The sequence below is a fragment of the Pleurodeles waltl genome, chromosome 9, assembly GCF_031143425.1.
Source record: "Pleurodeles waltl isolate 20211129_DDA chromosome 9, aPleWal1.hap1.20221129, whole genome shotgun sequence".
NCBI lineage: Eukaryota > Metazoa > Chordata > Amphibia > Caudata > Salamandridae > Pleurodeles > Pleurodeles waltl.
Window position 1 is genome coordinate 257,576,550 of NC_090448.1, and position 72,089 is coordinate 257,648,638.

The following is a 72,089-nucleotide window of genomic DNA, read 5'->3' on the forward strand; positions in this document are numbered from 1 at the left end:
GGATTTCATGCGAATAGGGAGATTAGAAATCGCTGAGAGAGTAGTAAAAGGGACGAGAGAGTCTTTATGATATAATTGGGAAATGAGAAGAATACCTTTAGTCATCCATGCCTTCGAACACAAGGCTTTAACTTGTTTCCTAAGCGAACTATTGTGCCAAATAGGACTGTTAAAGAATTGATTAATGGGGGTAAGATGCGAAATAAAAAAGTGTTTCAGTAAGTTGACTGAATGGGACATAGTGCTGGGTAACCAGAATTTTGGGGGGTTAGACATAAATATAATGTGTTTATGGGAAAAGGGAGAAATAAATGTTTCCTCCAAAGAGAACCATAGCTTTTGAGGGGCATCATTGAGTGTAGATAAATAGGGATGTATTTGCTTAATGCCAAAAGATTTGTGATAAGTTAAAAAGTCAGGAAAATTAACTCCACCTTGTACTTTAGGAAGTTTTAATTTCAAGAGAGAGATTCTAGATTGTTTACCATTCCACAGGAACTTGGATAGAATTTTATCAATTGATCTAAAAAATAGTTTAGGTATCTTAATAGGAAGCATCATAAGGAAGAAGTTAATGATAGGGAGAAGCATCATCTTAATGGTGTCCACGCGGCCCCACCACGTGAGATATAACAGAGACCATTTCTGTGTGAGATCTACAAGCTTTGCCGATAATATTTCTAAATTAGTCTTTAAGGTATCCTTGAGAGTAGTGCAGTACTATACCCCCAGGAATTTAATCTTAGAAAAATTCCAAGATAATCTTGCATCAAGGAATACAGAGCCAGCGCAATGAGCATTAAGTGGTAAGACCACTGTTTTGTCTATATTAAGTTTATAGCCAGATACATCACAATATAAGCTGAGATCATGCAGGAATGCAGGAAGAGAAGTGTCAGGGTGAGACATGAACAAAAGAATATCATCAGCATATGCCATAAATTTGATGTGTGCATTATTAATTTGAAACCCCGTAAATTTGTTTAGACGTTTTTAATTGGTATAGAAAAGGTTTGAGAGCCAAAATAAATAGTAAACGAGATAATGGGCATCCCTGACGAGTACCCCTTTTTAGAGGGAAAAAAGGAGATCGGATATCATCTGTGATAACCGAGGAATATGGTGAGGAATAAAGAATGGATATAAAATGTTAAAATTTAGTACCTAGTCCATGCCATTCCAATGCTTTCGAAAAGAAACACTAGTAGACCCTATTAAAGGCCTTTTCTGCATCCATTGATAAAGCTGCCAGAGGAATCTTAAGTTTAGATGCCTTGTTAATATTTTAAAAAGTACGGGAATTATCTGCTACATTTCTATTAGGGATAAAACCAGATTGATGAGAATCAATAAGGTCAGGTATATATGGGAGTAAACAGAGAGCTAAAACGTTGGCATAGAGTTTATAATCAGTATTAATTAAAGATATGGGTCTATAATTTTTACAGTCAGTCGCATCCCGATCTTTTTTGGGAATAAGACAAATCATGGCCTCCGTAAATGAGCCAGATGCAGAACCTGACATTATAAAGTGATTTAATAATTGAAAGAGTTTGGGGAAGAGAGATTTAGCAAACTGAATAACGAATTTTACTGTGAAGCCACCTGGACTGGAGCCTTACCCTTGGGGAGAGATTGTAAAGCTGTATATAGTTCGGTAAGTCGTAGGGGTTGGTCTAAAGATGAGAGGTCAATCTGCAATGGGTCTCTTGGTTTGAGTATGAGAAATATTGGTTGAGAGATTAAACTGTTGGTATGTGTTCTGGAGTGTATAGGTCCTTATAGTAATAAGCGAAACACGTTGCTATATCTTTATCTCTAAAGTGTTTAACACCATTTTTATCTGTGGTAGATTTAATAGTTGTTTTTTATTTTCTTTGTTTCAAATATCGAGCTAGAAGAGAACCAGCTTTATTGTTACCACCATAATATCTGCCATTTATTTTCAGGAGGGTGCCGCATGCTTGTTCAGTGGTATATTGGTTAAACTCCATTTTAGCTGAGTCTAGTGCTTCAAGATGTGATTTACTAGTTTTGTGAGTATAATATTCATGTTCTAGGGACTTTATATTTTCAAGGATGGAAGTTGATTTTTGTTGAGAGACTTTTTTTTTGAGTGAGCATAATTTATGATGAAACCTCTAGAGGCTGCTTTGAATACATCCCACACAAAATGAAATAATAGTATTCTTCTATAAACTTACTGTAGGAAGCAATAAAAGTAGCATCTGAAAGCAGAGCGTTATTGAACTTCCATGAAGATGTTTTAGAACCATTAAGAAAAAGATCAAGGTCGGTAATTACAGGTGTGTGATCTGAGATCAAAATAGCACCAATTTCAGAGTTGACCATATGTTGCAATAAACCTTTACTCAGAAATATACAATCAAGCCTAGAATGGGAATGGTTTGTAGGAGAATAAAAAGAGTATTCCAAGAGGTCGGGATTGGATACTCTCCAGGAATCAGAGAGAGAATGCTGTAAAATAAAGTTTTTAAAAGCTTTGTGGGAGGCATGTGGAATGAAACGTGACGTGGAACGCCTGTACGAAAATGGATCGAGAATTTGGTTGCAGTCACCACCTATTAGTAAATTGTTTGAGGAATGTTCAGAGACAATGGGGGTCATTACGACCCTGGCGGTCATGGACCGTCAGGGCCGGGGACCGCGGATGGACCGCCAACAGGCTGGCGGTGCATCCAGGCCTATTCTGACCGCGGCGGTAAAGCCGCGGTCAGAAAAGGGAAACCGGCGGTTTCCCGCCGGTTTTCCCCTGGCCTGAGGAATCCTCCATGGCGGCGCTGCAGGCAGCGCCGCCATGGGGATTCCGACCCCCTTACCGCCAGCCTGGTTCTGGCGGTTCTGACCGCCAGAACCTGATTGGCGGTAACGGGTGTCGTGGGGCCCCTGGGGGCCCCTGCAGTGCCCATGCCAATGGCATGGGCCCCCTAACAGGACCCCACCAAGATTTTCTATGTCTGCATAGCAGACACTGAAAATCGCGACGGGTGCAACTGCACCCGTCGCACCCTTTCCACTCCGCCGGCTACATTCTGAGCCGGCATCCTCGTGGAAGGGGGTTTCCCGCTGGGCTGGCGGGCGGCCTTCTGGCGGTCGCCCGCCAGCTCAGCGGGAAACACAGAATTACTGCGGCGGTCTTTTGACCACGCAGCGGTATTCTGACGGCGGTACTTTGGCGGGCGGATTCTTCCAAAAATTTGGATCCGGATGTGTGGGGCCATATATATTTACGATAGTAAGAAAAAGATTGTCAATTGTAAATGTAACAAGTACCCAGCGACCTTCTGTATCTTGATGCTGTGAAATTATGGTAGGTTTGAGAGATTTATGACCGAGTATAATTGCCCCATTTTTGTTTGTGGTGGAAGGGGAGTAGAAAATGTCACCCACCCATTGTTTTTTAAGCTTAATTACCTCAGAGTCATTGAGGTGAGTCTCTTGCAACAAAGCAATGTGGTATTTCAAACGAGCTAGGTGGGATAAGACACGCTGACGTTTAATGGGGTGTTTCAGCCCCTTAACATTCCAAGTATCAGTTCTAAATTGCATAACAAGAAGTATTAATAAACAACAGCTGTAACAAGGAAAAAACTAGGCATATCAATTTTGCAAAAGCAAAGAAATGGGAAAGAAACAAAATAGTAAAGAAAAAGAAAAGGAGGAAGATGACCTCCAGAAGTTGTATATAGATGGATGTGGCAATACAGGGACTAAAGTCCACGAAAGCTAAAGAAGACAAGATATAAATTGAATACCCTGAAAGGTAGAGGGACAGTGGAGAACCTGAAAAGACAGGCAAGAGTGACTTCAGCACAAGAAAAGTGATATTAGATATTAAAACATATGAAGGCGAGTTTCATGGAAGAAAAAAAAACATACAAATGAAAAATGTACCATTCAGGAGACCAAATAATGTAATAACTACAGTAAAGGAGTGTGACATGAAGAACAAAAAAAATCAAAGCTTACCAGTGGAAGGTGTAGGAGAACAATTTGGATGGTGAGAAAGGGATATGGTTGGGAAAGGAACATGAGGATTTCGCAAAGAACACTGTCTAAAAAAATAAATAAATAAGAAAATAAGAAGATGTAGAGAAGGAAAACCATGGATATAAATACTAAACATAACCATTACTATTAAACTGTCCAGAAAAAAAAAATAAAGGACATTAAAGACAAATTAAATTATATCTTCAAGTAGTTGCAGATACTCCTAGTTCCAATGCTTCTGTTTTGTGTTGGTTAATAAAAGTTTGTAGTGCTGAAGGTTCCTCAAACGAGTAAGATTTGTCCTTGAATGTAATTCTGAAAAGGCATGGGTGAAGAAGACCATATTGAATATTCAGGGATTTGAGTTCTGGGCGTAAGTCCAAAAACTGTTTGCGACATGAGGCTGTAGCAGGATAGAAGTCTTGTGTGAAAAACACTTTATGACCTGACCATAGCAAAGAGCCCAACTTTTTGGCTTCCGAGAGTATTTGCATCAAGTCAGTAAATTGGAGAAAGAGAATAATAATGCCTCTAGGATGTGCACGAGGGCCAGTTGAAGTCTGTGGACCTAAACGATGTGCCCGTTGGATAGAGAGGGGAGAGTTATAAGGCAAGCAAAGAATTGAAGGTATTGCTGTTTGAAGGAATGCAATCATGTTAGAGCCTTCCGAACCTTCTGGAATCCCAAAAAGGCAAAGATTATTTCTCCTATTTCTATTTTCTAAGATTTCAGTAAGCCTTTTAAGTTGAGCTATGTCCTTGGAGATCTGAGGATTGACAGTGTTACAATCTTCAAGGTTACTGACTCTCTGTTCCAGAGTACAAATTTGTTGTTCGTGTTGGGACCATTGCTCCTCAATACGTTGCAAAGAGGCATTAGTGTCCATCATAAAGGGCTTTAATGCACGCAATTCCTCCATGACATCATCTAGAGTAAGATTTGCAGGTGATTTTGAGGGAGAATCAAGGTCTTTTTGGGGGCGCTTGACGGAGGAGGTGTTAGGTGTTTTTTTTCCCAATTGCTCCAGCAGCATGAGATAAAGAGGTGCTATCCTTTAAAAAGACTGCAGCACTATCCATTGTTAAAGCTGATGGTAAAGAAGATTTAGTTATATGTGTGCGCACCACTCAAAGAGTATTATTAGACTTGGAGGAAGATGATGACTGGTTACTCTGAGAATTATGTGGTCTCCCCATAAAAGCCAGCAGCAATTTGGTAATAGGAAGCCAGCAATGTGAGGTGTTGATAAAATTATATTATCATGAGAAGCTGCTACGAGAAGTTGCCAACAACAGAGCAAAATATAATAAAAAATATATAAATAAAAAACCCTAAATCATTCTCTCATAACAGGCATGCCAGAATACCACAGGAGCAAAGCACTTCACTGCACATAGTCAAAAAATTGGTGACTGGTTTTAAGGTAACCTTCTGAAAAGGAAAAATCCCTTCCGTCAAAGGAAAGCATTTACCATGTTATGAAGAGCAATTTGAAAGAGCTCCTTCACAACAAGAGCTGCCAGTGAATACTGAAAGCTGAAAACCTCAGCTAAATGTGTTTGAAGAGAGAGTTAAAAAGTTCAGCTGGCTGTCAGAAGGTAATAAATATTCCATTGCAGAGGAAATTAGATTTGTAGAATCACATCCAGGCAAGCAGTTAAAAGTCAAATGTGAAAGTTTAGGTTTGTGCAGAGGCTTATGGAGTGAAACACAAATGACGCAGATGAATAAATACCTCAGGCCCTGACATGAAGTCTCTGAAATGACTTCAAAACTCGATGTCTCTGTAAGATAAAGGCATATTTATGCAGCGGCAGAGCTCCAGTGCTCAAAAATGCAGAAGAAATGAATCATTTTAATGTGAAAACATCTCCTTCTTTCCAGGAAGTGCTGAGGCCTCACGGAGCTCTAAAGAGCAGCGGCCATCTTGCGTGACCTCCAGCCACGACCCCCGGGGAAAGCATTTCTGAATCAGGCCCTGTGTCTTTTTCCCTAATTAATAAACATTTGATGCATGTTTTAATGTGGGGTAGTACATTTTTATAAGCACACCTCAACTCTGTGTGTAGTTATTTCTGCTCATGTGGCAGACAATGTTTTCAGATGTTGCTGTTCTGTTCATGATCCCTCTAGGTGGTTCCTGCTATCGTTTCTGCCATCTCACAAATCGGTGCCACCCTGTTCTGAGTGGCATTCCCAGTGCTCGATGTTTAATAGTATGGTTGGCCACTGAAGAATGAAACACAGTAGAGCTGCTGCAACAGATAGTTGGTCGCTTCAGGTGGAAGAGATGACATGAGGAAAGTTACTGCTCTTGTGATTATCCAGTGTTGTAAATTAGATTACTCACCTTGGCACTCCCCATTAATTATTTTTTTTACAGTTTTTACCCTCAGCAACCTATACCCACCCTTATTGTGTTTGGTCAAACAATGAGAATATAAAGAGCCCCAATACCTTACAGTGGTGAAAGTGGTAGAAAAGATATTAAACAATTCTGAGTAATCTTCAATGACACCGTTCGGCGCTAAAATAACATGCAATTGTTAATGTAGTGTTGAGATCCTTTCCACAGTAGAGGGCTGCGCAACACTGTATGCTGAACTGAAGTGCAGACTTTTCTTTGCATGTATTAAACAACTGACAAAACTACTATTAATCATTCAACACAGACTGGGCACTTCTATTTAGCAGTTTCAGTGCTGTGTAACACCCCGGATCAGACCTAGAGTCACCCTGCCTATTTAAGTGGATTAGCACTGCTGCTGTGGTTTAACATAAAGAGCTGGATGATGTAGGGTGAGTATAAAAAGAATGACGACAGCAGGGGATTTTAAAATAACTGAATGGGTGAGTGTGGGGTTTCTTTGGAATCATTGTCAAATCATCCTTTACACAATAAGGACTATCAATAAACACTGTGCTGCAATCAAAGTCAAAAACAAATTCCACACATCAAAACGACACATGGCAGATGAAAATGAGTACTTGGGCCACGGGAGTCTGATAAGACAAAAGCATAGAAAAAGAAATGCAAAAAGCATTGGTGAAAGCAATAAAATACTGCTACAACCAATTAAAATTGAGGAAAAGTAAGTGGCAAGCATAGGACCCAATGAAAGCAACAAAGGCAAGAGGAGGCGGGACGTAAGCCCTGTTTAAGATGTATTTATTACAAAAGATTTCGAAAGCACAGGGGTGTTAGTCTGGGTGTCACATTGCCTCTTGAATTCCTGTTTTTTTCTGAGCCTTATCTCTCTTATTACCTTGAATCAAGTTTCCCTTTTGGATCCCCTCTATCCTCTCACTCTCTGAATGATCTTTGGCAGCTCTGTACCCAATATTCTACCTACTTGTCTTCCGTGCCATCAGTCCTACCCAGCACCCCACAAATGTTCCTGACATAATAACCAATCTACATTTCCAGGATCATTTGTGAGATTTCTTGCATTCATTTAAATACAATTTTTCTGTGTTTCAATTGTTGTCTCTGAAATTGTTTTGATTGTGTGTCACAGTGAGAGATCTTAGAAAGAAAAACACTAGTGTTGCATTTATGTTTGTGAAGGGCAGTTCCCCAGTGCCGGACAATGAAAGGCATCTAGGGGCTGATTATGCGTTTGGCGGTCTATGGACTGCCATCTTGGTGTTAGTGATCCGACCACCAACAGGCTACCGGAGAAGACCGCCAAATGATGACATTGGCAGTGAGACGATCAGAATACAGCCAAAGCATTGCCAGCTCTGCCAGTGCGGTCAGTCCGCTGTGGTTGAGTGGAGCCACCAACAGTCTAGAAGAGACAATGGGGGTCATTCTGACCCTGGCGGAAAAAGCCAGTTACCGCCGGTCAGAAGACCGCCATAACACCGCCGCGGTAACCCGCCAGGGTCATTCTGACCCACAACTGCCAAACCGCCAAAAACCCGACCTCCACTGAAGGCCGCCACATCAGCGGTCAGCGATAAACTGGAGATGACCAAACCTCACGCCAACAGAAATACGCCCATGCCAACACGACCCAACAATCCACGCGGCGGTCTTTCAACCGCGGTATCCCATTGGCGGTACACACCGCCGCGGTCAAAATACACACACCTTTACAAAACACAGCCACATTGGATAATTCAAAATACACACACCTGATACACATACAAACACCACTCCCACACAATCAATACGATATAAAACACACACCCACATCACCCACAAAGCCCCACAAATCGAAATTCAGAGACAAGGCGCAATACACAGAGAGAGAGCACAGGGAACTCAAAATACAACACACACAGGAAGCCAACATCATCCCCCACACTACATCTGCGCACAAAACACCACACACCACTACACTCATCACCACAAACACCACCCCACACCTCATCCACACCACCCCATGGCACCCCAAAGACACCCCAGGTTCTCGGACCAAGAACTCAGGGTCATGGTGGAGGAAATAATTAGAGTAGAGCCCCAGCTCTTCAGCACACAGGTGCAGCCCACCACAATAGCCAGGAAGGCGGAGCTATGGCAAAGGATCGTCGACAGGGTCAACGCTGTGGGACAGCATCCCAGAAATCGGGAAGACATCCGAAAGCGCTGGAACGACCTATGGGGGAAGGTGCGGGCGATGGTGTCAAGACACAACATCGCTGTGCAGAAGACTGGCGGCGGACCCCCACCCACTCCACCCGAATTCACAGCATGGGAGCAAGAGGTCTTGAACATCCTGCATCCTGAGGGCCTCGCTGGAGTAGGCGGAGGAATGGACTCTGGTAAGTCTAATCTCAACTACTTCCCCCCCACCAACCACCAGCATGCCAACCCCCACCCCCACCCTCACCCCCAACCCCCCAGCACATATCCTCCCTGCTAATGTCTCACCAGCACAACCCACCCAAACCAACACCAACCCCTGAATGCCAACACAAACCATGGACACCCATCACCTAAGCATGACCACTGCACATACCCATCCCCCCCCCAAACCACCCTCACAACTCCTCCCACAAGGGAATGCCAGCACTGGGGGACAAGGGCACCCACAATTCGCACGCCATGGCACACACAGAAGCAATAACGATACTCTTTTACCCCTGCAGGGCCCGAACGCCAACACACCGGCCCGGAGGGTCCAGAAATGTCCATCCCACCCCCAGAACAGGCCCCCAGTGATGACAGCAGCTCTGTCGACCTAGAACCTGATGACCAGCCCGGACCATCGGGGACCTCTAGACAGTCGGTTCCCCTCAGGCAGCCACAGGCCACAGCAGACCTACCCCCTCTGGAAACCCCAGCACAGCACCCACCCAGCGGGCCCATGCCTCTGTCTCCAGGACAGGTCAAGCAGCGGTGTGTCTACCACTTCAGGGCACCCAGGGCAACCAACCACCCCAACAACAACAGGGACCTGGGGGCAGTGGTAGTGGGCACACCGTCCAGTGGACAGAGGCCCAGGAACAAACGGGAACTGGGAGGGCTGCTGTGCGACAGAGGGAGGACAGGCCTAGGGAACCCACTGTCCAAGAGGCCCTCACCACCATCATGGGAGCATACCACCACTCCCAAGAGACGATGGCGACGGTCCGGGCCAGGTTCCAGGAGATCCAGGCCATGCAGGAGGGCCAGTACATGGGGTTCCGGGAAGAACTGCGCAGCATCAGTTCCGCAATGGGTACAATCGTGGTGGCACTCAACCAGATTGTCACCACATTGCGGGACCATGAGGCCCCCCAAAGGGCCCCTGCCACTAGCATGGAGGAAGAACAGCCCACCACCTCCGCCGGCGCTAGTGGTCAGGAGGCCCCGACACAACAGCAACGGCCCACCCGGACCCCACCCCCTGCAGAACATGAACCACCCCGCAAGAAAGGCCTGAGATCGAGGAAGAAGACAGAGTAGGATGTCAAGACCCCCGCAATGCACGGATCCCCCCGGATGTCATCCCACTGTCCCACTTGTTCACCCTGTCCAACCTTGAACTGCCCCTGCTCCACCTTCCACAGGCATATGGACAATGCACCTGTGCGAACGTGAGTCTGGACTCTGCCATGGACATGCCTCCACCATCACCCATCACCCTTTTTGAACTATACACCAATTTTTGCACTTCAATAAACACAATTATTGCACAAAAACCATCTGGTGTCTGCTATTTATTATTTTAAACCAAATGTATTCGATATAACCAACCAAAAATGTCCAAATACATTGTGATGACAACATACCAGTGTCACACAGCGGTAGTCCATGGGGAAATAAACCAGAGGGCACTCCGTGGGGACCACATCACTGAAATAGGAAGGCAAATTCACAACTAAGTTACCATACATTGGGGTGAAAGGTCAGACAGTAGAGAGCCAGTACTGTTACAGATAAATAAAATGCAGGAGTAGATTCTTACCTGTGTGTTACTGGAAATACTGCAGTATCACTCTGTCCCTGTTGTCTGTGTCGTCCTCTTCGTCTTCCTCCTCTTCACTCTCCGCAGGCTCCACAGCGGCCACAACACCACCATCTGGACCATCCTCCTGCAGGAAAGGCACCTGGCGTCGCAAAGCCAGGTTGTGAAGCATGTAGCAGGCCACGATGATATGACACACCTTCTTTGGTGAGTACATTAGGGATCCACCTGTCATATGCAGGCACCTAAACCTGGCCTTCAGGAGGCCGAAGGTCCGCTCGATCACCCTCCTAGTACGCCCATGGGCCTCATTGTACCGTTCCTCTGCCCTTGTCCTGGGATTCCTCACTGGGGTCAATAGCCAAGGCAGGTTGGGGTAATCAGAGTCACCAATTATCCACACACGCTGTCTCTGTAGCTGTTCCATCACATAAGGGATGCTGCTATTTCGCATGACGTACGCGTCATGCACTGACCCTGGGAACTTGGCATTTACATGGGAGATGTACTGGTCAGCCAAACAGACCACCTGGACATTCATGGAATGATAACTTTTTCGGTTCCTGTACACCTGTTCATTGTCTTTTGGGGGAACCAAAGCCACATGGGTACCATCAGTGGCACCAATGATATTGGGAATGTGTCCAAGGGCATAGAAATCACCCTTCACTGTAAGCAAGTCACCCACCTCAGGGAAAATGATGTAGCTCCGCATGTATTTCATCAGGGCAGACAACACTCTGGACAACACCCTTGAAAACATAGGCTGAGACATCCCAGATGAAATGGCCACTGTAGTTTGAAATGATCCACTAGCCAAAAAATGGAGTACTGACAGCACCTGCACTAGAGGCGGAATCCCTGTGGGTTGGCGGATGGGTGACATCAGGTCTGACTCCAGCTGGGCACACAGTTCCTGTATAGTGGCACTGTTGAGTCTGTAGGTGAGTATGACATGTCGTTCTTCCATTGTCGACAGGTCCACCAGCGGTCTGTACACGGGAACATTCCTCCGTCTCCTCGCAAGTCCCAGCGGACGGTGCCTAGGAAGGACAACATGGAGTACAGAGTCAATCAACCCACAGGTAAGTTCCGAATTACGAATGCATGGCACGACAGATGAGAGCATGTGCCACCTGGCAAGTTTGGGGAGGGGGTGCCACTCACATCGAGCATGCAGAAAAGTGAGGATGTTTCTTTTCCCCCCCTGTACATGTCACATAGGTCAGCGCCCATCAAAAGATCAATATTTGGCGTGCCATCGCCAAGGACGTCCGGGCCCTGGGGGTCCACAACAGACGGGGCACCCACTGCCACAAGAGGTGGGAGGACATCCGCCGCGGGAGCAGGAAGACCGCCGAGGCTCTGCTGGGGATGGCCTCCCAACCTAGGAGGGGTGCCAGTCGTACCTTGACCCCCCTGATGTCCCGGATCCTGGCAGTGGCCTACCCCGATTTAGATGGGCGCTTGAGGACATCACAGCAGACACAAGGGGGTGAGTACCAGCACATTCAGCTATATTTGCGCGCAGTGGAGGTGCCTGGGTGGGGGAGGAGGGCTGTGGGTATCCCTAGGCCAGGGCGATTTCTGTAGGCTAGGCCCCTCCGTGAGGTATGGTCCTGTGCCCCCGCCCCCCACCTCTGTAGGGTGCCTTGTAGCGCTATTCATGGACCTGTGTATTCTGTGTGGGCAGTTGTCACCCATAGGCTTGTAGGGCATGTCCCAGGGAATGAGTAGTGTACCCCAAGTGCGCAGCGTAGTGCAGGGGGCTTCTGTGTCTGTCCTCTCCGCCAACGGTGTCCCCAATGCATGCACTCAACTTGTCTTTATTTCTCCATCCCCCCCCCCATTTTCTTTGTTTTTCGATGAATGTGTGCATTAGCATCATCAGGCGGAGGAGAAGTGGTATCGGTGCAAGAGGGAGCTGCATCTCACACGGCCCCGGAGGGCCATGCAACGGACTCCGACATGACCAGTGAGACGGAGGGCGAGGGGGGCTCCACCACGGGGACCCGTGCAGACGTCAGTGACACCGACACGTCCTCGGATGGGAGCTCCCTTGCGGTGGCGGCAACATCCGTGCCCACCGATACTACAGGAACAGCCGCCACCCAGCGGACCAGCTCCGCCCTCCCAGCAGCCCCTCGGCCTTCGGCCCGTGCCCGCACGGCCAGGAAGGCGGCCATCTCCTTTGCCCCAGGCACCTCAGGCCCTGACCCAGTCACCCCTGCTGCCCTCAGTGAGGAGGTCATTGACCTCCTGAGGACCATCATTGTTGGGCAGTCTGCCCTTTTGAATGCCATCCAGGGTGTGGAGAGGGAGGTGCATCAAAGCAATGCATACCTGGAGGGCCTTCATTCGGGTCAGGCTGCCCATCAGCGATCGTTCAACGCTCTGGCCTCAGCACTGACGGCAGCGATTGTCCCTGTCTCCAGCCTCCCTCTTCTAACTCCCTCCACCCAGTCCCACTCCCCTGTTCCTCTGCCTATCCCATCCACACCTACAGACCAGCCTGCACACACCTCAACACCCAAGGGAAGCTCATCCAGACATAAGCACCACAGAACACACAAGCATTTACACAAGCAACATACAGATGCAGACATGCCATCAGCCACTACCTCCTCTGTGTCCCCCACCTCCTCGTCTCCCTCCTCCCTCCCTGTGACGTCTACACTCACACCTGCATGCACACCACCATCAGCCAGTACACCCATCACCAGCACACCCTCCACACCAGTCCGCACACGTGCAGTCACCACCCCCACTGCCATGTACACGTCCCCTGTGTCCTCTCCCAGTGTGTCTGTCACCCCCGCTTCCAAACCACACAAACGCAGGCAGGCACCCAACCAACAGCCATCCACCTCACGTCAGCCTCCAGCCCAAGCACCTGCACCCAAAGACACCAGACTTGACTCTCCTACAACCACATCCTCTTCCTCCACTCCCATACCCACTCCAGCTACCCTTCCCATGGCTCCTAAAAAACTAAACCTCTATAAACTGGACCTCTTTTCCTCACCTGACCCACCCCCTCCATCTCGTAAGAGTTCCAAAAACACCTCAGCCACCACCAGCCCAGCAACTCCCAGGAACGTCGTGGCTGGTTTTTGGAGTCCGCCCTTTCCTTGTGCAGGGACATCGGCCAGCAGCAAAGGCACAGCCAGCCCCCCCCCCCCTGGGAAGAGGAGCAAAAAACTGAAGGGCAGGCGCGACAGGCCTGATACGCCTGCCCCCAAGGAGGGTAGCCTTGCACCGTCACCTGCCACATCGGGTAAGGGAGCCCAGGGCCACGGAGAGTCTGCCAAGGAGGGCAAGGGCAGCAAAGCGCAAAAGGCAGGGAGCAGCCGACCTGGCCATGAGGGCCCCACCAGCCCCATTCCGGGGGTATCGGAGGAGACCCAGGGCCCCAGGACTCCATCACAGGAGGGCCCCACAACGGAAAGGTCCGATGCTGACTGAGCAGGAAGTATTGGCCAGGTGTGGTTCACTCGAAACACAAGACAGGCACCGCTGAACAGGGCCCCGCCAAGACAGGCACCGCTGAACAGGTCCCCGCCGTGAGAAGCACCGCTGAACAGGTCCCCGCCGTGAGGAGCACCGCTGAACAGGGCCCCGCCAAGACAGGCACCGCTGAACAGGGCCCCGCCGTGAGAAGCACCGCTGAACAGGTCCCCGCCGTGAGAAGCACCGCTGAATAGGGCCCCGCCAAGACAGGCACCGCTGAACAGGGCCCCGCCGTGAGAAGCACCGCTGAACAGGGCCCCGCCAAGACAGGCACCGCTGAACAGGGCCCTACTGTCAAGCACCGCTCCGCTGGGTCGTCCTGTCAAGCACCGCTCCGCTGGGCCCTCATCTCAAGCACCGCTCCGCTGGGCCCTCCTGTCAAGCACCGCTGCGCTGGGCCCTCCTGTCAAGCACCGCTCCGCTGGGCCCTCCTGTCAAGCACCGCTCCGCTGGGCCCTCATCTCAAGCACCGCTCCGCTGGGCCCTCCTGTCAAGCACCGCTCCGCTGGGCCCTCCTGTCAAGCACCGCTCCGCTGGGCCCTCATCTCAAGCACCGCTCCGCTGGGCCCTCCTGTCAAGCACCGCTCCGCTGGGCCTTCCTGTCAAGCACCGCTCCGCTGGGCCCTCATCTCAAGCACCGCTCCGCTGGGCCCTCCTGTCAAGCACCGCTCCGCTGGGCCCTCCTGTCAAGCACCGCTCCGCTGGGCCCTCCTGTCAAGCACCGCTCCGCTGGGACCTCATCTCAAGCACCGCTCCGCTGGGCCCTCCTGTCAAGCACCGCTCCGCTGGGCCCTCATCTCAAGCACCGCTCCGCTGGGCCCTCCAGTCAAGCACCGCTCCGCTGGGCCCTCCTGTCAAGCACCGCTCCGCTGGGCCCTCCTGTCAAGCACCGATCCGCTGGGCCCTCCTGTCTAGCACCGCTGGCCCATTGGGAGGCCCGGTTCTGTGTCGGGCAGGGCTTCACGAGGCACTCTGCCCACCATGCCTCCTCCATGACCAGTGGACTCTGTAATCCACCTGATGGACTGTGGCTTTGCACCCCCCAGGATGGCACAGTGGGCATGGAGGCTATACTTAATTATTGATATAATATAGTTCTATTTTTACAATCATTGCCTTTTGTCTTTGCATTTTTGTTGTGGGGGTTTGGGGGTGTCACTCTGACTTTTCAATCTGCATTGGTGTGTAGGTATTTCAGTGGGGGTGAGGGTGGGGGTGGGTGTGTGGCATATGTGTGTGCCCGTAACCTTTCCTCCTCCCCCCTCCCCTGTGTCGTAGGTGCAGTACTCATCGTTGTCATCTGCGGCGACGTTTGTGATCCTGGAAGAAGAGCAGGAAGGCAATGGCTGGGAGGATGTGGAGTTCCAGTTCCATGCTGTCCCGATTCCGCGTGGAGTGTGTCGAGGTGAGCGTTTTCCATTGGAAATGTCTGTTTCCGCCGTGTTTTTATCGGCGGGGCTCCCGCCCCGGAAAACGTGGCGGATTGGTGAGTCGTGATAGGGTGGGCGGTACAGTGTCTGCCGCCTGGCTGTTGGCGGTGACCGCCGCGCTGTTTGTTTGTGCCGCCGTGGCGGTCGGAGTGTTAAAGCGGCGGCTTGTGTTGGCAGTTCCCGCCAGGGTCAGAATTCCATTTTTTGGACCGCCAGCCTGTTGGTGGGTTGGCCGCCGCTTTAACACTGACCGCCAGGGTCAGAATGACCCCCAATGTTTCCATCTGACTCATTACGAGGTGGCACACCACCAACATTTTCACCACGGTTGGACCACTACAGAACCCCGGGTGGAAATGAACTGTATAAAAGGAGACACTCTCCTCCAGGAAGGCATACTCGTACCGAGCCACCATGGAACCAGAACTAGACATTATCCTGCCTCTCCTGCTTGCGGAAAGACAATGGAATCATCGCCAATGAGGACAACAACAACCATAAGTACACACACTCACCTGTTACATTTGTGAAATGTTCAAATCTGTACAGGTACATTACATACCATAGGGAAGAGGGTCCGAGGGCCATACTTACACGTAACAGTACAGCGACACACAATTACATACAGCAACAAATACACCCCAAATGCACAGCATGCACACTGCAGCCAACACACACACACACACACACACACACACACCACACATGAACAACATAGTTACGAACAGCAATACAGCACAGGCCCAGCCTCAGAAAGTCCCATACAACATCTAAACTCATAACAACAGCACCACAACCGCATAAATATAAGCACATGTAAAACACACACAACCACAGTGTCCAGCGACTCAACACACATATGACACAGTCCAAACACACAAAGCCAGACAGCAAAACAACAAACATAGATCAACGCAAACACAACAACATTTATGTTCCATACACATGCCCATCACACAACACACACCCTATCCCCGAGGGACAAAAGCACTGTACACAACCTCACAGACTGCTCAAACAATATAGGAAGCTTCAAGCTGCACACCCAGGAAGGGGTTTAGGCGTTTCCTTGGGAGGGGGTTGAACCTTTTTGGGAGGGGTGGACCTTTTTTGGTGGGGGAGGGGCATAGGTGCTTGCACAGAGGTAGGGGAGGCCTAGGAGGTGGAACCGATGGCCTTGGGGAGGGACACAGAGCGGCTGATTCCTAGTTTGGCGGGCGGCGGTCGCTGCCCGCCAAGCGGGAACCGCCAGAAGACCGTACCGCGGTCAAAAGACCGCTGCAGTCATTCTGGCTTTCCCGCTGGGCGGGCGGGTGACCGGCAAAAGGCCGCCCGCCCGCCCAGCGGGAAAGCCACAGCAACGATGAAGCCGGCTCCGAATGGAGCCGGCGGAGTTGCTTTTGTGCGACGGGTGCATCAATGTGGGGCCCTGTTAGGGGGCCCCTGCAGTGCCCATGCCACTGGCATGGGCACTGCAGGGGCCCCCAGGGGCCCCACGACACCCGTTCCCGCCAGCCTGGTTCTGGCGGTCAAAACCGCCAGAACCAGGCTGGCGGGAAGGGGGTCAGAATCCCCATGTCGGCGCTGCCTGCAGCGCCGCCATGGAGGATTCTGCAGCCCAGGGGAAAACCGGCGGGAAACCGCCGGTTTCCCTTTTCTGACCGCGGCTTTACCGCCGCGGTCAGAATGGGCCTGGATGCACCGCCAGCCTGTTGGCGGTGCATCCGCGGTCCCCTACCCTGGCGGTCTCGGACCGCCAGGGTAGGAATGACCCCTAGAATGTTTAGAGCTGTCCCAAGGGAGGAGTAGGGAAAAGGACATGTTCAACTAGAGCCAAGTTCAACTAGGAAAAGTTTCTAAGTCACAGGGGGACGGTCATCAAAAGGGGGTTTGGTTATGGAGGGAGATGGAGTGGTTGCATAAGGTTCAGGTGTGGATGTTTTGGGCCTGTGTTTGTGGGAGGTATTCTTATGGGTGTCTGTTGGGTGGGTGAATGAGGGCATTTATGTGTCTTGGGCTGAGGGGGTGGAGGTGCCTGGGGATGTCATGGTGGGTGTGTGGCTGCCTTTTGGGGTGGGGTTGCAGGTATGGTAGATGTGCTGCAGAAAGGTGTGTCAGTGGTTGTGGTGTCTGAAGGTGTTGTGTCTGTGATGCTGGGGGTGGTGGGTATGTCAGGGCAGGTCATGATTGTTGCTGTGTCTGCAGGCTTGTATGCATGCCAGTGGTGTGTCTTGTACTTATGTTTGTCTGTGATTCCCTTGTCTGTTGAGGTGGATGCATGTGAGTGTGTTTGTGTGCTTTAGGTGGGTCAAGGAAGGGGGATTCAGATTGGGAAGAGGAAGGTGGAGGGGGGGCGGTGGACAAAGAGTGACTGGCTGCCGTCAGTGTGGAGGCCAGAGCCTGAAAAGATCTCTGTAGGCCAGCCAGGGCGCCATGAATGCCCTCCAGGAATGCATTGCTCTGTTGGATTTGAGTTGCGAGTCCCTGGATGCATTCACAATGGTCGACTGGCCCACAGAGATCGACCTCAGGAGGTCAATACCTCCTCACTGAAGGCAGCAGGGGGAACAGAGGCTGGGTTAGAGGTGCCTGCAGTAAAGGAGATGCCCTTTGGCGGTGATAGAAAGGCGGGTGGCAGACAGAGATGGTGCTGGGCTGGTCCCTAATGGGTCTGCCAACACTAGGGAGTAGCCACTGGAGGAATATTCTGAAGAAGATGCATTGGATCTTGTCTTCCTCCATGGCACTCCCCTCGCCCTCCAGGCCAATGGGTTCCTTAGTGTCTGTGGTGTTGTGACTGAAGGTCCCGTTGCCAAAAGCTTTCCCACTCGGCTGTGGCCCGTCTGCTTTGCTTACTTGTCCTGAGGCAGAAAACAGAAAGTGAAGTAGGGTCATCACATTTACAAGATAAAACCTTCATCATACTTTACACATAAGTATCATAACATTGAGTTCACCACCACTCCCAGGTGGTGCCAGTTAAGTGCCAACATCATGTCACAAGATATAATGTATCTACCTATATATGAACATTGTTACTCACTGGCTAAGCTACATAACTCTCACACTGGCCATTCCATTAAAAGGTGACTTTGCCACATGATATAGATTCCCTAACCACAACAACATAGTCAAGCACCAATCAATACTAGCTGCTTAGTATTACAAAGGATATATGACCTAATAATACTAATGTTCACATGGTACACTTACTGTTCCTCTGGTGCATCATAAAGCTGTTCATACAGGAGTAGGACCAACTCCACCAGCTTCTCCAGCTCCTCGGGTGAGATGGCAGGGGCCATACCACCTGTGGGACATGGCATGATTGCTCCCAGAGGCAGTACACAGCAGCTCAGGTCGAGTAGGTCTTGCTGGCAGCAGTGTCAGGAGCCAAGTGAGACATGAAGTATGAGATGGCAGTCACGTCCGCCATGTAAGACACCATCGGACATCGTCATTAACCCAAGACTGCCAAAGGCAGCAATATGTTCCAAAGGCAATATCCACTGCAGAAGTATCCACGTACCACCATAACAACTTCTACTGTCATTTTAATATCCTTAGGTGGTCAGAAAAGTTAATTTATAGATGCATCACAAGGTCTGAAACACATTTACTGTATATTTTTCATGGCCAGCTTGCAGCAACCATGTATGATATGTAGTATCAACAGAAATGTTGTAATAGTTATGATATGAGAACAATGTTTCATTATTGGCATAGTCTGCACCCTCATGGCAAATAGATAGTAATTGAGCCTCTTAAATGTGAAACAATGGTATGAATGTCATGATCACATATACTTTTTGTGACATGCATATCCTTTTTCCACATCATGAATAAGGTAAGGGGATGACATTGCATTAATAAACCATTCAATCACTAGGTATGTGCTGCGTACCATGTTTTAACTATGTCTTATGGCATGTAGGAGCATTCTGTGTGACATTTGTATCTACAGATTTATAATGGACACAATGAGTGATAGACATACAATCTTGTTTTCTCTCACATATTTACCCTGGCATGAGAAACGTGAGAGAACCTCCAGTGTACCGCCCACTAGCAGACCTGTGGACCATGGAGAACTAATATGACGTTCAGATCTACCGCCCGGATCGGCAGACAATCATGGATCCCTGTAGTCATTTGGAGCCAGATCTGATGCCTGCCATTCGTCATCTCAAAAGCATATTACCCTTTGCACAAGTTATGTCAGTGCTGCACTTTCTGACCACAGTCTCCTCTCAAAATACTGTGGCCCTAACTGCAGGGATGTCTCAGCCTATGTTGAAGGCTGCACTGTCTGCATTGTTGAAACACCTAGAAAGCCACATCAGATTTCCCCACCGTGAAGATTTGGCCCATGTGAAAGCTGATTTTTATGCTAAGGCACACATCCCACATGTGGTAGGAGCCATTGACGGCACCCATGTAGCCTTGGTTCTCCCAAATAACAATAAACAGGTTATAGGACTCGGAAGAACTTCCACTCCATCAATGTCTGAGTAGTATGTTTGTCAGACCTCTACATTTCACAAGTTTGTGCTAGGTACCCAGGTTCAGTCCAAGATGCCTTCATCATGCAGAATAGCAATGCCCTACTGCTTATGTCACATATGTAATGTGTGTGAGTACCCTATGTCTGCTGCCAAATGCATAGATATCCAGGACTTTGGTTTGCGCACATTACTGTTTCTTACAGGGGACTCTAGCTACCCAAACCGACCCTGATTGTTGACAGCAGTGAGTTACCTAACCATGCCAGGGGAAGTCTGCTTCAATGAGGCCCACAGAAGGACAAAGTATTTTGTGGAGCGTTCATTTTGGCTCCTGAAGGCAAGATTCAGTTGCATCGATAAGTCTGGTGGAGCCCTCCTCTACTCACCTGCCTAAGTGTGTCAGATCATTGTGGCCTGCTGCCTGCTCCACAACCTTGCCCTGAGACGTCAGATCCCATACATCCTAGTTGAAGGGGAGATAGCAGCTCCATACAGACATGCCAAGTGAGGATGATGGTGATGAGAATGAAGGTGGAGACATTTGGGTAGAACTCATAAATCACTATTTCACCTGGCTGTAGTTATGTGTTGTTTTGTTAAAGTATTGGTTCATTGGGGTATTGGGTGGGTTATAGGTGCTTGAGAAGAGTCTTTGTATGACTATCAGATAGGTCATGTGTTGCTCAGCAGCACATAGCTCAGATGTGCATGCAAAATAGTACATGGAGTTGTGTGCAGCGTGATGATCACCCTAGTTTGTTTGTCACAGTGCGCTATCGGAGTTACGATTGTATGTGGGACACGTCTATATTCATTTTTTTAATACCAATTCCAGAATATACCTTATATATTACATTTTAAATTTACCGATTATTTTAGAAGGTATCCTCATTTGGTCATATCTGAATGTGTCACAAGCAGGTGGGATTTGTAGGCTGACATGTGAAGTGAACATGGATAGATCCAGGTACTGTATCTAATTGGATTGATGGTATGTGAGTTTTGTAGTGGATCCTATTTAGTTTTATTGGGAACCAGGGGATAGCTTAGCCTTCTGACTTGCAGGTCTGTGCCCCTGTCACCTAGTGACTTTTAGCCTACTTAGCCTGCTCTGTTTCAGTACATTTATTTAATTATTTCTTCCAAGATGGCTGTTATGTGTATAGTTCTAAAGATGTTTTGATTTCATGATATCAGTGGTACCATCAAAGACAAGTGATATAGTATTCACATCATGTCCATTCCCCACTTACGTGTGACAGGAACATAATGTACCTTTGGAAATAATTGTTTATATAATTGCCGCCCCAAGCATGCCTTCTTATCTATTGTTTGGGAGTATATCTGCATCGGGGGTTCTACAAGATCTGCATAAATACATCTTACGGAGGCAAGGTTGTCAGAGGGATTCCTACCAGATGCCATCAAAGCTACCTATACAAGATGTTGCATTGATCCTGACCCAGCCTTCGGGTTGTAGTGAATCCTAGTGTGTTTTCATGGGAAACAGGAGTTAGCTTAGCCTTTGGCTTCCAGACTCATGCCCCTGTCACCGAGTGACTTTTACCCTACTTAGCTTGCTCTGTTTTAGAACATTTATTTAATTAAATCTTTTAAGATGGCTGCCTTGTTTTTAGTTAGGCCCATGTTTTAGTTTGCGTTATCAGTGCCAACGTACTAAGGTGTTAATATCAAGCGACAAAGATAAACAAACTGTAAGTGTTCACTTGAGGTACTTTCCCTCTTCAACCTTTCGGGGGAATTGTTTATATAAATTACCATCCCAAGCATGCCTTGTTATCCATTGTGTGGAAACAGACCTACATCAAGGGTCCAAGCAGATCTGTATAAATACTCCTCACTTAAACAGATAGTCAGAGGGATTCTGACCAGATGCCATCAATGCTATCGACATTGCACGTCGCCTTGACTCTGACCCATTCTTCGTGTCCCTGCGGAATATGAGCCAGCGACCTCATTCCAAGGTAACAAGGGTTGGGGGGGCTCTTCTCAGGGACATGGCATTGGCAGATTAGGTTTAACCTACCTAGCTCTCTTTTAGGTTAGAGGTTAGGCTCACTATGCTAGGGTATTAGGACATATTACACACTTCATGTCATTACATGCCATTTCAAGATGGTGGGGGTCTTTGTATTAATGACTCTTGTCTTCACCATTCTGTTTCTTGCACTGTTCATTATCCTAATCATTGCAGCCCATGCAACTTATCGCAGATTGCAATTTTGCTAAATAAAGCCTATTGAAAGCTTACTGTATCTTCTTCATTGCCTGTGTTTGAATGAGACATTGAGTTAATGTGAGAAAGGGGTAATCTCCGTTTAACCACAACACTATTGAGTCCATGCATAAAGGCTGCCACAAATAACCTTTTGCTGTTTGAGTTTTTGGTGAGGTGCTGCTTGTGAGCCGGGAGGGTTGGGACAACAGTTGCGACTCGTTGTAGGACTGGCATAGTCGCCTACAAAATAAGTACTTTCATCCTTGAACCAGCAGTCTTGCCTAGAGCAAGAGTCCAACTATGACAGGGTGCCCGCGGAGTCTGTTCTAGAGACTTCATTCTAAGGTAACAAGGGTTGGGGGCTCTTCTCATGGACATGGTACTGGCAGATTAGGTTTACCACACCTACCTCTCTTTAAGTTAGAGATCAGGCTCATCATGCTAGGGCATTAGGGATCTATTACATCTCATGTTATTGCAAGATGGTGGGGCTCCTTAAATTTACTACTTTCGTTTTTACAATTCTGTTTCTTGTATTGTTCATTACACTATTTATTGTAGCCCATGCAATTTACAATATATTGCAACCTTGTTAATAAAACCTATTGAAAACTTTACTGCATCTCCTTTATTGCCTGTTTGTTTCTGAGGCTTGTTGTTAATGTGAGAAAAGGGTAATCTCCATTTAACCACAACTCCCCTGAGATGTCGCACTCTTCAGTCCATGCGTAAAGGCTGCCAAAAATCACCTTTTACTGTTTCGGTTTTTGGTGAGGTACTGCTTGTAAGCCGGGAGGGTTGCGCTGACAGTTGCGACTTGTATGATTGGCCTAGTTGCCTACAAACAAAAGTGCTGTCATCCCTAAAACAGCAGTCTTGCCTTGAGCAAGAGTCCAACTACGACATGGCACCACCAACTATGGAGTTTTGGCACTAATTTACGGATACCCTGAGGATCTCTGTCTTACACACAACAGGTACCCTAAGTACCATTATACTGAGATGGCCGTGATCTTGGGGAAGAGCCTCCTCAGTTGAACAGAGAGCACCGAACTAGGCTGTAGGTCGTTCAAACTCTTAAAAGGGCTTTCTCCCCATTTGGTGTTCCATCTCTTTACCCATTTCATAATATGGCTAAAACCATAGACATTCCAGAGAATGTTAGACATGCATTAACACTACATATAATAGAGCTTGGCTTAGCAGATGAGAGCGGGGATGTCACATTTATTGTAGAAGCTCATGAAGCTTACCAAACCGAAACAGTCTATTCCTGGGACATCTTTCCTGAGGAAGACCCTAGAACATACACATTCCACGCATACAGAGTTGCAAACATACCACAACGGTACCAAGCATACCAGTATCTTAAAATACCAATTAATATTAAAAACATCAGAACTGGTTGAATGGCGCCCTACCACACGTAATAAAACCTGTGAGATAAGGTCCTTTAGTTAATGATGGACCAACATGGCCTATGTTTGCCACATATACACCACACCCTGATGTATAAAAAATGCAGGCTGATGATCCAGCGCAATCTATACAATGGGCTAGTAACATTATATAGACAATTTGTTCAGTTCGTAATACGAACTTTGAACACAACACCAGCGTGTCAAGCACCACCAGCACCGACTGGATATCAGTTGGCCACTACTAGGATTAATTCACAAACAGTACATTCTATCTTGGGCAAACTGCCCATGGAAGGAGATAAAATCCTGTACTGGGTAGCCCAGAAAATGAATCAGCTGGAAGCTATGTTTCCCCTTACAAGACCACCGGAAAAGCATAGAATTCTCACAACGTGATAGCCATTCGGAATGGTTCTTTCAGTGGATGACTGCGCCACATGGGGAACAGTCTTCGCTGCGATTTATACTACCACACATGGTACCCCAACACTTGCCAATTTACCGGAAGTGTTGAAACAATTTTAGAATGAACACAGGGTTGATCCAGCTCTAGACTTGGAGATGAAATTGATGCTTAACTTTGATGTAGTCTCCCCAGTAATACTCAGTAATATTAAAGGGGAAGCAGTAGCGATGGCTATACATCAGCGGCTCCGAAAAATTCCACGCTTGAAACAGGAGAAGCAGCTACCAAAAATAGTTTCCAATACCTATAATAAGATAGGATGGGGTAGTTTGGGAGCCAAGCCAAAAAAGCCTGAAATACACAGTACCACCCCTAAGGACATACCAAACAAGCACAAGAGAGCTCTAAAAAACAGTGGGATAAACAAAAAAAAATTAAAGGCAGACAAAGTCAGAGAACAGACTCTCCACACCCAGAGAACTATGAAAGGAGATATAATCTCAGAAATAGAGCGAAAATAAAAGCTCCTGACAGATGTACTGATTCATGTCCCTCTCGTTCTTTTCAGGACACACCGGAGAGACATACCAAGACAGTGGGCGGGTCAGAGCAATGGCCTGCTTATGTGAAATAGAAGAAAGAATCATAGCGCTCTTCAGTCAAAAAAGAAGACAATTCCCCACAACAAAAGCCACAGTTTAAAGAGAAAAAGGTGGCAGCACTTTCCATTAAAAATGCCAGTAAACTTGTGAACATTGCTGAAGAACAAGACGTGGGCTGTGACACTGCTGGACTGCGCGGCAGAAGTCATAATATGTTGCCAGAGTCTGAAAGATATCAGGATGCAACTGTTGCGCCGCTGCGCATGGCATGAGCCAAACATTTGGCTTGGGCCGCGGCACGTGGCATGAAGACGCACCGCGTCCCCAGCCTGCTGTGCACAGTACGAGGCCCCAAATTGGGCATGGGGCCTCGTTCTTTTTTAGCGAGATGTGCTTTCATGCAGGTCTGACCCCCCCACTCACCTGTTTTTCCTCTCTTCTTCTTTTTCTGTCTCTTCATTGTGCCTTCCTTTATGTTTTTTCCTTTTCCTATATTACCCCTCTCTTCCCAGCATGCCTTCGTTCCCTACTCTCTATGGCTCCTAGTCCATTATGTTCTATTTGTTTTTCCCTATCTAAGATGGTGTCCTTGTACTTCCTGTTGGTCGCTTCCTGTTTTTTTTATATTTAAGGGCTGTGATTCTTTCTCTCGTTGCGCTGCAACACTTTCTGTTTGGATGGTGACTTCGCTCCTGCTTTCTCGTATTCGATACTGGCTCACGTCTGTTCCAGTGTTTTGTCCTCTACTTTGCTCTTGTATTTACCTATTCATTTTGCTCCTGTTTCAGGAACCTTTCCTTTTTGGAGTTTTTTTCCCCTTTCAGGGTTTTTTCCCCTCTGGCACTACTTCTGAAGGACACGGCCTGCTCTTGGCGTTTCCATTGCCTGCAGCACCGTGGCTACCAGACAGAGTCGCCCCTACCTGGGCCAAGGCGGAACATTCAGGAACAAGATCCTTGCCACTCGTTCTGCGGACTCCAGGTTAAAGAAGCGTATAAGTCGTGACAGCAACAGCAACTTGTGACTTTATTACAGTTAAGACTGTGGACAGGCGTGTTTTCCCACCCAACAGAGTTTATGATTTAAATATCCTAATTGAGGGAGGCATAGAGCGCACCATTAGCGTAATATTCTTAGATGAACTTAGTTGTGATATCCTACTGGCCGAAAGAGAATGGCTACCTAAGCACATCCGTAAGCTCCCACTTTGGAAAGATGTAATTTTGCCTTCTTTCTCTGATCTTGTTCCAGAAGTAGTAAAACAAACCTATGCTGTCAACTGGGCATTAGCGCAGTCACCTGCACTATACCGCAACCATGCAGGTTGGGATTCTCCTTACCATGTAATACCGATCAGGTCTATACCCCAGCCTCAGCCCCAATATCCTGTTAAACACAAAGCCAAAGCTCCATTGAGGGAGATCCTCACTCAGCTTGAGTACCAGGGTGTAATTGAGCCCTGTGTCTCTGCAATGAATAACGCCTTATTCCCTGTTGCAAAACCTGCCCATTCATATTGAATAGTCTTAGAGTACAGACACTTAAACAGTCATACACGCACATACACGATATAAAATTCACACAGTACAGCACTATTTAACAACATAGTACATAAGATATACAAAACAACTTTGGATATCTCCAATAGTTTTTTCTGCCAAAACTTAGCACAAGAAAGTCGGGAGCTGAGTGCATTCTCATTCGGCTCACAAAAATGCTTCTGTCGTTTGCCCCAAGCTTACAAGAACAGCCCAGGTCTTTTCTCAACCCGTGTAACATCAATATTGCATGATACTGATCCAGAAGCATTGTCCTGTGTGCCTGACATCTATCTCACAGATGATAACCTCAACATCCACCTTACTAGGGTCGATCAGATCGTTCTAGGATTCACAGACCTTGGTTACAAATTTAATTTCAAGAAAACTAAAATAGCCTTTCTCAGTGAATTGTTCCTGGGATATGAAACATCAAACCTGAGCAAGAGCCTGGCCCTGCACTTTTTAGAGAAATGTGCTCAACTCCAGCCACCGAAAACTATCAAGAAACTACACTCTACTTTGTTTCTTCAGCTTTGACAGAACATACATTCCTTACTATGCAAAACACATCAAGCCCCTTTATGATTTAATACTCCCAGATGTCTCTAGGAGACACTGGACAGGTGAACATAAACACATCCTAAGAGGATTGCAACAGGACATGCTAAAAGCAAAACACTTACACAACTGTGACAAAAAAACTAATTTGGTCATCAGAAAAATTGCTGGTGCCATTGGGTTCACTTATGTCACCTTTAACGAAGGCGACACATTGCCCATAGCATATAAATCACATTTATATTCCAATCTAGAACAATGATTTGCACCCACAGAAAGCACTCTATCTGCAGTACAAATGTCTGTCATCAAGGAGAGACCACTTGCCCAATGGAAACACATTATTTTCGTTACCCCAGTTTTAGCCTTAGAGGTCGTCACCGAAGTCATTGTTACCAGTGCTAAAGCATTACATCCACAGTGGATTCAGTGGGCAACCTCCTTGATTGCCATCAATGTTGATTACATCTTTGATCCAAAACTTCAAATTTCTCCAATAGGAACAGGAGTACCCCACAGCTCTTGACATCTTGCAGCTTGCCAGATACGATACTGTAATTTACACTGATGGTACAGCACAACTAGCTGTAGGAACTAAACATCAAAACTCAGCTGCTTGCACAGCCATGAGAGGAGTGATGAAGGATGGTATATTCCACCCTCATAATACCTCCGTTGGGGACTACAGAGCACAGCTGGCTGAACTTAAAGCCCTTATCCTTGAACAAGAACATATGAATCCAGGACAACTCACAATGACTGTCTGTGATTCATACTACTGTGTCCAGTCCTACAATGATAAGCTTAATCATTTACGATTAAATAAAACACAGATCTCTGTAGGAGAGGATAGCTGATCTGAAGGATAAGCTACCTGATGCTCTTGTAGTCCATACATTGGGCTATCGACGTGTAGGACACATTATTGGCAACACTTTGCCTGATGAAGCAGCCAAATCCGCCGTAGCTGTGGCTTTTGTTGCTGCAGTGACTCATTCCCAGACAAGATTGGATAATTACATTTTGGCAGCTGTGAAATCTTCGGCTGAAGGTAAGCCTCTCCCAATAGCATACCCTACAAAATATTCTTACCACATCAGTGCACAGAATGTTGCCTTCTCAACAATTCCTGGAGTTGGAGATTGAGTGATCCCCAACCAAGGCCAGAGATTAGATCTAATTAAAGCAGTGTATGAGGGTGTTGATCTCTGCACATGCTATTGTTGGGGCCACAATAACACTCTTACGGAAACGCTTCTGGTGGCCAGGTCTATAGAAATAGACCAAGCATTATGTTCTTTGTTGTGACATTTTCCAGCTGTTAAAAGGCTCAAACATCAAACACCCTCCGCAGACATCCCTATTATTGTCCAACAGGCCACTTCAATGTGTGTACCTAGACTATTGTGGCCCCTACAACCTGATGGAGCATACAAATACATCTTAGTCACTTTAGATTCTTGTTCTAGACTACTGTCGGTATGGCCACAGAGGTCAGCTGATGCTCAAACTGTTATAAAAGACTTGCTGATCTTTATCGGCGCATATGCGGTTGCAGCATTCCATTCAGATCAGGACCATGCCTTTGCTTCTAAGGCATTTTGGGACACCATAAGGATGATGGTTATTAAACTCCATTACTCCTCACCTTACCATCCTGTGGGTAATTTGGTTGTGGAGAGGAGGAATTGAGATCTAAAGCAGTCTTTAATGGCTAGAATATTAGGATCTGGCCTCAATTGGCTTCATCACCTGTATGGGGTCCAGAGAGCACTGAATAATATGCCAAGACGGTCCTTGAGAGGACACCCTCCTTATGAGGTTCTCTCAGGGATACCTATGTATGTCCCAAATTTAGATGGCCCTGGTTTGGTGGCAGCAGATACACCCTTTGACATAAATGAACATCTCACTGTCTTACAGGAGCTTCAGCAATTTTGTGATGATAATACATCCACCAGTGCTGCCACCTTAGGTTTAAGGGATTTGCCAACAACTTCTACAGGCTGAATTCCTAATGTCGGGGATCTGGTTTGTGAGAAGATTGCTGTGAAGAAGGAATTCGGTTCATCCTACAGATCACCGGTCCAAGTCCTGGGAATACAAGGTACCATAACTGTCATTCTACAACCGCTGCCTAGTTCCAAAGCAACCATATTTGTCTCCATCAACAACATCAAACTACACCATGTGGCCGATCCTGCACAGTAGACCCAGAGGTCTCTTGGGAAGTTCCCAGTCCTCTCTCACTACCCAACAGGACATGCCTCTTCAAAGAAGAAATAACAACACTTCTGACTACAACAGCATGGGTGGGGCATAAAATGAGCTTTTGCTGATTCCTGTTGCTGCTTCACCGACCACAACTGTTCAAGATGTGGCTGCTTTCTGCTCCCACTCAACACAAGCAGACAACATACTATACTATGAACCTCCACGCAAAGTGGATCCATCCACCAGTAATGCACCAGCCCGTGTTTTTGCAGAGACTGCTTCCGGTTATTTCATCGATCTTGATGACTTTTCTTCGACTTCATCTACACCTGCAACTGACACTGTTTCAAAGACACATAAGCTGTACCTATGGCTTAAAAATAACTATTTAGTTTATCCATGGAATTCTTAGTGGATATTTCTGACATTGCTTTCCTTTCTGCTGAGTATTGGTTTTGTGACTGTTTTCTTTTTCTTTTTCTTGATCAATGATCGTTATCTTCCTGAGCTCTCTACTGCTGAGCCAGTGGACGAAGTCCTACCTCCATATCTTTCATCACATAAGATCCGAACAGATCCTGATGGGAGTGTGTGAGATAAAGTTCCATTTGATATATATGGGCCTACTGAGGTCATTCAAATTCCATACGTTTTCGAAATTTCAATGACTGATGTAATTACACCTGGTGTTGTTTCTGACAACTTGGGTGTTCAGACAGTTGACTCAAAGCTTGCTGAACTGCAAGATTATTTGAAAGGGCTGATGTGTACACTAACACAAAGAATTATGGGGAAATATTCTGTTATAACAACTGGGGACATTACTACCTGCACCAAGCGACTAGACATAGATCAGTATTTAATTACACACAGTGGGAACACTGTTCAAATCCACCTGTGGTGAGCCCAAAGTATTATTCAGATAAGTTCACATATTTCTCTGGGCATTACATTATGAATGCAGAATCATACTACTTCAAGTTACCACCTTTTAAAATTAGGAAGATTTTGCTAACAAACCCTAAATTGGTTTATTCAGATTCCTTGGCTTACCGACTTGCAGTTCAAGGATACGAATACTAGAGGCAGAACACTATTGATGTAAAAAGTGTATGGGGAACACAAGACTGGCAAATTCAGGGTTGGGAAGCTTTATTTAGAGCATGCCTTATTCCTGTTTAAATGATCTTTTTAAATTCAACATCCTGTCTATGGTTAGCAAAAATGAAGGAAATGAATGAGCCCAGTATCACCACACCAGCAAAATTCACCAATTGGCAGTCCTTCTTAAACATCACTGAGGAAGAATTAGGTGCAAAGTTTTAGGCTGGTACATATAATTCTTCACTTTCAAGTTCTGGCAAGTGGTTATTGTAATTCCTCAGGGGATTTCAAGATTAGCCAGCCGAAACCTCGCTTTGTCTCGTGTCAACACTCAGGTATAGTTACTACATACAGTGTGGGTAAACTGTGCCAACAATCGTTGCAGACTATTATCTTAGCATCAGTTACAGACCATCTTAATATGCTATCTGAAGATGTAGACTTACAAGATTTCTTGTTAGGTCCAAGAAAGCCACACTCTAAAGGATTCATTTATGCCATATACAATGAGATCTGGAAGCTTTCTCAAATGGAAGCAGCTACACGTTTAAGGCAGATAGATAAGGAAAAATTGGAAAAGGCTTTAGCTGTTGTCGATAATGGCATGAACACTCTGTCCAACAGAATATACTCCCTTAATATATAATTTAATATTTAATATATTGTCACTTGCGATTGATATCATTCAAAATAACATGTCCCTTTCACACCATGGACAAAGTCAACTGCGTTCCATGATGCAGTTGGGTTGGTCACTACAAATTCTGAAAAATGGCTGCACACCATGGAAATACATGAGCAGAAGTGACCTGTTTGCTGCTTTTAAATTCTCAAGGGAACAACAGACAATGGCTAAGGGGGAAGCAAGTTTCACCATGCTTCATACTGAAAAGTTAGAAAAGGTACCTTTCACGTTTACAGAAAATCCATCAACAGTATGGCTCGCACATGGCATTATAAATCTAACCACTTTTCAATTTTTTAAATGCTTGAATAATTTTGCCATGGGCAGTTACGAGCGGCTAGGCGATAGCTATATTAAAGAAGAGTGGGAGTTGTCCTTTGAATATAAATATTTGAACAGCGAAACAGAGGTCTTTCTCAGCAGAAGCGAATGTGAGACTACTGTTAGTCATTCAATGATCTGCAATCAGGTGTCCCTTCATGGCCTTTGCAATGTTGGGGTCACAGACTTGGCCTGTTTTCTGAAGGGTACTCCAGTCTCTTTGATTTGTCCTGCATTTCATATACTTCTGAATGGAAGTTCCGTGGTCCTGAACGAACAGAGATATTGTGGTATGAGACCAGGAACTGCCTACGCAATTTCAGTCTCTAAGATTGTAACTTGTTGTGGACATGTTTTATTCCCCCCCACACAATAGATAAGAGAAGCAGAAATGTGACCTCGCATTGATACTACTAATGTAAATTATGACAAGCTGAGCAGACTAAAGGCGCTGCTGTTCCAGAAACAAGTTGTTGACATCAGCTAGAGAGACATATGTGCTCCAGATACCATGATCATCAGCCGAGATATAATCCCTACTAAATACCAACTTCCCCAAGCACTTGGAAAGCTGGTATCCAGAATATTCAATGCTTCAAGCACTACAGGGAGTGTGCACTTCTAAAAGGCTGTCGAGTCTGAATTCATGTTCATTTTCCAGGTTGTCTTTGCAGTCATTCCTTCAGCCATCCATTCACACTTTTCAAGTGAGTTTGGTGACTTTCCTGTGACTTGGCATTGATTGGTGGGATACTGCTGCTGCTGTTCCTGATATGCAATGGCTGTGCCTTCCCAGCTATGTGGGAAATGGAGCTAGTACCACCAGCCCAGCTGTGCAGTGATCACATGGTGTAGTTCTTTTGTACTCCGTTCCTGGATGAATTGGAGCATGATTGGTCACTGTCATTCTGACCAATCTTATGGTGCGTGCAACCAGTCTTCTATTGCACCTGGTGCCTCTTTGAACATTTACCTTTGGTGTGCCTTGCTGTTCCACCAGTGCCTCCTGTGGACCGAGAACTGCTGGTGTTCCCAATGAGGATTCATTCACGGTCATGCCCCATGAGACTGAGGCTGGTTCGTAAGGCCACTCACGAGCCTCCCCTGGCTATACTACATGGATCTTTTAGGCACTTTGGATGGTGCTGCCCTCGCGGGTGATGCTGAGGCTGCTGCGCACTACTGCTTCATGAATCCGTCTGCCAATGCTGTCATCAATCTGACAATGTGGTTTCCTGTCTGTATGCCTTTCCTATTGAAGGCTTTGAAGATATTCTTAAAGATCATGACTACTGTTAAATAAATTTGACCACTGGCTTATTCTAAAGTTTCAAAGTTTTGCCAAAATTGCCTTTAACTTTGGCCTGCTGTGCCTGTCATGGTCGACATTTTGTCTCTTTGTATGTTTTAGATATTTTTAACTAGTTTTATTAGGTTTTAGTTTCATGTGATTTTAGCTTCTTTTAGTCCAGAGCATTTTAGCTTGGGCTCATGCACCTTCTCTGGTGTCATCATTATGGCATCATACTTTTTCCGGCAATGGGGCGGGTGTAGTGGATCCTATTTAGTTTTATTGAGAACCAGGAGATAGCTTAGCATTCTGGCTTTCAGGCTTGTGCCCCCATCACCTAGTGACTTTTAGCCTACTTAGCCTGCTCTGTTTTGGCACATTTATGTAATTATTTCTTCCAAGATGGCTGTTATGTTTATAGTTAGGGAGATGCTTTGATTTCACATTATCAGTGCTACTGTGTGAAGGCATCACTATCAGCATCAGAGACATGTAATATAGGTTGGTATTCACATTGTGTTCCTTCCCCACTTACATGTGAGAAGAACATAATGTTCTTTGGAAAAAAAATTTATATAATTGCTGCGTCAAGCATGCTTTTTTACCTATTGTTTGGGAACATACCTGCATCAGGGGTCCTACAAGATCTGTATAAATACATCTCACACAGACAAGGTTGTCATAGGGATTCATACTAGATGCCAACAATGCCTTGGTGCAGACCCAGGCTTTGCGTCCCCACAGAGTCTGATCTAGAGACCTCATTCCAAGGTAACAAGGGTTGGGGGCTCTTCTCATGGACATGGTACTGGCAAATTAGGTTTACCACACCTAGCTCTCTTTAGGCTAGAGATTAGTCTCATCATGATTGGGTATTAGGGATCTTTTACATCTCTTGTTGCAAGTTGGTGGGGGTCTTTATATTTGAAATTATCCTTTTTACAATTATGTTTCTTGCATTGTTCATTATTAACATAATCATTGCAACCCATGAAATTCACAGTAGATTGCAGTTGAGTTAATAAAACCTATTGAAAACTTTACTGCATCTCCTTTATTGCATGTGTGTGACTGAGACCTGTTGCTCATAAGAGAAAAGGGTAATCTCTGTTTAACCACGACTCCTCTGAGATGTCGCACTCTTGAGTCCCTGCGTAAAGGCTGCCACAAATCACCTTTTACTGTTTTGGTTTTGGGTGAGGTTCTGCTTGTGAGCTGGGAGGGTTGGGCCGATAGTTGCGAGTTCTAGTAGGATTGGCCTAGTCGCCTACAAACAAAAGTGTTGTCATCCCTAAACCAGAAGACTTGCCTAGAGCAAGAGTCCAACTATGACAGTTCCATGCCCAGACTGTCAGGCCAGTGGGAGTGTAGTGTTCTATTCCACACAATAGACCTGTTTGACATGGTATGTGGGCCCAATGTTGTAATATGTGTGGTCTTGTGTCTCAGACATGTCATCCTGTACTATCCGTACCCTCAACCTTCCTATTGGCTTGATATTGACAATAACTTACTTGAATGTGGCTGTCACTGTTTTTCCTCATTGCAGTCCAATGTGCATGTGTGCCAAGACTGACATAGGTGAGCAGCATGCCTACAGATACCTGACCTTGGTAAGTGGAAGGTTCCATGACTGGTGGCATTTGTATTGACCTCTGTTTGTAATATGGGGTATGGAAAATTGGGAGGTATGGTATGGGTATGTGATATGGCTTTAGCTGATTATACATTGAACCAATCTGTTTGCCTATTTATACAGACAAAGGCTAACACGTCCCTAACTTCAGTAGTCTGTGGGGTGCTAGTTATTCACACCTATGCTGAAGCACTAAATTGTGCAGCTGTACTTCACAGTGTCATAATTGGCATATTCTCAACTTTTCTGTAGGAAATTTCATTGATTGGGAATAGAACTTTGTCCACTACTATCATGATACTCAAATTGTACCCTGATTATAAAGTACATGTGAGATGGAACTTGGCAGATTTGGTTCATTTGTGCATATCATTTATAAGCAAGAGATATAAAGGTAAACTGGTTAATATAGGCGACTTATAATTCTCACAGGTAACTAAAGGAAATTGAAACAAATAAAAAATGTGCAAACAGTGAAGGGTTCATTCATGGTGGATGTAATCACCAGGGTAGCAGCAACAACATTTGGAGTCTCATGTCCAGTATCCATGTACCACTGGAAAATGGAGATTGGTTGTAAAAGAATCAACATGGTGTAGATGTGATACACAAAAGGAACCAATCACTTGAGGTTCACGTCCTGGCAGTGTTTGTTGTCTTGGCATCTGCTCCTCCTGGATGTTTTGGTGGACGTCCACATGTGTGGGGTTGTTCTTCAGCTACAGAGGCAGAGGTGTCTGAGGCATGTCCTTCCCCTGGCAGGGCCTCCATTCCACTGGCTGTCACATATGTGGAAGGGGCTGATGTTACATGGCCAATGGAAGGGGTCAGTTGTTGTGGACATATCCTACGTACGGTGTTATTCATGTCTCTAAGCACCCCTGTTAGTGAGTCCATGTAAGCATTGTGGGCATACCACTTTTGCATGAGTTACTGGTGGATGTCCCTCTACTGCTGCTTTATCTCCCCCATCATGGCAAGTATCTGGCCCATCATGCCTTAGGTCTGTTGGTAAGCTCCCAAGACTTGGGAGATGATGTTCTGGCCAGTTGTATCCCTAGGAGCCTCCAACCGCAGGCACACACCACCACTCCCACACACCCTACCCATGTGCCTGTGCCCTTGTGTCAACACCAGGACAGTGCGCGCTCTACGGGCAGCATAATGCTAAATGACAAACCTTATGCAATGTAATAATTCATGCATTATGTGTTGATATTGTATATTAACCTTTTGCATTGCAGGTATTTATCTTGAAATGTCATTAACGCTGTTTGTAATGTATTGTTCATTTTCAAGGCTTTGCTGCAGGAATACAGGGTGTGGTTAGGGTGTGGTCCCTATTCTGAGCCTTTCTAGATGCCTTTCCTGCAGCCTGGCTGGGTGTGGCATGTGGGCGGGGCTTGGGTCTATTTAAGGGACCTAGCCCGGCTCCACGTACTCAACATTCAGAGGTCCCAGTGCAGAGCAGCAGCATTTCCCTGAACTCCTGTTCTGGAGGCCTACTTAGGCATTTACCTGGCCCTGTCCTCATTATATTGCTGATCTTCAAGAAGGGCAGTAAGGCGGAGATCGGGGTAGGCCCCCGACTCTGTTTCTAGAAGCATTTGAGTTTTGGCCTTGTGATTTACAGTGTGCGCGATTCATTCTTGGCAATTAACCCCTGCAGTTTGGATCGGCAGAGTGCGCGATAATTTCGAGGCATTTGAATCTTGATGGTTGAATCGGCAACAGTGTGTGCGATTCATTCTTGGCAATTAACCCTTGCAGTTCAGTTCGGCAGAGTGCGCAAACATTTCAAGGCATTTGAATCTTGATGGTTGAGTAGGCAACCCTGTGCGTGATTCGTTCTTGGCAATCAACCCTTGCAGTTCGGATCGGCAGACTATGCGATCATTTCGAGGCATTTGAATCTTGTTGGTTGAATCGGCAACAGTGTGCCCGATTCATTCTTGGTAATTACCCCTTGCAGTTCGGATCGGCAGAGGGCGCAATCATTTCGAGGCATTTGAATCTTGATGGATGGATCGGCAACAGTGTGCGCGATTCATTCTTGGCAATTAACCTTTGCAGTTCAGATCGGCAGAGTGCGAGATCATTTCTGGTATTAGAGTCTTGATGCGCAGTCTGGCAATAAGGTGCGGAATAATTTCTGGGCAATTGAATCTTAAAACTCAGACCAAACAGAGTGGGATCTTTCTAGACAAAACAAGTTTAGTCAGTATACCTCTTCTACAGTATCATTCATGAATCCTATAGCAGTTAATTCTTTGGGAACTAATGTATTCTTGATTCTTGTTATGACGTAATTGCTATTCTAAGGACTAACTTGAGAGAGTTCAATGTTCAGAGTATGTGATTATGAGAAGATGTTATTTTGAAAACTCTCATATGAAAGTCTGCATAATCCTTCTTTTATTTCCAGGTATCCAGAGTTAAAAAGGTCACGTTATTGAAAAGTTCTTGATCTCTCATGTTATTAGAGTATCGATAATTAAAACAAAGTTCATGAAGACTAAAGTGAATAACCTTGCTATTGTGTTCTTAACTCTTGCTTCCACAGGTCTCTTTCCCCGCTGTTCCCAACCTAAAACCCCATCCCCCACTTGGCCATTCTTTAACTCTGTGCTATGATAGCTAGTAGAGTTTGGAGCTGCCAAGAGGTGAACGTATTGGGAACAGGTGCAAACCCTGAGGATCCGGTCTCACTGACAGAATAGTGAGCCCACAAATTTTAATCCTCCTGGTTTGCGCTAGGTTTTCAATATGGCCACATTGAACGAGTTACTTAAGGTAATTACACAGCTCCAATTGGATGTAGTTGAATCTAAAGATATAGCAGCCAATCTAGCAAAAAGGGTGGATCAGTTACAAGACAGAGTGGGAAAGAAGGAGTAAAGTCCTCGGGGTGCGGGTTGGCTTAATCCTCCTCCTCAAGGTTCAGGAGGGAATCCTCCAACTAACATTTCACTCACAGTCCCCACGCCCATTCCTTTGGCTCCCCCAGAAAGGTTTTCAGGTGATCCTCAGAAGGTACAATCCTTTTTGAATCAAGTAGAATTGCATTTCACCTGTTGACCAAACACCTTCCCTTATCCCCAATCCAGGGTGGCCTTCTTGATTTCCTATTTGACTGGATACGCGGCTACCTGGTCAATACATCTTGTGCGTCGAGATAGTCCCTTGCTTTATAACTGGAGAAACTTTGTCTGAGAATTTGAAAGTGTTTTTGATCGAAGAGCAGTTACTCTGTCTGTAGACCGAGAACTGTTAGAATTGCGACAAGGAAATAAGGATCTTGTCTCTTACTTTGCTAACTTTAATCGGCTGGTAGCAGAAACGGCCTGGCCTGAGGAAAAGACATCAGCCCTGTTCTATGAAGGACTCAAAGATGAGTTAAAAGACATTCTTGCACAGATTGATCCTCAATCCATGGATTGTCAAGATCTGTTTTGAGATTAGACCATCGTCTTGCAGAACGACAGGGAACACGCAAAAAGACTGAGAAAAAATCCTGGCGTGTACATGAGCATAGAGAATCACAAGTTCATGGAGACAACAATCATGATCCAGTGGAAATAGGAACCATCAGGCGGCCCTTAATGAAAGAAGAGAAAGATCTACGTAGAAAGAATGGACAATGTCTGTACTGTGGTCTAAAGGGTAATTTCGCCAAAGAATAACCAGCAAAACCAAAAAGCAAACAAACTCCTATCAAGAAGGTTGTAGCAAATGCACAGATCAAGCAGGAAAGCTAGAACACCCAATGTACTCATTGATTCTTGTTATGATGTAATTGCTATTCTAATGACTGGCTTGAGAGAATTCAATGTTCAGAGTATATGATTATAAGAAGATGTTATTTTGAAAACGTTCATATGAAAGTCTGCATAATCCTTCTTTTATTTCCAGGTATCCAGAGTTAAAAAGGTCACGTTATTGAAACGTTCTTGATCTCTCATGTTATTAGAGTATAGGTAATTAAAACAAAGTTCATGAAGATGAATTTGAATGTGAATAACCTTGCTATTGTGTTCTTAACTCTTGCTTCCACAGGTCTCCTTCCCCGCTGTTCCCAACCTAAAACCCTATCCCCCAATTGGCCATTCTTTAACTCTGTGCTATGATAGCTAGTAGAGTTTGGAGCTGCCAAGAGGTGGACGTATTGGGAACAGGCACAACCCCAGAGGATCCGGTCTTGCTGACGCCTTGGCACAGTTTGCCCACTCCAACTGGTGCCAGATCCTTCATTGTCTGGGTTTTCTAGTAGTGTCTCTGGTACCTGTACTAGGGAGGGGGGGGCACATGATGGTACAAACTGTCCTTGGAATACAGGTTTGGGGTTGAATGGTTGCCTGAGATGTAGATGCTGGGAGGAGTAGATGTAGGCAGGGTAAGGCTGACAGTTGTTGACTGACCAGGTGTCCCAGATGAACCAGAGTCGTTCTCAATGTCCTCACATTGAGGGGTGTTTTCCTCACTGAGGGCTTCATCCAGAAGGAAAGTGTCTGTCTTGCGTGTCCTCTCCATGGACACAAGGGCTAGGTCACCTGTTGAAGAAGTAGGACAGACAGTTACAAATTGTATTTCAACATGTGGTATCAACCTTTGACAGGTAGAGATGCTATGAGCCATATACAGAAAGGCTTAGCGTGTTCCCCTAATATGACAGTGACACCTCCTTCCAAGTCAGAGGAACGGCTATATGGGATACATACATTTCCTATATCATACACTTTGCTACAGGATGTCAGAGTATCTTTGTATTTGGATATGTATTCATAGACCCATATCTTGTCTGTTGTGTGGCTGTACATTTTTCATGTTACCTCTCTGTTGGGAGTAAACCATTATTGAACCAACAGACAGCTGTATATATGTACAGTGGAAACTGAGTAGGCCATTAGATTAGGGATGACCATTATACCTGGGCCTCTGTATGAGTTTACTCCAAGTACATAATACTTCATATATGTGTGTGTCTCCCAAGTGAGCTTAGCAGAGGACACAGCTGTGGCTGTGTGTTGGTGGTATTGTAATGGCAGATGTCCATTGCATTGATGTAATTACCAAAGACTCTACAATTGTGGAGCATTCTTGTGGGTTAAATCAATTTTACAGTTAATTTGCAAGGCAATTGAAATTTTAGTACACTGTGGGTTTTCTTAAAGGTGGAACAGTTCCTGCTGGGAGTTGCTGTGCTGTCAGTCCCTGTACTACCCACACCATACCCAGACACTGTGGCCCCAAGTGAGTTTAGTTGACATGTGGGATGCCAGGCAGAGATATTCAGACAGTTAGACACAGGGATGGTGAGTGAGTTGTCTGTTAAGATGTCAAAAGGTGGGCATGTAAGACTGAATGTTTTTAGCGACATTATTGTTGTTGGGACTTACCCGACTCCACTCCCCCTGGTATTCCTGTCAAGCCTTTAGGATGCAGTATGGCCAAGACCTTCTCCTCCCATGATGTGAACATTGGTGGAGGAGGTGGGGGCCCAATGCCAGTCTTGTGGAATGCCAACTGGTACCTTGCGGCCATGGAATGTACCTTCCCCTGAGGAAATTCTACCTCTTTCTGATGTCCTCCCTTGTGTCTGGATAGCTGTCTACAGAATTCACCCTGTCAACTATTCTTGGCCACATTTCCATTTCCCTGGCAATGGATGTTTGCGGGACTTGTGCTCTAAATAGATGTGACTCAACTCTGATGATTTCTTCCACCATGACCCTCAATTAATCATCTGTGAAATGAGGATGTTTTTGTGAGGCCAAGGTAGTGGTGGATGATGCAAAAAGGAATAAATAAACTAAGGTGATGAGGTGTGGGTGCTGTGTTGTGAGTGGGTGATGTTTAGTGTGCAATGTGAAGGGTACTAATTTGTGTGTTAGGAGTGTTGCGTAAGTGTGGGATGAGGGCTATGTGAACTGTGTACGAATGCTTAACCTACAGTATAATGTGTCTCTGTTTCTGTCTCTGTCTGTGTGTGGCATTTTTGTTGCAAAGGATTGCAGTGTGTGAAGGGGTGTGTTTTATAGTGCAGTATGTAAGTGTCGGGTGTGTGGATGTGTGTCAGGTGTGGGTATTTTAAACCATCCAATGTGGTGTACTGTATTACTTTGCTGACACTGTAGTTTGCACCACCATTGGTCTTCCGCCATGGAAGAACCGCTATCGTGATTTGTGGGTCATAATAGGTTCAAAGGTTTTTTGGCTGGCTGATGGTACTGGTGGTGGGACCCTTTGTTCACCCCCCCCTCCAGAGTACTGGCAGTAATTGGATTTCAGCTGCCTTTTAGCAGGCTTGGCTGTGTAACTCGTAATATGGCGTTCTGTATGACCGCCAACATGACAGTCTTTTGGTGGCCGCCACCAGAGCGGTCTTACCATAAAACCACCAAACTCGTAATGACACCCTTAGTGTCTAATTTAAGATTTGAGGATGTTAACCCTAGTCCTAAAAAAATAAGAAATGGACATTTATGATCTGAATATTTTACTCATTGGCTCTCAAACACCTCCTGACAACACATGCCTTGAAAGCCAGAATTCTCAACCGGACTGCCTCCTAAACTTCAGCCTGCAGTCTGCCTGCTATCTGAGCCTCCAGCCACCCTGCCATCTTAGCCTGTGCCTGCATCCACCCTGCCATCTGTGCCCAAGCCTGCGAAGTGCCTGCCAATCTGTGCCCAAGCCTTTGGACTGTGTGCCATCAGAGCTTTAGTCCTCAGCTCACCCACCAACAGAGCCAGAGCCTCCATTCAGCACACCTGTGGCTGGCTTCTGTTAGCCTGCTCACACCTGAGGTATGTGAATACTGTGAGTCCTTTTAAGCCTCAATCCTTCTGGGCCAGTGTTGGTCCCTCTAGCTGTGTTCCAGTGAGATCAAACCTTGTTTTCTAAATTCATAGCCATAGTTCTTACTTGTTCCATTTCCAGAGCCTTAGTTCTGTCTCCCTTGTTTCCTGAGCTTTTGTTATTCTTTTTTCCTGAGTGCCTGATCCATAGTTATTCCTTGTTATTCCTTGTTCCTGTTCCTGAGGTGTAGCAAACCCTTATTCTTAAACTGTTACTCCCCACAGTGCTACCTGGACTTCTGTGCCTTAGCAAATCCTTTTTACCCTGAACTAGTACTCCCTGCAGTGCGGCTTGATTCCTGAGCTGCAGCTATTCCTTGTTTCTTATACATTTTCAGCCTGCAGTGTTTCCTAGTTTCCTTGTTTCCTTGATTCTTGCATAAGCACTTCTTGTGCTCCCTTGAAGCCCCTCCTGTATTTTCCTTTTTCCAGTCCTTGCATTTCTTACCAAATCTTTGTTCCAGTTCCTAGTTTGCTGTTTTCTAGCTGTCCTGTTTCTAGTTTACTTGTATGTTTGTTACTTGCTTTCTACCAAGTGTGCCCTTTGTTTTCCATTCTTTCCTGTTAAGCACTCTTCCTTGCTAACTCCTTGTCTATCATGGTTGTACTTAGTTCTACACCCTTACTGTTACTGCCTTGTTGTACCGCTTTGATTCCTAAGATCCATGGGCTCAGCTGAGAACCTATGTGGTTTTCCTTGTCCACTGTGGGTATTATCTTTCAGTTACTTTTATAACATCACCAAAGGGTTCACTCCACTGACCCCGTCTTTGCATGTATATCTAATTTATGGGTATTAGCAGTCAGAAACTTTAACAGCAATTGTGAGTGAGGAACTTACTGAGCTTCAGTCTTCCTGTGTGGATCTCCAGAGTGCTTCACCCCAAATTCCCTTTAGTGTATATATCTATCTCTATCTATCTCTATCTATCTATATATATGTGTATATATATATAAAAATATACATCTCTATATATATTTATTTTTTTGCACGGTCATCCTGGGATGTTAGGTCATCCTGGGATGTTTATGCCACATTGCCTCCTTAATGCTTGTTCTTTCTAAGCGTTTTCTCTCTTATTCCCTTGAATATCGCTTCCCTTATGGATCCCCTCTCTCCTCTGACTCTCTGTGTGATCTTGGGAAGCTCTATATCAGTATTCTGCCTCCTTTGTCTTCCCTGCCATCGGTAATAGACAACAACCCTGACTGTTTCTGACAGGTGATGCGCAATATAGTCGATGTGGAAAACTAGTAGGGAAATGCATACAGTTACGGATAAAACAAAAACTGCATCCTAAAGGTACCAAGTTTGTAGATAGACAAGAGGTGAATTCAGATAGTCACAGGTAGAATGAAAAAAGGTGTTTAGAAGGACCACATTTGCTAAAAACAAAGATGTAAATTCATACAATGACAGGTACAACAAAACAGCAGTTAAAAAATATTACGTTTGCGGAAAAGCAATAAGCCAAATGTGAATAGACACAGTGTACGTAAAAAACACTTTCTTAAAAATTACAAGAATACACATAAAGTCTATGGTCTTACCACCTTCTTTGACTCTTGCTCACTGGGCTGTTTGGGGCGTGGAAAAGCTGGGCTCACAAGTTGGAGGTGGCTGTCTGGGGGCTACCTCCACAAACTTACAGGGTCAGTGCAGGTGTGAGAGGAGGGCTCAAGTTGCCTGATAGCTAGAGGGCCAATCACCAGCACAAGCTGCTGTGGCAGTGGACAAGGAGGTGCCCCTCTATTCAGAATCTCCTTGGATAGAGACAGGCTCAATCCACACAACTTCTTAGCTACCAGATTCTACCTTTTAGGTAAGGGACAATTTTGAAACCACTGAAAAACTGCTTTTCACGCACTTAAACTAATATTCTTTTCAAGCCAAATATGAGTGTTTCATACACTTTCCAACCAAAGTTCAAACTAGAGAGCAGATGAAGTAGTCTTCTAAACATACTCTGGTTAGCTACTGAGGTGTATTTAGCCTTTTTTAAACCTTGTAAAGGAGGGAGGTGCAGCTTAATCCATTCATTGTAAAAACAAGTACTAGGAAAATTGACATAGTCACGGGTAAAACAAAAGCAGTAGTTTAAAGGTATCAACTTTGCAGATCGACAAAAGGTAAATTCAGACACTCACGGGCAGAACAAATACAGCAGTTTAAAAGGACCACTTTTGCAGAAAAGCAAGATGTAAATTCATGCAAACATTAGTACAACAAACCAGCAGCGAAAAAATACCAAGTTTGCAGAAAAGCAAAGAACCAAATGTAAACAGAACGGGTAGGGAAAAAGCACTTTTTTTAAAATTACAAGAATACACAGGAAGTCTTTGATCTTACCACCTTCTCTGACACTTGCTCACTGTTTTTTTTGGGTGCATCGAAGGCGTTTGTGAGGAGACAGCACCGAGGACAGGAGCCCTTTAAATCTGGTTCGCGCTCCCGCCGTCGCGGGAAGCGCGTTTGTGAGGAGACAGCACCGAGGGCAGGAGCCCTTTAAATCTGGTTCGTGCTCCCGCCGTCGCGGGAAGCGCGTTTGTAAGGAGACAGCACCGAGGGCAGGAGCCCTTTAAATCTGGTGTGCGCTCCCGCCATCGCGGGACGTGCGCGGGCGGAGCCCGGGCAAAGCCCGGGCCAAGGGCAGGCTCGTCCTTGCCCGTCATTGCCAGGAAGAGGCAGGGCAGGGCCACCCCCCTGATATTCTTCCTAAAAACCTTCTGGACTTCTGGACTAGGCATTCTTTACAACCGTATGGCTCCCTGAAGGTACTGTGCTGGTGATCTGTTTTCCCTCCTTTTTTTCCTAACTGCCTCTCCCATCTGGCGCGCTGCGCTCTGTTGAGGGGGTAGGAGTCCTCCAAACTTTGTCATTTCGATCAGACTGGACGTGAGGCCTATCTCACGAAGGAAGCTTCCGTCCTACGCCTGTTATTGACTGCCATTGACTGGTAGAGGTTGGGTTGCCCCCCCCCCCTTTACCGTTGTGCCCTAAGCTGGTCCCCCAGTGACTAGAAGGGGAAGCGCGGCCAAGGGAGGCGGCGGCAGCAGCAAGGAAGGGGCAGGAGCCCTTTAATTTTGATCTAAAGGGCAGGAGCCCTTTAAATTTGAACTACCGCGCTCCCGAGGGCGGGCCCGTCCTGCGCCCGTCAGCGCCTGACAGAGGCTGGGCTGGGCCCCCCCCTCGACATTTTCTATCGGCCACTACTGATATTAGCCTCCTCCAGGTCCACTACTAAGAACCACTCGAACTTGCAGCCGGGCTTTCTCTTTTTTGGCGAGGCTGAGCTGGGCATTTCTTACTGTTTTTCTATCTGTTATTTGTTTCTAGGAACCATATAAACCCTGTTTACAACTAGCTAAGAGTGCCTCCCATAGTTAACCCCTTATTCACAATGGGGAAGAGAAAGCAAAACCAAATAGGGAATGATACGAACACCATAACCCAGAGATGAACTAATACAATTACTAACTACCTTACAGATGCCATGGGTAAAATAAATGAAGAAATTATTAATGCTGAAGCACGTTTAGTGGCAACCAAAAATGTTTTACATGTGGCCATCGCCGAAGTGAGTTCTGAGGCTGCAGGCCTAACTTCTGAGTTAAAAGCCTCAGAAATGAAAACTATTGGATCAGACTCTAGGTTATCTTTAGGTCCCCTATTTCCCACAGTTATAATAGAGGAAAATGACTCACCAAATAGTACAGACGACCAAATTCCTTCACCACCCAAGAAAAAAAGAAATAGCCAGATTATCAAATCCAAACCCATGGTAGCACATCCACAGCTTCCCAAGAGTAACAACACATATGCATGGGGGACAGGTAATAGCGCTACCATTAGAGAACAATGGCTCCCTCCAAAAACGCATGGAAACTCTTTTTTAAAAACTGCATGGTAAATTAGACAATATAGAGACAAAAATATTATCAGAATTTAAGGAGATAAAAGAACGCATAACTAAGATAGAAGCAAGTGTTAACTTAACGACCAAACCAGAAACTCTATCCCCTAGCAGTGACCTTATATTAAATGAGAATCATGAGGCTGCTGACCTAAGGGATAGAGTAATGATAGGGGCTGTAGACCCCAACAAAAGGAGCATGAAATGTCGGCATCCCACACAGGAAGAAATCCCCCAGTATGAAGCACCTATGACCTATCGAACTGAGCCCATGGATAGAAACAAGAGACGCGAGTCTTTGATTAGGAATAGACCCACGAAAAATGTGTTACAACTACCACCAGATGCAACCCCATATACAATTCTCTTGAAAAAAATTCCCAAACTTGGCCCACATATTGTCGAGACCTGGCAGGATATACGTAATAAGGTAATTCACTGGATGTCAAGAAACATATGTAATCCAGATACATTATTCCGAGAGATGTTATATGCAAGGAGAGTCGACTGGGTGGGAAACTTGGAGGAGGAAGAGGGGGATTGTATCGTGGTCAATTTTCGTAACCCCCGTTTTGTGGGTCAACTACTAGTGGACCTGGATATAAGACATCGGAACAGTAAACACTTGAGGAGGGAAATTATGGCTGTCCCCCTAGGATACTTTTACAGAATGAGGTCCACTACAGGCATAATAGACAAAGGGGTGACAGAGAATACATCTAGTACTTTGAATAGGCATAATAAACAGGAGTATCCCAATCGTTTCGCCCCTCTGAGTAATATGGAAGATCTAGATTGACTGCAGGAGAACCCGAGTAGGAAAACTATTTCGACGCATAACGAAACACGACTCATCACTACAGTGCCCATATCCAAATCTTTAAATGGTAATGGCGACACTGAGCCAGATGGGGGACCTCGAGTAGGAGACCTAATTACACTCATGTCATGGAACATAGCTGGAGTAAAAACAAAAATAGCAGAGAAGGAATGGCAGACTATAATAAGCTCATCACATATAATCTGCCTACAAGGGACTTGGCATACGGGATCCTTCTATATGGAAGGTTACGCCACTTTCTCCACACCAGCCTCGGCTTCAGCCAGGGGAAGGGCAAAAGGAGGTCTAGCAAACCTTATTTCAACATTGATACCCTATTTATTGGTGAAATCCTCCCTTGACTCCCCCTACTACCAGTTTCTATACTTCCGGATAGATGGGATCTCAGGATTTGTATTAATAAACTATTATAACAACAAATTTGACGGCACTAATAGAGAAGTGGCATCGATTCTTCAGATGACCTACAGGTTTTTGTAAATGATATAACTTCAAGCTACATAATAATATGGGCTGGAGATTTTAATATCGGGGTATGCAAGAATACCATAGGGGAGACATGTGGATTCACCGACGAGGGGGGACGAACTCAATTGCACTTCCCACACAATAATTATGGTACTGCATTGAATGAAGTACTATTTAGACATGATCTAGAGTTGATGGAACAAGATGGGCATAAAGGAGAGAAGCTCCCATCGTTTGTAGGAAGAGGGCACTTCTCGACAATCGACCACATATTAATATCAAAGAGCCATTTGGATACGGTTGTTTCATTAAAGATTGAGCCCACCATATATAGCGACCACTACCCCCTGATACTGACTATGAGACTATTAAAACCCTTTTATATAGGTGAAAGACTAGCAATGGACATAGGAATAAGAAGTGGAAAAGGATCTGCGATCAAATGGACTGGGATAAATGAATCAGATGTGATGAACAAAGTGGTGACACAACACCGCCAAGAAATCATCATATGTACAGAATATAATCAAAACTCACAAATGATCCTAGGGTCCTTTAATCAACTTAGAATTGCCATTGCAGGAAGTTTATTGAGATTTTCGGGGGGGAAAAAGAGTGGTAAAGTGGGGTGGTTCGATAACCATTGCTCATTAGCCAGCAAGGAATTAAAACAAGCCCTGCAGGCCCGACCGAGAAACAGAGAAAAAATTATTATTAAACGTTCTAATTACAAACTCGTATTAGAAACCAGGAAGGCAAATTTGAGAGCTAGGGCATGGGCAAATCTTGAACAAGCAACAACACTAAGAGATAATACCCTATTTTGGAAAACAATCAATCAACCTTTCCTAAAAGATAGTGATGCACCCGAAATAACAGTACATGTCCCCTCATTGGAATGGCTTTCTCACTTTGGATCCAGTTTTAACCCAGAGAATTTGACCATTATCCCGCCATACAATGGGATAATTGAGATCAATCCACCCTTCTTGAAACCAGTCAGTCTAGAGGAAGTGAAATTTGCCATGGGAAGATGTCCGAAAGGGAAGGCACCAGGCCCTGAAGGGGTGCCAGTAGATGCCTATTTGACACACGTTGATTTATGGAGCCCCATCTTGACCCAAGTCTTTTTGTGTGTGACAAAGGGATATATTCTAACATCATGGAGTGAAAGCATAATTGTCCCTATTTTCAAAAAGGGGCACAGAGGCGACCCCAAATGTTATCGACCAATCTCACTTTTGGATACCTCTGTTAAACTGCTGGGAAGAGTACTTGTAGAAAGATTAGAAACCTGGGCAACAAATAACATATACTTACAGAGGCTCAATTGGGGTTTAGGCCTGAAGTAGGCACCCTGGAACAATGTGTAAATCTTAATTTAATTATAAGCAAGTATACCATAGGAAAGAAGGGTCATGTATTTCTCTGTTTTGCAGATCTTAGTAGTGCCTTTGATCTAGTGAATCATGCAAAGTTGTGGAAAGTCTTAATAGATATGGGCGCGCCCCTTGATATAATAAGCTTCTTGGCACAACTATATAATAATCTAACAGCACGGGTGAGATATGGAAAAAATGGAGAATGTACACCAGGTTTCAGGATAGGTAGAGGAATACGCCAAGGCTGTGTCTTGGCGCCGCTCTTATTCTCCCTTTATATAAATGGTGTAGATGCCCACTTAAAAAACCTAAAAATTGACTGCCCCAAAATAGGAAATTGCTCTATCCCAATTCTTTTATACGCAGACGATGCAGTCTTATTGTCACGAACCGCAAACGGGCTACAGCAACTAATGGAGGGTTTTACGGAATTTATGGAAGAAAGGGATATGATGTTGAATATGAGTAAAACAGTGGTCATGACATGTGGAAAGGGAAAGGCTAAGAAGAAAACTTATTTTATTAAGAGCCACGAATGTGAAGAGGTGAATGGATTTACATATTTGGGTATACAATTTTCTAATACGGGATACTGGAAACAACACTTAGAAATTACCAAAATGAAGTATATTAGGACTACGGAGGCAATCTTTAGATTCGCCAATAAAATTGGTAACAAACCCCTAAGGGAAATGCTGCAGATTTACAAAAGTAAATCAATCAGCAGCATTACATACGGCTCTGCCCTTTGGGGCTTGATACCCGAGATCCATTCATTACAACTGCTAGAGAATAAATTCTTCAACAGACTACTTGCAGTCCCAAACTCCACTTCCACATACATGGTACACAAGGAATTGGGTAGTCCCTACGTGGAGGATTTAATACATATAAATGCGTTGATGGCCTGGCAGGGTATCTGGTCAAAGGAAGGGACGTATCTTACCCGAAAGATTATTAAAGACTGCCTTACATTAGAACACCGGGACAGAATTCCATGGTTCATGCATATAAAAGATTTACTGAGAGGTATAAATTTAACACCCAACTTAGATAACCCAGGCATAGTTCTCCAATTTAGTAAGAAAGAACTGAAAAATCTTTTAATGGCTTGGAGGGCTAGCGAAAGAGGAAATAGTGAATGCAAGATATCAACGGTAGCTCCTTACATGATCGAAAACAATGAGGTTATACCAAATTACTTACTGACAGTTGTGAACACTCAGCATAGATTTTATTTGACCCGATTACGTTTTAGAAAGTTACATTTTTTAGTAGCCTTCCCAAAAATAAGAATTTGGAGTAAAAGCCTACCGAAGTGCCCCTGTGTGGGATGATTTGCACAATCTACAATGCACTTTATTTTATCTTGTAAATTTTATCATGATATTAGGAAACAATTTTTAAAAACACTATTTATTATTAATAAGTTATTTTGTTGCAGAGAAGCTTTTAACTATTTATTTAAACTGGACACGAATGAGAAATGCGAAGCAGTGATAAAATTCATCTTATATGCAATTGAGCAGAGGAAAAAGCTGTCTTATCTAGAAAAACTCCGATATGAGAATGAGTAATCGCATTGTCACAACAAAGACTTTTATTCTTTTATCAGTATGTATTTGGAAAAACTTTTATTGTATATTTCTTTATTTTAAGAGACTGTTCTTTTTCTCCTTCTTTTATGGAGTAAAATCCGAATAAAGATTGTTTTGAATTGAATTGAATTGGGTGCATAGAAGCTCGGATCACAAGAGTAAGGTGGCTGTATTAGGGTTACCTTCACAAATGTAAAGGGCCAGTGCAGGTGTGAGAGGAGGGCTCAGGTTGCCTTGGAGCTAGAGAACCAATCACCAAGCCCAGGCTGCTATGGAAGTGGGCAGAGAGGTGCTCTCTATTCAGAATATCCTTGGATACAGACAGGCACAATCCACACTTCCTAGCTACCAGATTCTACTTTTCAGGTGAAGTATAATTTTGAAAGCACTGAAATACTGTTTTTGCGCACTTAAAATTATCAGTTTTTAAAGCCAAATATGAGTTCCGCATACAATTTCCATCCTCAATTCAACAAAGAAATGAGACATTAGGAGAATATTACAACATATATAAATATATGTACCACTTCTTTGGCATATCTGATTGGAAAGAGGCACCATTAGCCCTAGTGATGTCATGGCTGTATTATGCCAAAATGGCCTACATTATTACACAATTAATTGGAAAGTTATAATGAATCAAGGAGCCTGCAATCAGAAAAATTCTAAACCTAAGCAGGTGGATTCAGTGTCCTTTACTCAATGGTCTGCATTGGTTGCCATTTTCAAGAAGAATTACATTAAAAACTAGGCCACGTCAAATTTGTACACTGGAGAAATCAGAGTACTTTTGCATCAGTATTTTGGCACGAAATTACTAAAAGTGATGCCTGTTTAAGTAATGATTAGGCCTGGGTGGAGTTCAGGGAGTCACAGTATGCAGGATTCCACAAAGTGGTAAAAAAAAAACCTTCACCATGTTACATGGAGTTCAGCTGGCGGGCAAAGTTTCCCCGTCGTGCCCGTTCACATTGCGTTTTACGTCAAATGTAATGTAGATCACGTTCTCACGTTCAAAATTGCGCTTGAACGGCACCACGCGGTTTTCATGGCTGCGACCAGGGGAGCCATGGCAACAAGCCCCCCGAGCAGCCAGCGGCTGTCTACCTTGGGAAGCAGCCCAACCAAAGGGTGCAGCCCCGGCCAATCTTTTGTGAGGTACAGGAGGCAGCACTGGTTTGTTAAATGCAGAGCCAACTCCCCTCCATGCTGGTAGCCAGTCTGATAGCAGGTACTCCCTGGTGAGTATTGGCAGCATTGGGGAGGGTGTGCAGGTGTGTGCTACGTACCAGCCAGGTCCAGCACACCACTCAGCAGCTGACACGCTGCTGGGAGGATATCCTCAACTGGGAGTAGGACCTGCTCAACCTCCTAGGGATTAAGATTCTGGGGCTTGGTGAGTACTAATTATATTATTTGTGGTGTTTATATTCTGCCATGCTACCTTTTTTAATGAAGAGCATGCTGCTCAAACTCAGAGGTAAGTTATGTGTAATATACATTCAAAATATTGTTATGCAATCTAGTTTCAGCTAGGCAGGTGATCATCGCTACCTAATACTATTCGTCGGCGCTTGCTTTGACTGAATATTTAAGATGTCATTGCAATGTAGACTCCTCTGTCCTGTCACAATAGTGAAATAGTGATATCAGTGAGTTACAGTTTTCTGTGACTTTTATATAGCTTGTACAGTCCCAAGCAATTTCACGTTGATGTGTAGTACTAGTATGCATTTAGGCACTGCGAAAAAGTCAGAATGAGTTGATACATCAAACAGGTTGAGAATTAAGAATAAAATTAAAGATCATTCATTGCAATGCATTAGTTGCAGATATAGTTTTTGTTACGGAAATTTGGAATTGGGATTTTAGGATTAGCATAGCCAACTCAACAACAGTCAATACTAGCACCATAGGTGATCTGATTTAGATAAGTACAATGTTACTGTGTTTCCTGTTATAATAATTTTGTGGAGATTAATTATACCACCAACCTATTTTATTTTTTTATCTTCTTTATTTCTTAAATCAGCACCAAAGAGCAAGAAGAAGGACAGGCCCAAAGCAGGTCTGGGAAGAGATAGGGAGGAAGAGGCACTGACCACCAGTGCCACTGTGAGGACTACACTCACCTCAGTAAATCCTATTATTTATTATTAGTATTTCCCTGAGTTTTACCTCTGCCCACTATTATACTGCTATTGAATTTGCCTTGCTTCTTTCTTTATACTGTCTCCATTTTTTGTTTCAACTCCCCTATCTAATTTTTGTTTAATTCCTGTTATCCCTGCATTATCTTTGTTTCCTTATTAAAATGTTTGCTTTTGATAGCTTTCTTTCTCTGGTCTGTACTAGTCTGTATGTAATTTCTGCTTTTGTAATATGTACCTCACCCCTGTATATCTTGTGGTACTGTAAGACTAAGAACATAATTTTGGTACTGTACTGTCTACTGTAAAGATTACAGGCCCAAGTAAGCTAGTATTATAAGTATTATTTACCCTATCTGTTTGTTGAGAAGGTTTTCTTGTTCTTGCTCATGCTCTAACAGTTAATGAGGGAGTGGCTGTGGTAATGGACCACCCCCTCAACACCCAATGTATAATTCATTTAGACAGTATACTAGCAGCTCCCTTGACAGTGCAGTAAGGCTGGAAAGTATGAGATCCCATTACATTTGCCAACAAGCACCATATGTCTTTCAGTGGCCATTATTATTCAACCCCTTTGTAGCACTTTAATGATGAGAGTCATCATCATCAAAGGCTATAGCTCTGCCTGTATATTTCGAAAGATTTTTGGTTGGCTTGACTACCTGGCTTTTCTAACATTGTGAACCAACAAAAAGCCCAGAATGATATTTTTGATAGAAGATACTACAGTGCTAACCAAACTGTAGTGATGTATTGTGGTTGTATTCTTTTACATTAAAAAAATTAAGGGGAGGAAAATCTGACATGTAACAAATGTATAATTTTTTTCTAGCAACACAGAGTGCCGTGGGCTCACGTGCTGCTACAGCAGGAGATTCGGTTGGACGAGGAGAAGCGGCGGCAGGGTTAGGTAGTGGTAAATCACATTGCTTGCTTATTGACAATTACTATTATACTATTATACTCACTAGCTACAAGGGTGGCGTCATGACTCATGATCGTGAACCCCCCTACTTTACTAGCTACAGTGGTGTTTGAGTTATAGCCTCTTATATCTGCAGCTCAGCAAAAGCTCACATAATGTACACTAAAAATGATGGCTTGATGGAAACGAGAACAAAAGGAAGGTTAAAAGAAAGGATGGGTAAAACGAGGGCAAGGAAAGGATGTGTGGGTGGGTGAAAGGATGCATGGCTTAGTATTGGATAGATGGATGGATGGGTGAAAATATGATTGAAAGAAAGGGTGGATACTGAATGGATAATGGATTGTGAAATTTGGTGAAAGACTGGATGAGAGAAGGTAAAGCCTAAATCATGGTGGGCATGGGTAAATATAGTAGGAAGAATTAAAGGATAATTGAGTAATTGCTTAGATGAATTAATATGGGAGCTTTTCTGGACAGGGGTCTGCTGCTCCACTACTTTGCTTAATTTGTGTTATGGTTATCAAAGCTATGGTTCAAAGTGGGGGGTATTTACATTTTTGTTCTAATCCCCTGACTCAATGTATTTGTTAAGAGAAGCAGCGATGTATCCCACTCATCATCATTCATCAACCCCATCCCTGCCCATGGCATTTCACCACCCATGACCAAAGAATTGCAGTATGGTTCAATTCATGACTGAAATGTTGACTGTGCAAAATGCGTCTACTTCCGATAATGTGTCATTTTCAAAGCATTGCAAACCGAACATACTTGGTGATTCTCTTCGCCCACTCAGTCACCTCTTAGTACTTCACTTCTTTTTTCATTCCTAAGTTAATCCATTCCTGCCTACCATACAAATTGAAAAATCCATTCTTAGCATGTGCCACATTTGTATGGCCATGTGAAGTGATTCCAATATATATTTCATGGTTTGCCATAGCAGATTTATTTTACACCTCTTCAGATTTCTCCCTTTAGACTTTTGTCTATTATAGTGACTGAATAAGCCCAACCGTAGACACATGACTGATCGATGATCAGTGACATCCTTGTATTTAATAGCAAAAGCTCTACCTACCTGCTTAATCCCTCTAACTTATCCTGCAGTAGAATAAGTCAAAATGTCCTTTCCTTACTGTGCAGCAAATTAATTTGTTGGAAATAATGTGTGGTGTGGGACGAGGCCAGTGAGTAAAGTGGGACTAGTAAGTGCATGACTTGGGTTTAAGTTTGGCGTAAGGGATACTCTCTGATGCATGTGCCAAATACAATCTATGGAGTCCATTTTTTCCCCCTGTAGTGTGGTGCATCATTTTCCACATTGTGTACTTACTGCAGACAGAATAATAATTTCTGCATTTTATATGGCATATGTGTGATGTAGTATCCTATTTATTATTCATCTGCCTCTTTGAAGTCAGGGTAGAAAGTGAAAGGTTTTATGTGGGACAATTTGTGGGAAAACAAATAAAATTGACCCTGTGACTTCTCTAACCATAAACACATAACATTTTAATGTCTCTAGGGGAACAGCAATGTGCTGCTACTGTGCCACCTACTACTTATTTTTAAACACGTTTGCACTGTTTTATTTGCAATGTGTCTTTTTTATTTTTGTTTTTCTTAATACAGCTTCTCCTGCTGTTCCACCAACACCACCCACCAGGCAGGAGATAGCAGCCTGTCTGTGGCAATTATCCAGGCAGAATACTGGCAGCTGGTGGTCCTTGAGGATGAAGAGGCAGAAATAGCAGCCTCTAGGCTATTGCATTGCCAGTGACACTGCCAGCTGTCAGGGGCCCTGACTACAACAACTGCTGTCATCCCCTCAAACTCTGACAGGGCATTGCTGCAATGTATTTTGCAGCGGATCAACATTATGGAAACCCAGTTCGGCAGGATAAAACAAGCAGAGCTTGGACCAGCTCCAGACCATAACAGACAATGCCCTCTTCTGAGCACTTTTTTTTTTTTTTTGAGGGAAGGGACTTGTGGTTGAAAAGGGTAGGAAGGGAGTTGGGACCAGGTTTCATGATGGACTTTCATTGGACTTTTTGTGGACGTGCCATTTGTTTAGGGAGAGGGGTGGGCCTGCAGTGTGTGGACAGGGTTGTTTTCTATTTGTGAAAAATAAAATGGCATATTTTATTTTTCTTAATTTATGCCTCAAATGTTTATTTTTTATTTTAGGTTGCACTGCTTTGTAGCCTTAAGAATCTGCTAATAAAAGTGTAAGTCATTTATTTTTACCCTTGCTCTACTGCCCTCTATAACAATATTGACTACTACTGGATGATTGCCATTGCATGTTTTGCCTACAAAAACCTAGATACACAAAAACAACATCTTCTGCTGTAAAAGTTAATTACTAACTAAACAAGTTAACTTCAATCCATAGTTCTTCACTTACCTGAGTAGATGAAGTGAGGGCTGATTCCTCTGTCTTCTTACTGCAGGGTTTTCCCAAGGTGGCATCCTTACTTAAGGGGCTGGTGGTGGTAGTAGTAGGAGCAGGCTAGCATGATAACAGGGAAGACACACTATGCCACTCCTACCTATGCAAACTCCAACTGCAGGAATAATCAAAGGGTCATTTGCCACTGTCAACTAGATTGAAAGAAAACAGAGAGTTAGTGGATCATATATTATATCATAACTTTAGGAAGACTGAGACAAGACCACCACAATGACAGTATTCGACACACACCAAAGAAGACCTGATATGAGAATTACAACTAGTTATATCAACTTCTTCTTAGCTACAGTGAAAACTAAAATTAGGAAGTTAAATGCTAGAGCCTGGAGAAGTGTGCTCAGAGTCAGGATTGTTTGGACAAGGTTAAACACTTACACAACACAAGGCCTTAATGATGATGTTGATGGGGGTGGTGTGGAATATTGCTCATGTTATAGAAGATCATGCAGTGAGTTGGTCTTGCTTTCACCACATCTGCCCCAGCAAGTGTATGAACCATTTATGGTGTCAAAATAAGTCACAACTCAGTAAATCATACTGCCTGTGGGAAGAGGGTAGGGGCTTTTTGAATGATTAGGAAAGGGAATTTGGGAAAAGGAGTGATAAAGACAAATACTACACAAAAGAACCCATGAAAATATTGATTGTGCTGCTGAGCAGCACACCATCATCAATCTGTTGTGGAAGAAAACGATGTTCAATTAAATGCATTGCAAACAGTCATTCTGCCTCAGGGAGAGCCAAGGTAGTATAGCTCTAAATGTTATGTGTTTTAGATTTGAAAAATACAAATTACTTAGGACTGAAGTTAACCCACCCAGTTTTAAAAATATGATTGTTAAAAGGAAAACTAAACTGTATTGCCAAATTGGGTGGTGCATCTCCATTCTTCTTGAAATGTCCGTCACTCTTAGGTGCATTGCTATATATGTCCAGTAGGTAATCGAGAGTGTGTTGAGTAGTCACCAAGTATTGTTTGTGCAGGAGAAGAGTGGACTAGGAGAAGGCCTGCATATTGAGAAACACAGTAATTGTACAGAGTAAAGAGAAGTACAAAAGGAAGCAAGATAAGCTTCATGAGGAGTCAGGAGTGTACTAAGAGGACTCAGAGCTAGAGAAAGAACATAAAGAGGAGTTTCACGCTTTGATCCAGCAATGCAGCAAACACACGTTCAGCAGCATTTCGCAAATCAACCTCTCTCCAGCTCACAGAGACAAGTGAGTACTAGGCCTCAGAGTCTTGGCCATCATCATGGTTTCGCTTTAAAGTCGATAACCTTTTCCTTCTAGCTGTTGAGGTAGTCCCGCCATGAGTCCTTCTTCCTTCATCTTCCTCCTGATTCTGAGTAACTCTGTCCAGTCCCAAACTGAGTGAGATAGACCTGTGTACTGCACTGCTGTTGAAGCACAAATAGAGAAACAGAATTAGAGTGTAGATTTGTGTTTTCTAACTAAAGTGACTGGTCTGGTCTCTGAAGAGTCCGAAAAAAGCAATAGAACCTGCAGATTGTTTTCGGTAAGTTTGAAAAGCCATTCACTTTCAAGAAATAGTGATGATCCATCAGCCCCCCAAATATTACAAATCATCAGATTAAAGTTTGCAAATTTGTTCAACTCCCTCCCTCACTGACAGCCAGCCACCACATACATCATCACTCACAATTATTCAATATATCACCACTCATTTGTGCAATAATTAGTAGTTATCTCTTCTAGTCCAAGCAGAGTGATTGATGATACAAAATATTATCTCCTTTTTGATGGACTGTTTGCAACACATTGGAATTTGCCATGGACATTGGCAGTTCTTTAATCAATGACCTCCTGGGGCAGCCCTGCTAGGTGATATAAAAAAAGAATAGCCAGTGGCATGTGAGGGAGGCAGGCATTTTCTCTTATATCCTGAAGGGAATGTGGGGGCTTCTTCACACTGCACAAGGGTCCAACTCCAATACAGGATATATGCAAGTGTGACTGAGAATTGGTGAGGCAGCATAAATCCAACACAAACATAATGTTCCACTAGATATTTTTGTTTGGGTTTTGGAAAGAAAGAAAGAAGTTCAATGAGGAATAATTGAAAAGTTCAATGGTTGCACTGGCATACTCACTCCGGGAAGAGATCATCCTCAAACTCGAGTGGTTTACGCAGAAGTTGGTCAGCTAACACAGCTGATTCTCTCTTATCAGCCTCCTCCTGTGGTGTTTCAGGAATGGTAATCAGGTGGTATAAAATGCTGATTCATTTTGATCATGGTTAATCTCTCCATGTTTTGAGGTGAGAGAGTGGTCCTTCTCACTGTAAAAACTGTACTAGCTGCACTGAACACATGTTCAGCGGATGTGCTGGTTACAGGACAAGCCAGATACTTTATTACTAGCCTGCTGAGCTGTGGCCATTGGCACATCTTCCCATACCAATAGACCAATGGGTTTTGACCCAATTACACCTCCTTTGGTTCATCCAGATACCCCTGGAACATCCTCTGAATGGTCATTGGTGCTGCCACCTGCTTGACCGCTTTTGCCTTCACCTCTGCACTTGACTTAAGACCTGCCACTTGAAACCAAGCCAGTGCAGACGTTGGGTCCAATTGTTCTGTTGCTGCTATTGCCAGTTTTCTTGTTGCTGGTGTTGGCTGTTGTGAGACAAGACTGCCCTGTCTGAAATTGGAAGGCGGCATCCCTGAACTGTAGAGTGGGACTCTAAGTTCCAGCCACTCTTCTTCCAGTTTTCCTGCTTGCTCAACAAGCCACCTCTTTTATTTTGCAACATCCCCTTTAGAAAAAGGAAGGAAAGTGGCCTATAGATAGCTTTTGCTTTACCCCCGCAAAAGAGATCAAGTGTACAGTGATGCACAAGTAATCAGTCAGCTGAAAACTGGCCAGCATTTCCGTCATCAGAGGGATAGTGTAGACAACACTTTGCTGCAAAGCTTGTTCAACAATTGCAGCACATTATGATGCAATGCTTGAACAGATACTCTGGTAATATAGGTCTGACTTGGAACCTTCCTTTCTGGGCAGATGGCTGCCACAAAGTCTAAGTATGCCACTACTTCCACAAAAGAAAAAGGGAGAAGCTTTCCATCACACAAATGTGCTGTTGGGTGGTTGTGGTCATAGGACCCCTCCCACCTAAGTATGCCAATAATAGAAGCCTGGATTGTCTGAGTCCACTGACACATGCAGCTTTCAAGAAGTAGGTGGTGGTAGACTTAATGTGCGCTGTGGGGCAGTTACTGTATGCCGAGGTTTCTCCATCTGTCTCTTCCCGTGCCCTTGTGAGGTCGCTGAGGACAGTGATTTTGGTGCACTGCTGGGCAAAGGGCTTCTTTGCCTGAGGATGTCACCCTCTTCTTCATCTCCTTCCACTGAGATTGGACCAGATGTGGCTGATGTTTCCTGGCTTTCCTCACCACCACATCCAGCATTTTTTTCCAGGTGCTCCATCGACCAGATACCATGATGTTTTCTCATACGGGTCATTTGGCCTCCAGTACCATAATGTGGACCAGGTTTACCTTGATGAATACTCATGTGGCAAATGGAGCATATTGCAATGTTCTCCTCCTGTTCCTAATCGTAAAAAAAGTCCCAAACTGGGGAAATGCACTTACTTACCTGGCCTCTACCAATGCCTCAAGAAGAACTGGAGGTAGGTGAGTGTGTCAACTGCCTTTCTGCTGTACATACTTGAACTGAGCAGGAGGTTGGAGCAAGTCTTGGCTGGGGTCTTAAAAATGTGGGAGTTGACGGTACTGCCTGTGCCACATCCCTCAGAGCAGGTTGGATAGTAATGTTGGACTCCTCTGTGCCAGCTTCCAAATTGTCTGGCTCATCGCCATCATCCTCCTCATCATCCCCTTACACGATTATATGTATTTCTGATACTTTTCTTTTCCCTTGCCTCTCCTGGCATCTCCCAGACTCTGTCAGGGTCCACTCCATGTCTCAATCATCTTCATCAGAAGTGGTGCTTGGAAAAGATGGTAGAGTAGTACCCTTACTTTTTCTTGCTGGAGAAATGGGAGCCATTGACTCTAAAGGAGGAGGTCTTGCTCAGCAGGCAGCTCGACCTCCTGTTCTCCAACTTCGGGAAGGTCTATTATTGTTGGCTGTGGCTGCTGTCTACCTTGCCTTGTTTCCTGAAATGATTAGGTACTTCTTTGTCAAACTGACAAATCCAATACAGTGTCACTGCTCATCAGCATCGCCATGATTGCAGTGGCTGGATCACTAACAGACATGGTCTTGGGGTTCATTTTGGGGTGGTGCTGTTGATGAAGGAGTGCTGCTCCCAGGTTCCTCCCCAGAGGCTGGTGTGGCTGGTGTGGTAGGCACATGTATCCCCAAAAAAGGTTGTGGCTGCCACATCAGGGGTGGAAAGCTCCTTCTTCTCACTAATAACTTTCTTAGGGCCAACTTTCTTGGGGGCCATCTTAAGGCTCAGTTGGGTGTGTCACTAAGCTGCACAAGTGGAAGGGATTGGAGGACTGAAATATAACTGTACAGGCCTTCTCTTTGAAAACACTGTGGATGAAGGGACATCTCTTCTCTTGTGCACCTAAAACCAATCAAGCAAGAAAAACATTTAGGTAGTGAAACATGGGATTGTTGCAGTCTGAAATAATACAGGCAAATGAAATATTAGTGTGGCTAATTACTTATGTAATAAATACCAATTTAATCAAACATTATAAGTCAAACTAAACCATAAAATGTCATTTAAAATCAGGCAACACAACATGCAGGTATAGCTCTTTGCTTTCTCTTCATCTATTTTAAAGGCAACACCTGTAGTAGTCAGAGAGAGGTGTATTGGTAAATGGAATACTGCTTAAAAAGATAAGGCAGCAAGTTAGTCTACAGGAGATGGAATAATCATTAACAAAAAATAAATTATGGTGCTTATGAGTCTGCAGTGCACTGCAGTCAGGATGCCCAGGAAAAAATTTAATTATTCTACACCTAAATAAACCAATGCTGCAACGCAGCTGTGCACCTTTGGTGGATGGATAATAGATGAATTGAAAGAATAATAAATGTTTTAAAAAAAATTCAAATAAAATAAAAAGCAAGAAATTAAATTAATAAATAAGGCACTAAAATAAAAAAGTAAAATTAAAAAAATAACATTAAAAATTACAATAAAAAAATAAAATAAAAAAGTGAACATAAAAACTTCAATTAAACAAATGTTCAATAATTTCCAATGATTTTATGGAAGGAAAATGAGAAGAAATCTATTGTGAGAAAAAGAACAAAGAAGGCGCAAAATAAAAAAATCCAGAAATGGAAGGAAATAATTCAAACAATGTTCATCAGAATCATATTCTTTTAGTATACATATTCTGCAATAATCCCTAAGCATGTCAATATTAAACTGGTATCACATCAATCCATGGAAGCCTACAGCAAAGGCATACTGGCTGGATACACAAAATGGCCGCCAGCCACATGTTAAACAGCAACAACAAAATAGCAAGGTGGCATTGCAAACAAAACACAAAACACATGCATGTCTATGGCAAAGGCATACTGGCTGAATGCACAAAATGGCTGCCAGCCACTTGTGAAACAACAACAAGGAGAACAAAGACCAAACAAAAGCCTATGGAAAGACACACTGGCTGGACGTACAGAACCAATGCCAGCCACATGGTCAAACAACAATAACAAGGAGATAGGAGGCAAGGGGGAACAAAGAACACATACAAGTCTATGGTAAATGCACACTGGCTGTATGCACAAAATGGCTGGCAGCCACATGGTCAAACAACAACAAAGAGCAAGAAGAACAAAGAATACATGTACGTGTATGACAAAAGATACACTGGCTAAATGTACCAGCCACATGGTCAAACAACAACTGTGTAAAAGGAGTCAAGCACCTATGAAAGTAGAAATCACCCCTGGCCATATGCCATGGAGAACAAAGATAAATGGTGGACGATGACAAGCACACACACACACTGGTCACAAGGAGGCATGGTGGTAACACTAAAGAAATCACAAACAATAATTCAGCAATGCAAAACATGAAAATTAACTGAGCTAAAAACATTTCACAACAACACACATCCTCCTATGCCATTAAATATTAACCCACCACATATAATTTTTTTTGCAAAAATGAAATGCAAACAATAGCCAACATGTTTAACTTAAGCCAATGCCATTCCTGCTTTTGAAAACATATACCACAGCAACATTTATTCCATGCACTGAGAACTACTAGTACTGAACCTACGGTCTAGATGACCCTTTGGAAATATGTGCATATAGTAAAATAATATTGCAAATGTTACTAACTTGTAGAAAAAGTACTGAGCTACGCAACTATTTTCCTTTACAAAAGATGAAAACACAATAAAATGCAAAATAAATTATAACTAGGCAAATAATTAAACATAATTAAACTCCAGGCCACCCACCACTATACAATTTTAAAGCCAAAATAAAGTACAAAGAAATACTGGTACATGCCCTGACAAACAAACATCACCCTTACACAATAGTTTTTTAACTTACTTGTGTGATTCAACCAAACAAAAGTCCTTAAATCCAAAGGTATATCCAGGAGTCAAAGAAACTGGGGCCAGATGTAGCAATCTCCGAATTTGCGATTCGGAAATTGCGAGTCGGTGCGACTCGCAATTTCTGAATTGCAAATTCGGATGCAGAACGGTGTCTCAGACACCGTCTGCGAATCGCTATGGGGTCGCAAAGACACACCATAGCGATTCCCTGCACTCACAGGGATGGTGGCCTGCTGGAGACAGCAGACCTCCATGTCTGTGACTGCTTTTTAAATAAAGCAGTTTTTTTTTTTGTATTGCAGCCCGTTTTCCTTAAAGGAAAACGAGTTGCAATACAAAAAAAATAACGAAACCATTTGGTTTAATTTTTTCAGAGTACGCAGTGGTCCATTGGACCACTGCCTGCTCTGAAAAAACATTTATGGCAACATTCACAACATTTTGCAAATGGGTTACCACCAGTATGACACTGGTGGTAACTGCGAATTGCTTTGCGACCGCGTTCGCGGTCACAAAGCAACTTAGCATCGCAGTGCGAGTCGCAAATAGGAAGGGGACACCCCTTCCTATTTGCGAGTCGCATTCACATTTTGCAAGTCGGTACCGACTTGCAAAATGTGAATGAGCATCGCAATGCGCATTTTGCGCCATGCAGAATGCTACCTACATCTGGCCCTTGATCCTTCCACCTCAAACTCCAAGTAAAATGTGACCAGGAGATGGACAAAGCACTGGGAGGAGCTTGCTGGACAGGACAAGAAGTTGGAGTCTCCTGACTGTTTGAAAAAAACATGCTTCTTACACTAAAAAAACAACTTGAAGGGTCCATTGGAGAGGAAAATCCAGTCAAAAATCTCTTTTGGAGCATCTTAAGCAGAAAATCTACTCCGGAATGTGTTCATGCTTGTGAGCCGCACTGTTACTGATGCCATCAGGGCCAGAAGCAGTGCGAGTAAATGCAAGTCTTGCACGCGCTCACTCATGGCACGAGTATCGTGGCATGAGTATTGTGGCACTCGCGAGTGAGCGCCACAAACAAATCTTGAGCATGCAAATTAAGTCAGCACTACGCTGGAAGTTGGATTTCGGGCACTCAGCGCTACTCTACTGAGCACGAAGTGTCCAAATTCAGAAAACTCCATTAGCTGAGCAGAGCTCTTTTGCCTGGGCCTAGTAATTATGAGTAACATGGCACAATAATCATACTGTAGGAGCACAGGAACAGCAAACTTAGCAAGCAAGTGGCTGTTCTCTGCTGCTGTTCATGTTCTGTTGCATGAAAACTATTTTTTTATCATGAAATTTATGCTCAGGTCCATTTTGGGCACAAGGTGCATTTTGTACTAAGAAAGTAGCAATAAATTGTGATGCTTTTCAAAGAATTCTATATAATCTTGTTGAATTTCACAGGAATTTTGCATAATTACACTACAGGAAAGTTAGGCCTACCCCTATTAAAAACATTTTGCATTGCACACCAGACTGTAACTGGGATGCAGCCAACCTTTCTGCGATCTAAGCTCATGTTGTAGAAGGAATAAATCATAGAAGAAGCCACAGGTAGCAAATTACTCCAATTCTACTAAATATGTGTCTTATGCTGTTTACCAGTGTGTGGTGTGTGGCAGATACATTTGCCAGAAAAGAGTTGGTAAAGGCAGTGGTTGGCATTGTGTCTTTCCTTATAGATTAGGTTATCGTCTTCATCATGCCTCCTGCCTAGCTCCATGTCCTTCATTTTCCAGGGGACCCAAACATCAAGCCAGGTAAGATTCAGCCAACTTCACCTGTCCCCACCTGACACTCTCCCAGCCAACGCTGTCATGTCCATATAAGGGTGCCATGTCTGATATGACACACATTCTCAAACATCTCATAAGCAAATGCTGCTCACCTCCCTAGTACACAACAATGCACAAAAGATTGTGTTTGACATGTCTATCTATAACTAAGATCCACACATGCAACAGGGCAAGCAGCAGCAGCTAGAAAACATATGTCAGGCCCTCAAACAGGGCTGGCAGAATACCACATCCAAAATACTCAACTAGCTATGTATTACAGTAATGCATGCTTCAAACAAACAGCAGAGAAAACTGCAGCTGATATTGTCTACAGCACTTCTAGCAATAATTCAACAGAGTACATCTGGTCACTGTTAGCGTAAATGTACCCTAGAATACATATCATTGATAAATCATCACTGATATGCATACTTATATAACTGTCACAGTTGCAGGCCTTGTATTCTAAGCCACTAAGCCACCTACTACAACCTTGACTCCTGTTGTCCTGCCTACACAACTCTGTGGACTGACTACTTCCAGCAGATGAATGACAGGTCCTGGTAAGACAGTCTTTTTTGGAACCAGTACTTGGTATTACATGTATTGTTCAGCACACTGAAAAGAAATGCACAGCCAAATACAACTTCAATATATATTGCAATAAGCAGAAACTCTTAAATAGCTGTAATATTATGCCACACAACATGGATGAAGGGAAAGTATGACAAAAACACAATTGCCAACCTGTCTATATCTGTGATGTTAATTTTGTGCTGGCTCTTGGACAAAAATGTTACATATTAACTTAACTATCACTATGCTATGCCCATACCACACAGCTAACAAATAAACATATCAAGTATTTAGATTACACCTTTGAAAGTCACAATGGCTAAGATTTAGGGACAGTCAAAACCAAAAGATGTATCATACAGTCATAACATCTATGTGTCCCTCCTCACAGACACTGCTGTTTAGTCTCCCATAGTTACAACACTACATCACAGCCATATCAGTAAATGTTCTGTAAACAAAACCTCATCTTTCTCTCTATGTCAGCCATAAGTCACGTACATCTGTTGGCACGGACCATCAAATGCAACATAAAACAATATTCATCACAATTTCCCACATATAAGACATTGGGTTATTAGTTGAGAGGAAAAAGAGACCTACTCAAGTAATAAACACCTGTGTTCAATCCTCTGGTAGCTTGGCACAAAAGCAGACATGGCATGATAATTTAGAAGCATTCTGTAAAGTATTCATGCAGTACTCAAACAGAACAAAGTGAAAACACATCAGCAATCCTAAACCAATTTATGAAAATAGTACCCATTTTTAAAATGAAAATGACACCAAAATGAAGAAATCCAATAAGTAGAACCAGAGTTATGAATGTTGTAATGTTTAAGTAGAAATAATGCAAAGAAGCACAAAGTGCCAACCACGGTTATCTGGTCCCAGTGGACTGGATCAACTCACAGGTTCAGGCCAACCCTGATAGAGCAGAGGTCAGATACAGGGACCAGTTTGGTCTGGGTGTATGTTTTCTTTCTAATTCAGTCCAATTCTACATGAGTAGCCTCAGACAGAGCTTCATGTTGGCAACACACTCATTGTCAGCATGAAGAGCTGGTCACTGGTCGGGCTATGCGTTGGCAGGAATCGTGGGGTGGTTGTCATTTTCACAAAGAGTACCATGTTAGTAAAGTTTGGAGTCTTTAACTGGAAAGTTGCATTGGCAGTTGGATGAAGGTCCCACGCTGGTGTGGGTGAAGTCCACTCATGTTTCTGAGAAGACAGGGAATGGTTCTTTTTCAATGTAAGACGCTGAGAAACTCTGTATTTTCACTTGAAGTCCAGTTCTTGCAGTTTGCATGAGTAGACTTCAGCCAAGAGTCAGGGACATGAGGAGGTATCTCCAGGGGGTCATGCTCCGCTCCAGAAAGATCCAGGCAGGTCCAGTTGGTACTGGTCAGCTGGTCAGTTGCCCGACAAAGGCCTCCAGAAGCATGCTATGTCCCAGTAGCTCAAACAAGAGGTCAACCAAATAACCGCTGGAGTCACTTCTGAAATCCTGGATTCAAGGAAAGCAGGTCTAGACATCCTTCTTCAGACAGCAGGGAATTCCTTCTCCTGAATCATCTCAGGTCCAGAAGGGTTCTGATAGGAGGTTCTGAGGGTAACAGTAACATTTTTTGTATCCAAAGTCAGCCCTGTGGTGGAGGTCACTTCCTTTGTCTAACCCTTATTGGTTCTAGTCATTTCTATCCCTTTCCCCAGGTCTGGCTCTACTCTGTCTAGAATAACAAGGAGAAGACAGGCCCAGGTGTGATTCACAATGGCAGGGCAAGCAGCTTCAGAAGTTAAGAGTAGAGTCGGCACAGCCATCAGGCTACCCTTCAAAAGTCAGCAAGGGCAGAGTACCATCCCCAGGCCATCCTGCTCAACAGAGGAATTCCCTTTCCCACATCCAAGGTCGCTTTGCCCCTTGCTTGCAAGGAATACTCATCAGTCCCATTAAAAGTCATGTGAACCAGGAGACTGGCAGAAAGGCACAAAGGCACATTTGTTTTCAGCCAGAAATGCCAATTTTCTTAAAAAAAAGCTTTTTCAGAACAATAACTTAAAATTCAAATTTACCACTAAAAAGGATGCTAAATTACATTTCAAATGACCAGAAAAAGTATTTCTCTATCTGCTCCCAAACTGAAGGTATCACTCGTTAAGTGTAATAAGGGAGATATTGCTTGCCAGAGTGAAAAATCATTTAGGACATATGTACTTAGGTTTTACCTTTCATGATTTTAGAAGTTTTTCACTGTCAGGAAATGTAAGTACACGTCCTAATTTTAAATAGAGTGCACCCTGCCCCATGAGCTGTTAGGGCCTACCTTAGAAATGACTCATAAGTATTGTTAAAAAAGGTGTGGAATAGCAAAATGTTTCTTTTTCCAGATTGAAATTGTAGTTCAAACATGCACTACAAGCTGCAGTGGCAGGCATGTGACCTGTTTGACAGTGCTACTTTAGTAGGCAGCATAATGAGTGCTCCAGGGTACGTGTGCTTTTCATTTTGTAGGCCCTTAGTATGTTGTACCATTTAAAAGGGATTTATAAGTATATTACGTGTGCAACTGGGTGCATACTAGTTTTGCCATGTTTTAATAGGAGTAAAGAGTGCATAGTCGTATTGACAAAAACAATTTGTCTTAGTTGTCCTAGTGGCAACAAAATGGGTTCAGCAAAAATAGGGTACTAAAAATCTGAGGATCTACATGTGAAAGATGGTCATTTCTAATACCCACCAATTCGTCAATGTCAAATGTGTATGTTAAGAATGGTCATATTAGTCAACTTAACTGTCTTTCTTTTCTCTTTTTCTCTAGACACACTATCACAACAATGACTGTTGGCAAAGATCATTGTTCTCCATGATTCATATCTTTCTTATTTTAATCTTTCACTGCTATGCCATCAAAGCCCATGTTCTACCCACTCTTGGATGCATTGATGGACATCAGCTGACACCCTATGGCAACATTTAATTCGCCTTCTGGCCTCTAGTATCCAGGATGACTACATTTCTTTCTTTGGTTGCTTCCACTCTGAGATGTTTTATTATGGAGCATGTGGCACTAGCTTGGCACACTCTCCCATTTGTTAGAGCATCACCCTCATCCTCTTCATCTGTGGTTATCAGAGTGGTGGTGCCCACCCTAATAAAATGTCCTTATTCATCACCCCAGATCCTGCTTCTTCCCATCTACTTCTTAGCTTCCCACTGAGAACAATAAGGAACAGAGAGGAAAGCTCATGCATCCATAGTTTCACATCTTCCCTTGCATCAAAAGATAACATTGTCAATGGTATTTGTTTAACTCTGAGCCTGTTTTCTATGAATATCATTATTACTCCTTCGAACCATGCAAAGGTGTACTTTACCATGCACCAATGAGTCCCCTAGGGCAATGGAGGTACTGACGTAGTGAAATCTATCTCCTTACTACTAGCCTGTGAACCTCATACAAGATGTCACAGGATACAAGGGTAGAACACACACGAGTTGCCTCAACTTTCTGAAGCCATGTCTTTTTGATAGTCCTTCAAGCTAATATGCGCAAATATGAGCCTAACTCAGATATCATCATTATGCAATTGACAAGCATGGTCTGCAAAAGAGTCTGCATGACATTTAAATCATGACATTCATGTGCCTGTGTAATTTTCATAATAATAGCAGGCAATGCACATTATAAATGCACCAATTATAGGATATCACAGGTAATAAACAAAGAGTAGGTTGCCAGTATCTCACATGACATATTTACACAACATCATGTGGCAACTAAATCATACAAGATCCTGGCTGAAAACTGTTTAAGAAAGGTTTTAGTTGGCTCATATTGTTCCTGCCTGACATTTTCTGAATAAGCCAGTGTCCTGTGGCTGGCCTTTTAGTGACACAAAGTGGCTGAACATATTTCACGTTTTGTGTAACATGGTATTTTGAAATTAAGTGGGCATTTACCCACTTAAATCTGACACATAATGAAAACATACCCATGACAAAAATAAACTCTATAAGCTCTAACATTACAATAATTAGGATCTAGATGTTGTGCTGCTCATGGCCTCTAAGCATTTAAGGCTGTTTGATTAGACCTTTTGCAAGACCCTGTGCTGCAGTGAGAGGAGCCAAGGATGTTTGATATGGGGCTGTGTGGACTGCTCCAGGATGCCTTCAGCCTTGAGCTATGCTCTATGCTGGAGGTTCTTGTAGTGTTTTTTCGCTAACTAGCTCTCCTTATCGCTACTCCCACTACAGTACTAATCTTTGCAATCTCAGACAAAATGGTTAGGTGTGCATTTGGGAACAGCTCATTTCTGGCTAACTATGGAGTATCCCATGCCTGAGGAATTCAACTTCTTCATGGATAATATTGGGGGCTCTGAATACAGCGATTTTTAAGGGTCAATATTATGAAACAGCAGAAAGAATGGAGTGGATTGTGTTCTGAAGAAATTATGCATTAGAAATCACTGCTACTCCACTTCCACTATCTGACTTCCAGCTCCGAACAGTTGGTAGTGAACTTTTTCCTTCTGCAGGTGTGTGGTGTAGCTTTTAAAAAGAGGAAAAACAAAGGAAGTAGAGAGGGGCAACTGGCCTGGAAGTATGGAAGATCTTGATGGCAACATTCATAAAGAACTGGTGAAATAAACCACCTGAAATAAACTTTTTGGAATAGTGTCGTACAGATTTAACTTTTTTAACACAATGCAGTGTAGCATCCAAATTCACTGTGGTATGTTATGCAAGGAGGAAAAACGAATATGTGACAGAACAACTAGGTCCTAAACAACTATAGCCTAAACTACTATTGCTAAACAACCAAAAAGTCTCTACAACTAAGTACTGAACAACTACTGTCTAAACAACAATTGTGCCTGAATAACAATTGCCTGAACAACTAATATATATATATATATATATATATATATATATATATATATTCTAAACAACTAATAAACCATAAAAACCAAAAAGAAAACCTTACCTTAAAATTAGTTGTTCATGCAATTGTTATTCAGGCACAATTGCTGTTTAGACAGTAGTTGTTCAGTACTTAGTTGTAGGGACTTTTTAGTTGTTTAGCAGTAGTGGTTCAGGCAAGTAGTGGTTTAGACCTAGTTGTTCAGGATGTTTCCCAGGAAAAACACATCACAGAACAATATCCATGAGGAATCTTTCTCCTGCGGTGATCCACTTTGCTGGCACTCTAGTAAGGCTGCCTTGCACAATGCCTGGCCTCACACCATGGTGCATAGGTTAATGTGTATTGTCTAGCATAGGATGTATACTACAAGCATATCCTTCCAGTACAGGTTTGAATGCCTAGACATATTTCAATAGTATCCTATACATTGAATGTGTGCTGTGCACTTCACCACTCATACAATGTGAGGGTTGTTTGGAGAACTGTAAACATAGTTCTCCAAATTACTTACACATTATAAAGCATTAGCTGTGATGCAAAAGACCAGTCTGGCTATGTCAGTGCATTGGGTTTGCATAAAAAAAAACTATAGGTATTTAAGCTAAGTAGCCCAAGTAGTGCCTTTTAATGCAAAGTGAAACCATTTTTGCACTGAGAAAAGGACACCTTTCAAGCACAAATAACTTTTGCTTTGTAATCTAAATACCAGTGTGTTACTTTGCATCACATTGCTTCAATTTCTGTCATTTTGATACAGCACAAAGTCTCAGTAAATCTGGGCTTCTATATTTAAGGAATGGGGTGAAATAAGAATTTAGGGTCGCATTTACTAACATTTTGCATCATGATTGCACCATTTTTGTGGCGCATCTACGAAGCAAAATACTAGTAGCAATTTTCAAAGCCAATCACAAGGCCAATTAAGGGGTGATCTGCACTGCCTTGCATGGCTTTGTAAAAAAAAAAAAAAAAAGTAACATAATGCAGTGGTGTAGGACGCTGGCCTGGTTTGTAGTGGGTACCACAAGTACTTACACCTTATACCAGGTCCAGTTATCCCTTATTAGTGAAATGCAGTCAGTGTCTAGGAGCCAGGCTGTCTAGAGGTAGCAGTAGGCAGAGCAGCCAAGGCTGAACTAGGAGACGTGCAAAACTCTTGCAATACCACTGTAGTCACACAGTGCTCACACACAAGAAAGACATTAGTCAGTGTTACAAAAATAAAGGTGCTTTATTTTAGTGAACCAAGGCCAAAAATATCTTAGAGGCCATACTCCCTTAGAAGGGAAGTATTACACATAAAATGTACACTAATAACCAAAATCAGGTAAGTGAAAATAACCATAGGTTACAATGCGCCTAGGGGGAACACAAACCATATCCTATAATAGTGAAGTGCGAATGTTGGTTTCTCACCTACGCGAGAGTAGTGTGTAGAAGGGTGCTGGGAGTGTAAGAAAACACCAAGGGTAAGTAAAGTACCCCAGAACCCAGGAAATCAGGAGTAAAGTACAGCAAGTTTCCTCAGAACATGCTAGAAGTCATGATAAAGAATTATGCAAAACCCAAGCAAGACTGCAAGACACCAATGATGGATTCCTGGACCTGAAGACCTACGGAGAGAGGATATCAAGTCCAAGAACAGCTGTAGAGTCCAGAAAGAACAGGAGCCCCTGCTATCCTGGATGAAGGTGCAAAAGTGGATTCAACGGTTGGAAGAAAAAGTCAATGATGCACCAAAGAAGACAGCTGCAGGTTCCTGCTTGGTGCAAGAGATGTCCCACGTCGAGTAGAAGAATGCAGGCTGGTTTTCGTCATTGGATTCCACCAACAAGCCTTGGCTCATGCAAAAGACACGTTTAGCGGGAAAAGGCACTACCTGGCCCCAGGAGGGAACTGGGGGTCTCAACCTGGACTTAGGAGACAGAGGGGGCTCTCAGCACTTCAGAGAGCCCTCAGAAGACCTGGCAGCAGCCACAGGAGTCCCAGGGCATGGGGACATAGGAGTTGGAAATCACGGTCATCGCAGCACTACAGAAAGGGATTCCACGCCGCCGGAGAACAACTCAGGGAGCTCAGCATCACTGCTAGGGTTCTGGGGACCTGGGCTACACTCTGCATGAAGGATTTCTTGGAGAAGCACACAGAAGCTCTAGGAGCTGCAAAACGTGTGCTGCAAAGGAGTACTGTCTGGCACGGGGAGGCAAGCTCTTACCTCCACTAAATTTGAACAGTTGGACTTTGGACAGTCAGGGTCACTTTGGTCCACCACCTGTGTTCCAGGATCCATGGTTTTTGTCAGGAGAGGGGACCCAGAGTACCACTCGTCACTGCAGAGAGGTGTCTGCTGAAGCAGGGAAGTGACTGCGTCACTCCATGGGAGATTCCTGGCAGGAGCTGAAGTTACAGAGTTGTAGTAGCCTTCTTGGATACTTTGTTGCAGTTGTAGAGTTCCTGGAGAAGTTCTGCGGTTGATCCGACGGTAGAAGGTGAAGCAGAGGTTGCAGAGGATTCCTGCTGGAGTATTGCAAAACCAGATCTGAGGACACACCCAGAGGAGAGACCCTTAATAGCCCTGAGAGGGGAATGGGTCACCTAACCAGGTAAACACCCTATCAGGAGGGTCTCTGACATCACCTGCAGGCACTGGCCACTCAGATGCTCCCAGAGTTCCTTGACCATCCTAAAAACAAGATGACAGAACCCAGGGAAACTCTGAAGAAGCACTGGGCACCACCCCTGGATTGGTAATGGACAAGGGAGTGGTCACCCCCTTTCCTTTGCCCAGTTTCATGCCAGAGCAGGGACTGGAGTTTCCCCTGAACCAGTGAAGAATGTACTATGCAAGGAGGGCACCATCTTTGCCCGTCAAAGCACTTCCAGAGGCTCTGGGAGGAAATCCCTCCCATGCCTGTAACACCCCTCTCCTACAGGAAATACATTGCTCTGCCTTCCTGGGATTGAGCTGCTCAAGCCCCACATGGGAAGAAGCCTGTCTGTGAGGTGGCAGCAGCTGGGGCTGCAGGGAAAATCTCAAAATCCTGATATGGTAGTACTAGGGGTCCATGAAGAGCCCCCAGGGTGCATGGAATTGTCCCCCAATATCAGAATCAGACTGGGGGTGCAATTTCCAGTTCCTAGACACCTCATATGGCCATATTCAAAGTTACCATGGTGAAGCTACATAAAGGTGTTGACCTATATGTAGTACACAGTTATAATTACTTCCCCGCACTCACAAAGTCTGGAAAAATGGGCCTGGACAACATGGGGGCACCTTTGCCAGTACAGGGTTGCCCTCACACACAGGTACTATGCACCTAGTCTTCAGGGTCTGAAGGTTAGACATATAAGTGACTTATAAGTGACCTGGTGCAGTGAAAATGGCTGTGAAATAGTGCTTACACTATTTCACTCAGGCAGCAATGGCAGTCCTGAAGAAGTGTTTGTGTGAGCTCCTTATGGGTGGCAAAAGAAATGCTGAAGCCCATAAGGATCTCCTGGAACCCCAATGCCTGGGTACCTAGGTACCATATACTTGAGACTTATAAGGGGGGTCCAGTATGCCAATTTGGAGTGGAATACTGGGTTACCAGTATGTGAGTACACATTTGGAAACAGAGAGAGCATAAGCACTGGAGTTCTAGCAGGACTCCAGTAACACAGTCAAGCATTCTGACAAAACAGTAAAACATACTAACATATAAGCCACAAACTATGAGCACTGGGGTAATGACTAGCAGGATCCCAGTGAGACAGTAAA